General features: G+C 44.5%; 3 protein-coding genes across 12 annotated transcripts; all 3 read left to right on the top strand.

Moving 5' to 3' along the window:
- Nucleotides 1-4139: 4139 nt before the first annotated feature.
- LOC118382427 (sperm-associated antigen 6-like) lies at nt 4140-18325 on the top strand. Its single transcript, XM_052501261.1, has 11 exons — nt 4140-4300; nt 4449-4544; nt 4695-4861; nt 6634-6817; nt 14919-15124; nt 15347-15520; nt 15692-15844; nt 16969-17160; nt 17331-17447; nt 17780-17925; nt 18172-18325. Exons 1-11 carry the CDS (start codon nt 4276-4278, stop codon nt 18233-18235), a joined length of 1524 nt encoding a protein of 507 aa, XP_052357221.1. The 5' UTR covers nt 4140-4275; the 3' UTR covers nt 18236-18325.
- A 15222-nt stretch (nt 18326-33547) lies between these two features.
- LOC118369752 (protein disulfide-isomerase A4-like) lies at nt 33548-40405 on the top strand. Its single transcript, XM_035754418.1, has 10 exons — nt 33548-33828; nt 34145-34307; nt 34522-34727; nt 34945-35083; nt 37272-37477; nt 37613-37771; nt 37960-38111; nt 38771-38927; nt 39137-39370; nt 39606-40405. The coding sequence occupies exons 1-10, from the start codon at nt 33750-33752 to the stop codon at nt 40016-40018; spliced, it is 1908 nt and encodes a 635-aa protein (XP_035610311.1). The 5' UTR covers nt 33548-33749; the 3' UTR covers nt 40019-40405.
- Nucleotides 40406-46071: 5666 nt separating this feature from the next.
- Nucleotides 46072-68023, top strand: LOC118369743 (histone-lysine N-methyltransferase EZH2-like). Of its 10 annotated transcripts, none has more exons than XM_052501251.1 (21): nt 46547-46611; nt 46752-46891; nt 49505-49616; nt 49738-49866; nt 54875-54994; nt 55820-55940; nt 56017-56190; nt 56415-56520; nt 56594-56763; nt 56985-57082; nt 57205-57418; nt 57485-57651; nt 57780-57877; nt 58013-58053; nt 58218-58343; nt 58436-58614; nt 58716-58811; nt 58926-59007; nt 59087-59167; nt 59391-59475; nt 67672-68023. In XM_052501251.1, the coding sequence occupies exons 2-21, from the start codon at nt 46839-46841 to the stop codon at nt 67730-67732; spliced, it is 2313 nt and encodes a 770-aa protein (XP_052357211.1). In that variant the 5' UTR covers nt 46547-46611; nt 46752-46838; the 3' UTR covers nt 67733-68023. The 10 variants fall into 10 exon arrangements, with proteins under 10 accessions (XP_052357205.1, XP_052357199.1, XP_052357203.1 ...); XM_052501257.1 differs by having other exon boundaries at nt 46548-46611; nt 56594-56757; XM_052501245.1 differs by lacking the exon at nt 46547-46611 and adding an exon at nt 46072-46401 and having other exon boundaries at nt 46682-46891; nt 57205-57651.
- Nucleotides 68024-72089: the final 4066 nt, after the last annotated feature.

Raw genomic sequence — 72089 nt, 5'->3', positions numbered from 1 at the left:
CCAGAATATCATTGACTAAGATATTTTCCATCACATTCAATATATGTAGCATAAAAAGGATTATAAAATTAATGGGTGAAAAAAAATTGCTGCGAGAAAGTTCCAGGTTTTCAGTGAATGAAATCTACAAATGTATTTAGGTGCATTTGAAGTCATCTTTCTTTGTCAATTGCTTGTCGACCATCATGGAATAGAATATATATTTCAGTATTCGAATTCAAATATGTTCCAATCTTTGTTTGACTTTCATATAATTTTAAGTTTTGCAATATACGATTTTATGTCGAGGTCATTTTCGTTAGCCGCACGTAAGGCTATAAGAACGTGTAATTTATTAGGCTGACACCGGTGTCTTCAAACAAGATTAGTCTATCCCCCAAAATAAACACGTTTTTATTAGGTTACATGTAATAAAATAAAAGTATTACATTAAAATATAAATATTAAAGGAGTTCAAATTGGATCGTATTTTGCGGGTGAAAGAGAGACACAGTTAAAGTTCGGGAAATAGGGATCAAGAGGACCAAGTCGTAGTTTACACAGCCTGAAGCCGAAATCAAACGACTGTCCTATTCAATCACTTTTTTGATGGGTATATAGTATTAATAAATGCGAGTCGTTAAGTTTTATATGCCCAGATACATTTATCTCATATTGTTACTGAGCTCGGGGATATTGAGGGGTCTGTCCACAGTTTATTCAGTGGTGAGCTGAAGGCCATGCATGGCATTAGGTTTGGGGGCGTTGATGTGCCTCATGTTGACTCGCAGATGCCATGATGTGACTTAATCTTACAATTTGAGCGATAGACAACTTTTGGGTGTGTGCAGGTTTTTATTTTGTGTAGCCTGCATTAGGCGACTGGTGAGTTGTTTTATCTAGCCCATACAGTAGGTGACAGGCAAGTGGAGGGCATTAATGATACATGGTGCACCCAACAACCCTTCACTGGAGGGGCCAAGGTTTCTGGTGAGCTTGTTGCTTTAGCCTTTAAAATGTGACATGGTGGTGATGTGTTAGGATATGTTTTTATTCAAGACCGTTGGTTTTATGAAATGTACATTACATTTGAATAGTCATCTTGGTTGTGGTTGTGGTGACAGATAATATGGACATTGACATTTTTTAAAGGTACAATGCAGCTGTTTTTACATCATTATCAAATCATTTCTGGGTAACAATAAGTACAATTTCTCAAGCCAAACATTTACGAGGAGCCGGTGTTTGATATATCTGCACAGGTGTTGTTAGACCCGAGACAAGGTCAATATATCCTCCAATGACCGGCTTCGAGGGCATTATCACTTTTATACAACATGCTCAAATAATGACTGACATATTTTAATTAAAAACTTTATACAGATTCATTTATTCATACTATTTCTATCCAAGCCGGCTGGTCGTTCGTTCTGTTGGTTCATTTGCCAGAGACACGACCCAGTCGTTCAGGCTTTTTGTTCTGTATCCAAGGACACAACCCAGTCGTTCAACCTAAATGTTCTATTGCCATACTGGCTGTCAACTTTATTTTCCCTTGCTGGCTAACTAGCCAACTACGGCTAATTTACAGTCACATCAAGCAGTGCAGCCAGAATAACAGCAAAGTAGCCTCATTTGAATTTGTTTAAGCTGTTCTCTAGTGACATTTGTTTGGATACATTCATAAGAATGAGCTATTGATGCCCGACTTCACCTGGTATAGAAAATGTGCTCTCTCGTCAGAACACTGTTGTTCAGATGAGCTAGCCAACAACACAGCTAACACAATCACTTCAAACTGAAGCAGCAAAGACGACAAGCTAGCTGCATTTTGTTTCGTTTTATCTGTTTTCTGTTGACATGTCCATAAAAATTATGATGATTCATGGTTTCGACTGGCTGAGAAAAGCTGCCTACTTGTCTGTCTCATCCCGACTCCCGACCCCGACACTTTAATTACAATGGGACAGCTGGAGATCGAATTTCAATATTGAAACAATGTTGCAAATGTCAGAGAAACAGACTGCAAGTTTTCTTCCAATCTCTGCTTTTGAAAACCAATTGCTAGTCTAAAAAAAATGGGAGATGATGTCTAGATGCTTTTTACAGTGGAGATCAAGATTATAAATGGTCTGTCTGGAATGATGAGACAGTGGATTACACAGAACAGAATAAATAGGCATTTCAACTTTATTGCTTTAGCCGGTGGAAACTTGTGGAATAGGCACCGGCTGGAATGCGGTTTTAACCAATCAGCGTCCAGGACTAGACCCACCCATTGTACAATAACTTATAACGCAGGCCAAAACTCCACCCATGCAAAACGAGCTGAAATGTCAGGCGGTCATTTCAAAAAGCTCTTACACTAAAAAGGTATCAGCATTTTCACAATTTCACAGTATTATTCAAACCTCAAAGTGTGAAAATATAAAACACAGAAAAATCCTGTTTTTGACAGCACAGCCACTTTAGGGCACCTTTCATAATTTTTCTCTTGGTCATCCACAACGAAAAAAAGATCATGTTCTTTGGCCTTCAACCAGCGTCTTCCATCAAATATCATTCCATTTAAATCGGACAAATATTTCGATGTAATATAGCCTTTTATACGATGTTTGCAATATGCTTAAATATATAAACCTATTTTATAAATCTACAGGCCTACATATTGAGCTACTGAATGTAATGTATGTTGTTGTAAGTCTAGGCCTAATGACTCAGCTATAGGCATATAGCTATGGTAACTGCAGATACAATTGCCTACTTTGTCAAATAATTAGATACAGACCCTACTTTGAAATGGCCTAAATTGCTACGAGTTAGTTACATCTAATTAGCATCAATGCATTCCATGTAAACACAATTTATCTGTGCAATTTTTAAATAGTGTCTGTGAAGATTGCATTGAAGGGTTTGAGTGCACAATCACAAGATATTTTGCAATTGCCTGCTGCTTTTGTAGTTTTTTGTTTTTATGAATTAATTGATTGATTGCGGGTCTAATTTTCTAGAACCTCTTTCCCAACTCATTCCTTCTCTGATCAATATTTGGATTTACTCAAAATAAATGTACAGTAATTTAATTTAATTCATTGTGAATTTCCCAAGTGGACATAAATTAGGCCCATGTATTAACCTAATATTGTTAATTTTTACATTCTGCTGAAATATTTCGTCATGAAACGACTTTGCTTTTTCATCTGTTGTTTTTAATTAAAACAATTCAATATGGCCTACATATATCAAATGTTTTTAATTCCTAGTAGAATAAAATACATTTGAACACGTTTCTAATGTATGGTTTATCTTGTAGCCGAGAGTATAGAATATTGTCTTCATTAATTTGTCTAATAATATGTGAGAAACTTTGGAGGTGTGCACATTGGTCTGACAGGTCTGAAATAATGTAGGCTTCGCACACCATCAATGTGCTTTAGTGTTTCCCTTATCTTATCTATTATCCATTAAGTTCATTACCATTAGCATAACGCTTAATTTCAGCATAACATATTTTACAATTGTAGCTAGGTCTAATAGGCTTATGTTTGATGTAGGTTGCCGCATAGCCTTTTTCTGTCATCATATAGGCCTATAGGCTACGTGTATTTTTCTTTTCTTTTATAGTCAATCTATCTATGACTGCGTAAATGTACAGCCATGCAGGCTTATTTGTTCAAGGCAGAAATCAGGGCCACAATGTTGCTCTAAGACCTGATAGGCTATCCCACCACGGTGGCAACATTGTTACAAACGTCTTCGTGTAACCATTCGAATCTTCAAAGTATCCTTCTAATTATGCTGTGATTAGCTTTTTTATCTGCATAAAAGTGTGATCGCATGTGAGCTATCACTATGTTGCATCTTTCAACATATAGAATGAAAGAAGTCTTCTTGTCTCACTTGGCAATATATTTTTGCGGGAGCGACACCAGAACTGTCATCACTAGCATCTATAGAGTCATTGTTCTATACCCACGAAGTCATAAACCTCTCCCATTTCAACAATTTATTTTCTTAAAAATGTGATTTTAAACCTAACTCTATCATTAACCCTAACCTTAACCATACGGCTAACTCATTTTTGAGCAGCACGAGCGATGAGAATGCCCTGTTAATGCTTCCGGTTTGTCGCTACGGCAACGGTTACATGCTAACCAGAACTTGAAGCTGTAAGAGCGAGGCAGATGCTGCACCGTACTGTTTACAGCTGCTGTTTTAGGCAAAACTAACATAGTTGTTGCAGTTACATATTCATAAGAAAAGTGGAGTTGATTTTTTTCAATTAAATTTGTAATCATGAGTCAACGACAGGTTTTACAAGGTACGATCATTTGTAGTTGCAATATTTCAAGACTGTTTTCAAAGCTGTTTTGAATTAACCTCAAGAGTAAAGATAGTGCCTGCAAAACGTAGCTGAAGAACAGTTTACATTTTTTAATACTAATGGATCGTTAATTTTTGCCTTTTAGTGTTTGAGCAGTTTCAGAAATCAAGGACACAGTTTGTGCAGACTATTGCTGAGCTTGCGACAAGACCGCAAAACATTGAAACTTTACAAAATGCTGGTAAATTGGGACTTGGGTACCCATTTCTGTATATATGTATTTTTTCAAAACAATATTCTATTTTAGCTGACTTTCATTTATGTGCTGATCACAGTTCTATCGATAACTTATAACAAGACAGAATTCCTTTCCTACACGTCCCCCCTCTAGGTGTGATGTCCCTGCTGAGGCCTTTACTGCTAGATGTGGTTCCTACCATCCAGCAGACAGCTGCTCTGGCTCTGGGAAGACTGGCCAGCTACAATGAAGATCTGGCAGAGGCCGTCGTCAAGGGAGACATCCTCCCACAACTCATCTACTCCCTGGCCGAGCAGAACGTATGTCTGTGTGTGTCTGTGAGTGTGAACGTGTGTGTGTGTGTGTGTGTGTATACACCAACATACACTCCCTCATTCACCCTGCTGAATGGTGTCCCTGACCCTGAGAGTGTGTTGGCATTGTACCCTGGGCAGGGGGCCACTCCAAAGGCTAAAGCACCCTTCACACCACATCAGGGCCTCTCTCTCTCAATCTGCCTTCTCACAGGGGTCTGCATGCATAGTTAATACTCTGAATGTAAACTCTCGTTTAAAGATTCAATATGTTGAAATCGCTCCGCCATTTTCTGATTGCTAACATTCCAATAGGTCGCGTAATTTCAGTTTATGTGACAAAACAAGCAATGTGTACAGAGAATCATTGTACCATATAAACTCGCTGAGAAATATATTTTTTCAATAACCCAAAGTATTGTATTTTCAGCTGTTTGAAGCTGGAGTGTGAAAGCAGAACTTAAAGCTGCAATCTGTAACTTTTCGGCCGTCCCGACCAAATTCACATAGAAATATGAGTTATAGATCTGTCATTGTTATTGAAAGAAAGTCTAAGAAGTAGTAGATCGGTTCTATGTGCCCTATTTCTATGCATCCAGTTCTTATGTTTCGTTTTTGCATCTTTTACTTTTGGTTTCAGCTTCAAACAGCTGAAAATACAATATTTTCGGTTATGGAAAATATGTTTCAATGCGGTTTAGATGGTACAATGATTCTCAACACTATACTTGCTAATTTTGTCATATAATCTGAAATTAGGCGAACTATTCGAATTTTAGCAACCAGGAAATGCCACAGTGATTTCTGCATAGTGCATCTCTAAGAACAAGAAGCATAGAAATAGTGCACATAGAGAAGCTCTATCGCTTCTTAGACCTGCTTTCAATGCGTGACAAATGTACAACTCACATTTCTATGTGAATTTAGTCAGTTCACCCAAAAAGTTACATTTTGCAGCTTTAAAGAGCATCTGCTAAATGTGAATTAAATGTTTCTTCCTTCCATCTGCTAAATGTGTATGAAATGTTTTCTCCTTCCATCTGCGTGTGTGTGTATTAAATGTTTTCTCCTTCCATCTGCGTGTGTGTGTATTAAATGTTTTCTCCTTCCATCTGCGTGTGTGTGTATTACATGTTTTCTCTTTCCATCTGCTAAATGTGTATTAAATGTTTCTTCCTTCCATCTGCTAAATGTGTATGAAATGTTTTCTCCTTCCATCTGCGTGTGTGTGTATGAAATGTTTTCTCCTTCCATCTGCGTGTGTGTGTATTAAATGTTTTCTCCTTCCATCTGCGTGTGTGTGTATTAAATGTTTTCTTCTTCCATCTGCGTGTGTGTGTATTAAATGTTTTCTTCTTCCATCTGCGTGTGTGTGTATTACATGTTTTCTCTTTCCATCTGCTAAATGTGTATTAAATGTTTCTTCCTTCCATCTGCTAAATGTGTATGAAATGTTTTCTCCTTCCATCTGCGTGTGTGTGTATGAAATGTTTTCTCCTTCCATCTGCGTGTGTGTGTATTAAATGTTTTCTCCTTCCATCTGCGTGTGTGTGTATTAAATGTTTTCTCCTTCCATCTGCGTGTGTGTGTATTAAATGTTTTCTTCTTCCATCTGCGTGTGTGTGTATTACATGTTTTCTCTTTCCATCTGCTAAATGTGTATTAAATGTTTTCTCTTTCCATCTGCTAAATGTGTATTAAATGTTTTATCCTGCTATCTCTGTGTGTGTGTGTGTGTGTATATTTAATGTTTTCTCCTTCAATCTGTGTGTGTGTAGCGGTTCTATAAGAAGGCAGCAGCATTTGTCCTGCGTGCAGTGGCCAAGCACAGCCCTGCTTTGGCCCAGGCCGTGGTGGACTGTGGGGCGCTGGATGCTCTGGTCATTTCTCTGGAGGAGTTTGACCCTGACGTCAAGGAGGCTGCCGCCTGGGCTCTGGGGTACATTGCACGCCACAATGCAAGTAAGGACATACAGTGCCTTGCGAAAGTATTCGGCCCCCTTGAACTTTGCGACCTTTTGCCACATTTCAGGCTTCAAACATAAAGATATAAATCTGTATTTTTTTGTGAAGAATCAACAACAAGTGGGACACAATCATGAAATGGAACGACATTTATGGGATATTTCAAACTTTTTTAACAAATCAAAAACTGGGCGTGCAAAATTATTCAGCCCCCTTAAGTTAATGCTTTGTAGCGCCACCTTTTGCTGCGATTACAGCTGTAAGTCGCTTGGGGTATGTCTTTATCAGTTTTGCACATCGAGAGACTGACATTTTTTCCCATTCCTCCTTGCAAAACAGCTCGAGCTCAGTGAGTTTGGATGGAGAGCATTTGTGAACAGCAGTTTTCAGTTCTTTCCACAGATTCTCGATTGGATTCAGGTCTGGACTTTGACTTGGCCATTCTAACACCTGGATATGTTTATTTTTGAACCATTCCATTGTAGATTTTGCTTTATGTTTTGGATCATTGTCTTGTTGGAAGACAAATCTCTGTCCCAGTCTCAGGTCTTTTGCAGACTCCATCAGGTTTTCTTCCAGAATGGTCCTGTATTTGGCTCCATCCATCTTCCCATCAATTTTAACCATCTTCCCTGTCCCTGCTGAAGAAAAGCAGGCCCAAACCATGATGCTGCCACCACCATGTTCGACAGTTGGGATGGTGTGTTCAGGGTATTGCTTTTACGCCAAACATAACGTTTTGCATTGTTGCCAAAAAGTTCCATTTTGGTTTCATCTGACCAGAGCACCTTCTTCCACATGTTTGGTGTGTCTCCCAGGTGGCTTGTGGCAAACTTTAAACGACACTTTTTATGGATATCTTTAAGAAATGTCTTTCTTCTTGCCACTCTTCCATAAAGGCCAGATTTGTGCAATATACGACTGATTGTTGTCCTATGGACAGAGTCTCCCACCTCAGCTGTAGATCAATTGCAGTTCATCCAGAGTGATCATGGGCCTCTTGGCTGCATCTCTGATCAGTCTTCTCCTTGTATGAGCTGAAAGTTTAGAAGGACGGCCAGTTCTTGGTAGATTTGCAGTGGTCTGATACTTCTTCCATTTCAATATTATCGCTTGCACAGTGCTCCTTGGGATGTTTAAAGCTTGGGAAATCTTTTTGTATCCAAATCCGGCTTTAAACTTCTTCACAACAGTATCTCGGACCTGCCTGGTGTGTTCCTTGTTCTTCATGATGCTCTCTGCGCTTTTAACGGACCTCTGAGACTATCACAGTGCAGGTGCATTTATACGGAGACTTGATTACACACAGGTGGATTGTATTTATCATCATTAGTCATTTAGGTCAACATTGGATCATTCAGAGATCCTCACTGAACTTCTGGAGAGAGTTTGCTGCACTGAAAGTAAAGGGGCTGAATAATTTTGCACGCCCAATTTTTCAGTTTTTGATTTGTTAAAAAAGTTTGAAATATCCAATAAATGTCGTTCCACTTTATGATTGTGTCCCACTTGTTGTTGATTCTTCACAAAAATATACAGTTTTATATCTTTATGTTTGAAGCCTGAAATGTGGCAAAAGTTTGCAAAGTTCAAGGGGGCCGAATACTTTCGCAAGGCACTGTAGTATACACAGACCAGGGGTTGGAACCGATTCAGGGAACAGAACCAAGAAATGGAGAATAACAACATTTTTCATGGAACAGAAACGGAACTGAGAATGAAACTGATCCATACTGTTCCAGAACAAAACCATTAGTTTAAAGGCATGGGAATCAGTTAATAACATTCTTTTAAGTTCTAGGCCTTTTTCTCCAGTCCCTCAAAAACAATGCAACAAAGAACTGATGCAAAGCCTTCACTCTCTCACTCAGAAACGTTTTCCAGTGTCTGCCTGCCAGCTGAACATCTTTACCAGTGTGTGTGCATGTTAAGGCTACCTGCCCCTCCCCCTTCAAACCACAAGCTACTGTAGCCCCTCCCCCCTTCAAAGCATATGTCACTGTACTGACGTTACCATAGGCTACTGTACTGACATTACCATAGCTAATGTACTGACGTTACCATAGGTTACTGTACTGATGTTACCATAGGCTACTGTACTGATGTTACCATAGGCTACTGTACTAATGTTACCATAGGCTACTGTACTGACGTTACCATAGTCTACTGTACTGATGTTACCATAGGCTACTGTACTGATGTTACCATAGGCTACTATACTGATGTTACCATAGTCTACTGTACTGACGTTACCATAGGCTACTGTACTGATGTTACCATAGGCTAATGTACTGATGTTACCATAGGCTACTGTACTGATGTTACCATAGGTTACTGTACTGATGTTACCATAGGCTACTGTACTGATGTTACCATAGGTTACTGTACTGATGTTACCATAGACTACTGTACTGATGTTACCATATACTTCTGTCCTGATGTTACCATAGGTTACTGTACTGATGTTACCATAGGTTACTGTACTGATGTTACCATAGGCTACTGTACTGACATTACCATAGGTTACTGTACTGATGTTACCATAGGCTACTGTACTGATGTTACCATAGGCTACTGTACTGATGTTACCATAGGCTACTGTACTGATGTTACCATAGGTTACTGTACTGATGTTACCATAGGCTACTGTACTGATGTTACCATAGACTACTGTACTGATGTTACCATAGGGTACTGTGCTGATGTTACCATAGGTTACTGTACTGATGTTACCAGAGACTTCTGTACTGATGTTACCATAGACTTCTGTACTGATGTTACCATAGGTTACTGTACTGATGTTACCATAGGCTACTGTACTGATGTTACCATAGTCTACTGTACTGACGTTACCATAGGCTACTGTACTGACGTTACCATAGGCTAATGTACTGACGTTACCATAGGCTAATGTACTGACGTTACCATAGGCTACTGTACTGATGTTACCATAGGTTACTGTACTGATGTTACCATAGGCTACTGTACTGATGTTACCATAGGTTACTGTACTGATGTTACCATAGGCTACTGTACTGATGTTACCATAGGTTACTGTACTGATGTTACCATAGACTACTGTACTGATGTTACCATAGACTTCTGTCCTGAAGTTACCATATGTTACTGTACTGATGTTACCATAGGTTACTGTACTGATGTTACCATAGGCTACTGTACTGACATTACCATAGGTTACTGTACTGATGTTACCATAGGCTACTGTACTGATGTTACCATAGGCTACTGTACTGATGTTACCATAGGTTACTGTACTGATGTTACCATAGGCTACTGTACTGATGTTACCATAGACTACTGTACTGATGTTACCATAGGTTACTGTGCTGATGTTACCATAGGTTACTGTACTGATGTTACCATAGACTTCTGTACTGATGTTACCATAGACTACTGTACTGATGTTACCATAGGCTACTGTACTGATGTTACTATAGACTACTGTACTGATGTTACCATAGGCTACTGTACTGATGTTACCATAGGCTACTGTACTGATGTTACCATAGTCTACTGTACTGACGTTACCATAGGCTACTGTACTGACGTTACCATAGGCTAATGTACTGACGTTACCATAGGCTAATGTACTGACGTTACCATAGGCTACTGTACTGATGTTACCATAGGTTACTGTACTGATGTTACCATAGGCTACTGTACTGATGTTACCATAGACTACTGTACTGATGTTAACATAGGTTACTGTACTGATGTTACCATAGGCTACTGTACTGATGTTACCATAGGTTACTGTACTGATGTTACCATAGACTACTGTACTGATGTTACCATAGACTTCTGTCCTGATGTTACCATAGGTTACTGTACTGATGTTACCATAGGTTACTGTACTGATGTTACCATAGGCTACTGTACTGACATTACCATAGGTTACTGTACTGATGTTACCATAGGCTACTGTACTGATGTTACCATAGGCTACTGTACTGATGTTACCATAGGCTACTGTACTGATGTTACCATAGGTTACTGTACTGATGTTACCATAGGCTACTGTACTGATGTTACCATAGACTTCTGTACTGATGTTACCATAGACTACTGTACTGATGTTACCATAGGCTACTGTACTGATGTTACCATAGACTTCTGTACTGATGTTACCATAGACTACTGTACTGATGTTACCATAGGCTACTGTACTGACATTACCATAGGTTACTGTACTGACATTACCATAGGTTACTGTTCTGATGTTACCATAGGTTACTGTACTGATGTTACCATAGACTTCTGTACTGATGTTACCATAGGTTACTGTGCTGATGTTACCATAGGTTACTGTAGTGATGTTACCATAGGCTACTGTGCTGATGTTACCATAGGTTACTGTACTGATGTTACCATAGACTTCTGTACTGATGTTACCATAGGCTACTGTACTGACATTACCATAGGTTACTGTTCTGATGTTACCATAGGTTACTGTACTGATGTTACCATAGGCTACTGTACTGATGTTACCATAGACTACTGTACTGATGTTACCATAGGTTACTGTGCTGATGTTACCATAGGTTACTGTACTGATGTTACCATAGGCTACTGTACTGATGTTACCATAGACTACTGTACTGATGTTACCATAGGTTACTGTACTGATGTTACCATAGGCTACTGTACTGATGTTACCATAGACTACTGTACTGATGTTACCATAGGTTACTGTGCTGATGTTACCATAGGTTACTGTACTGATGTTACCATAGACTTCTGTACTGATGTTACCATAGACTACTGTACTGATGTTACCATAGGCTACTGTACTGATGTTACCATAGACTTCTGTACTGATGTTACCATAGACTACTGTACTGATGTTACCATAGAATACTGTACTGATGTTACCATAGTCTACTGTACTGATGTTACCATAGTCTACTGTACTGATGTTACCATAGTCTGCTGTACTGATGTTACCATAGGTTACTGTACTGATGTTACCATAGTCTACTGTACTGATGTTACCATAGTCTGCTGTACTGATGTTACCATAGACTACTGTACTGATGTTACCATAGACTACTGTACTGATGTTACCATAGGTTACTGTACTGATGTTACCATAGGCTACTGTCCTGATGTTACCATAGGTTACTGTACTGATGTTACCATAGACTTCTGTACTGATGTTACCATAGACTTCTGTACTGATGTTACCATAGACTAATGTACTGATGTTACCATAGACTTATGTACTGATGTTACCATAGACTAATGTACTGATGTTACCATAGGTTACTGTACTGATGTTACCATAGGCTACTGTACTGATGTTACCATAGGCTACTGTACTGATGTTACTATAGGCTACTGTACTGATGTTACCGTAGGTTACTGTACTGATGTTACCATAGGTTACTGTACTGATGTTACCATAGGTTACTGTACTGATGTTACCATAGGTTACTGTACTGATGTTACCATAGGCTAATGTACTGATGTTACCATAGGCTACTGTACTGATGTTACCATAGACTACTGTACTGATGTTACCATAGGCTACTTTACTGATGTTACCATAGACTTCTGTACTGATGTTACCATAGGCTACTGTACTGATGTTACCATAGTCTACTGTACTGACGTTACCATAGGCTACTGTACTGACGTTACCATAGGCTAATGTGCTGACGTTACCATAGGCTAATGTACTGACGTTACCATAGGCTACTGTACTGATGTTACCATAGGTTACTGTACTGATGTTACCATAGGCTACTGTACTGATGTTACCATAGTCTACTGTACTGATGTTACCATAGGCTACCCTACTGATGTTACCATAGACTACTGTACTGATGTTACCATAGGCTAATGTACTGACGTTACCATAGACTTCTGTACTGATGTTACCATAGACTACTGTACTGATGTTACCATAGACTACTGTACTGATGTTACCATAGGTTACTGTACTGATGTTACTGTACTGACATTACCATAGGCTACTGTACAGACGTTACCATAGGTTACTGTACTGATGTTACCATAGGTTACTGTACTGATGTTACCATAGGTTACTGTACTGATGTTACCATAGGCTACTGTACTGATGTTACCATAGTCTACTGTACTGATGTTACCATAGTCTACTCTACTGATGTTACCATAGGCTACTGTACTGATGTTACCATAGGCTACTGTACTGATGTTACCATAGACTTCTGTACTGATGTTACCATAGACTACTGTACTGATGTTACTATAGGCTACTGTACTGATGTTACCATAGACTTCTGTACTGATGTTACCATAGGCTACTGTACTGATGTTACCATAGTCTACTGTACTGACGTTACCATAGGCTACTGTACTGACGTTACCATAGGCTAATGTGCTGACGTTACCATAGGCTAATGTACTACTGACGTTACCATAGGCTACTGTACTGATGTTACCATAGGTTACTGTACTGATGTTACCATAGGCTACTGTACTGATGTTACCATAGTCTACTGTACTGATGTTACCATAGGCTACCCTACTGATGTTACCATAGACTTCTGTACTGATGTTACCATAGTCTACTGTACTGATGTTACCATAGACTTCTGTACTGATGTTACCATAGGTTACTGTACTGATGTTACCATAGGTTACTGTACTGATGTTACCATAGGCTACTGTACTGATGTTACCATAGGTTACTGTACTGATGTTACCATAGGCTACTGTACTGACATTACCATAGGTTACTGTACTGATGTTACCATAGGTTAATGTACTGATGTTACCATAGGTTACTGTACTGATGTTACCATAGGCTACTGTACTGATGTTACCATAGTCTACTGTACTGATGTTACCATAGTCTACTGTACTGATGTTACCATAGTCTGCTGTACTGATGTTACCATAGGTTACTGTACTGATGTTACCATAGACTACTGTACTGATGTTACCATAGGTTACTGTACTGATGTTACCATAGGTTACTGTACTGACATTACCATAGGCTACTGTACTGACATTACCATAGGTTACTGTACTGATGTTACCATAGGTTACTGTACTGATGTTACCATAGGTTACTGTACTGATGTTACCATAGGTTACTGTACTGACATTACCATAGGCTACTGTACTGACATTACCATAGGTTACTGTGCTGATGTTACCATAGGTTACTGTACTGATGTTACCATAGGTTACTGTACTGATGTTACCATAGTCTACTGTACTGATGTTACCATAGGCTACTGTACTGATGTTACCATAGTCTACTGTACTGATGTTACCATAGGTTACTGTACTGATGTTACCATAGACTACTGTGCTGATGTTACCATAGGTTACTGTACTGATGTTACCATAGGCTACTGTACTGATGTTACCATAGGCTAATGTACTGGCGTTACAATCATGATTCTGAAGATCAGGAAAGAGATTTTGATTCGCTAGAGAAAAATGGATGAACTTTTCATTGCCAGTTAATATACTATAGGCTTTGTTATCACATTTAATGTTGGATTTATTAACTACAAAAAGGTAAGACGTGTTGGTAATTCTGGTGAAGCTCTGCAAACATAGGCTTGTTATCTCGCTAGCTCAAGCTTGTTAGCTACTGTAGCTAGCTCAAAGGACATTCAACGTTCCTTCATAGAAGTCGCTCCTCCATAGGTATAATTCTGTGGACCTAATTCAGATAATACATGTCATAACAAGATGTCCAGCACTTCAAGCCTCCTCCTCAACCCTCTCTTGCTCTCTCCCCACCCACAAAATGTCAGTCGCATCTTGCGCCATAGGCTACACTCGTCTTTCCGTCGCGCATGTAAACAACTAGCTTACCTGCTCTATCTGCACTGATTGGTGAAGTCATTGAGTGAGCTAAACATTTTTTAAAATGATTTTACAGGTTAAAAAAGGATCTGAAAGGAACAATATAAACCAATACTTTTTCGGGTTCGACCCAATATAGAACTTTATTTTGGTTCTGTTCAGAACGAAACGATTAGAAAATCCTGACACACACATACACACAAGTAACTCGCGTACGGACACACACACACCACACACACACTAACACCCCTCTCTTCTCTGTATGTAGACCTGTCTCAGGAGGTAGTGGATGCGGGGGCCGTTCCTCTGCTGGTGCTGTGTATCCAGGAACCAGAGGTGGCCCTGAAACGCATCGCTGCCTCGGCCCTCAGCGACATCACCAAGCACTCCCCTGAGCTGGCTCAGACTGTGGTCGACACCGGCGCCATCGCACACCTGGCCCAGATGATTCTCAACCCCGACGCCAAGCTGAAGGTGAGGCGGCAGGAACGCTGAGACAAAATAAGGCTTCCTTAAGTCTGACATTATGTTGTCAATGTAAACAGACATAGATGAGGTTAGAATATACAATACAGTCCACTCTTAAATCCTGTATGACACTTTTGTTCTTTCCGCCATCCCTTTCTTCACTTCCTCTCCTTCTCCCCTGTCTTTTTCTCTCTTCTCTCCCCCCTCCCCCTCTCTCCTTCCATTCAGAGGCAGGTGTTCTCTGCGCTGAGTCAGATCAGTAAGCACTCAGTGGACCTGGCTGAGATGGTGGTGGAGGCAGAGATCTTCCCTGCTGTCCTGGCCTGCCTCCGAGACCCTGACGAGTATGTCAGGAAGAACGTCACCACGCTGATGAGAGAGATCACCAAACACACACCTGAGGTACACCCACACACACCAAACATCAGAGGTACACAGACACTACACACACCAGACATCAGAACACACACTCATTGACACCAAACACACACTAGGGGTACCAAACTCCCTAACACACCACCATATTCTCACATGTGCTCCTACCCTCGCCCGGATGTGTGTGTATGTGTACAGCTGTCTCAGATGATCGTGAACACGGGTGGTGTGGCGGCGGTGATTGACTACCTGGGTGATAGCCATGGTAACGTGCGGTTGCCAGGGATCATGATGCTTGGATACGTGGCTGCTCACTCTGAAAACCTTGCCATGGCCGTCATCGTCTCTAAGGTATGTGTGTGCCAGGGTTGGGGCCAATTCAGAATTTCAGAAATTAATTCAATTGAAACAATGAATTTGAATTTAATTTGGATTGGCCACACCCCACAGAAAGCAGAAATTGAATCGAATTTGACTTGAAAAAATGTAGAATTGAATAAAAGCAATTCAAAGCAATTCAACTGAGATGTGAAACATGAAAGTCTTTTTAATTTGACAAATATTTTATCAAAAGGATATGCCACTCATTAACGCAAAGAATACATATATATAGTTTCAAATATTAGTTTGATTATAACTCAAAGATGTCAAACAGTGTTTATCTTTGTCATGTTAGATTGGGGACTCCCTAAAAACACGCCACTTCGATACAGCAAAAAGTTACTTTTTATAGCAGGTTAGGAGAGCATTTTCGCTAACCTTAACTCTTTTCCTAACCTTAACCTAATTCTACTAACCTGCTACGTTAATTCTCCTAACCTGCTATGAAAAAGGCACATCCGGGAATAGCTGTATCGAAGTTGCGTGTTTTAGGGAATCTTGTTAGATTGTTCCTTTCCATACTGCAGTGTTTGATCAAATGCATTCTGGGTAGAATAAAAAAATATTATGATGTTTATAAATTATCGGAATGATGAATTATTATAGACAACCCACAACATGATCTTAGCATATTTAAAGACCCCTGTAATTATTTTAAATAGTTTTAGGAGAACTAGCTTTAAAAACTAAATGTTTCAACCTCAGGCTACATGGTAGTTGTGATCATACATGATGTCAAAATAAACATTACTATTGTGATGTGCAGAATAAATAAGCCATTTGAATTGCTTCCGGTGGTGTGTGGCCAATTCACAACTCAATTCAGATATGACCCCAATCCTGGTGTGTGGCCAATTCACAACTCAATTCAGATATGACCCCAATTCTGGTGTGTGGCCAATTCAAATTCAATTCAAATTCAATAATTTAATTGAAATTCAAGAGCAATTCACAACTCAATTCAGATATGACCCCAATCCTGGTGTGTGCACTGTGCATCGCCTGCAAGCTCTGTGCTCTCTCTTCCTCCCTCTCTCTCCTTCATAACCTCTCTCCTGTCCTCCCTGCTTGTTGTTGCTCCTCCGGCCCTGTAGGGAGTGCCCCAGCTGGCCATCTGTCTGTCTGAGGAGCCAGAGGAACATATCAAGGCAGCAACAGCGTGGGCGTTTGGCCAGATCGGCCGCCACACCCCGGAGCACGCCAGGGCCGTTGCCACGGCTAACGTCCTGCCCAGCCTGCTGGCTCTCTACATGGACACAGACAGCTCCGAGGACCTGCAGGTCAAGGTAGGGTCATAGGTCAATGTTGTCACAAGTTACCAGAAGCTTGTGTAGTAGACACAGGGTGCTACTGAAGCTCTGCACTGAACATTTCTGAGGGTCATAAGACCAACAAACAATAAACGGACCATAGCGTATCCTGTATCATCCTGAGTCCTGACCCCCCCTCCACCCAGGCTAAGAAGGCTCTTAAGAGCATCCTACCAAAGTGCAACTACCTGCCTGCTCTGGAGCCCCTGCTCTACGAAGCTCCCAGCAACATCCTCAAACACGTCGTCTGCCAGTTCAGCAAGGTGGGGGCGTGTTTATCAACTTTTATTTACATAAGCCTCTTCACACTACTAGGTATTGCAGAATGGGCCCACACGGGCCCCACACTGCCTAATAATGTTTTAGTTCTAAAAATCAGACTGTGTAAATCCAGTCTCTGACTATTTTGAACCATGTTTGGGAGATTATATTTTCATTAGTTCATTTTAAAAGTGCAATTAAATCCAAGATTAGGCTTGATCTCTGTTCGGGAAACCTAACCCGAAGGTTTGATTCAGACAGTCCAGAAAGTCCAATGCTTTGTAATCCCTATTCCCCCCCCCCCCACCCCCACCCTCTCCCTCCCCCTCTCCAGGTGCTGCCCCATGACAGCAAGGCTCGTCGTCTTTTTGTGACCAGTGGAGGCTTGAAGAAGGTTCAGGAGATTAAGGCTGATCCTGGATCTGCCCTGCAGGAGTACATCAACACTATCAACAGCTGTTACCCTGAGGAGATAGTCAGGTACACACACACACACACACACACACACACACACACACACACACACACACACACACACACACACACACACACACACACACACACACACACACACACACACACACACACACACACACACACACACACACACACACGCCATGTAATTGACTAATTTACTGGCTATAACATCAGTTGAATCTAATGTGTTTCTACTAGCAGACATTCTCTCAGCCCCAAGTGCACCTTTGTTATGTTCTCCTGCTGTAGATACTACTCCCCCGGCTACTCAGAGACTCTGCTGGAGCGGTTAGAGAAGTACCAGCCTGTCTGAGGGTCTGGGGCTCACATCCCCTCCTTACTGATACAGAATGTGATATTACCGTTTTACTGTTTCACCCTCATCCATGAATATGAGGACAGAAGACTCTATAAAACATGATTTTATTATTGCACTGATTCTGTTGTCTGTCTTTGTATGTGCATTATCATAGCTGAGTTGGCCTATGTGAGCATTTGAAGAGGAATGACAAACTACCTCATTAATTTGCTGAACAAGTAATTTACTAGTACCTTTGAAACATTGTATATGCACCTAGTTTTGTGTTATTTAATTGTTTTTAACCTTTATTTAACCAGGCAAGTCAGTTAAGAACAAATTCTTATTGACAATGACAGCCTAGGAACAGTAGGTTAAATGCCTTGTTCAGGGGCAGAATGACAGATTTTTACCTTGTCAGCTCAGGGATTCAATCTAGCAACCTTTCGGTTACTGACCCAACGCCCTAACCACTAGACTAGCTGTTAATATTCAGAGGGTTTTATATTTAAGCAATAAGGCCAGAGAGGTTGTGTAAACGGCCAATATACCACGGCTAAAGGCTGTTCTTAACGTGGAGTACCACAAACCCGAGGTGCCTTATTGCTATTATAAACTGGTTACCAACGTAATTAGAACAGTAAAAATAAATGTTTTGTCATAGCCATGGTATATGGTCTGATATACCACGGCTGTCAGACAATCAGCATTCAGGGCTCGAACCACCCAGGTTATATTTAAAGGATTTATTACGTTTTTGGTGTTAGAAACCCAATCATCCAGCATGCAGGTATTAAACCAAGAAGGATAGAAATGTAATGTAACAAGCCTAATACCAACCCCAAAAAATCGTTAAAACAGGTCAGTGAAAAAAAACATTAAACCAATATTAGATACGAACTATGCTGTTTTATTTCCATATTTCCACCTTAAAATAATGTTTCCTACGATGACCTGTATGTAGATGCATCTTCTTCGTTCATAGAAGGTGTTTCCGTTCGATGAATTTACGGGATATCATCTTATAACCTAGAAGGTCTACTCAGTTGGATGTTAACAAATTAATTCAGATTATTATTAAGAAATGTACTTGCCATTTTCGATCGTACAGACGGAATGTTGTTGAGAGCTGTCTTTAGGTGTATTTTGTGCGGTTGTTGTAGACTACCGTACAGACCCGTATCAGTTGTAACCAGCACTCTGCTACCCCCTGGCGGCCGCTTTCTCCTCCCAGCTCACATTTCCTTTCTCCAACAGCCGTGCCGCACATGGCGACCCTCCCCTCTTTGTTTACTGGCCCCGGCAAGCTTTAACTAGGGATTGCATTGACGGTAAAATAAATAAATATATGATTGATGTGTGTGCGAGGGTTTCTAACCACTGTATCAGCCTATGTGACGCTATTGACACATATGGGCGAAGAGCCTTTTATTGAATTGTTTTATTTAACCTTTATTTCAACTAGGCAAGTAAGTTAAGAACAAATTCTTATTTACAATGACGGCCTACCAAAAGGCAAAAGGCCTCCTGCGGGGTCCAGGGCTGGGATTAAAAATAAAAAATGAATGAAATAAGAATATAGGTCAAAATACACATCACGACAAGAGAGACAACACAGCACTACATAAAGAGAGACCTAAAGACAACAACGTAGTATGTTTCATTAGCATATAAACCACAGGACTGGACATGACCACCAGAATATTTTCCCTTCTTTAAAAAAAAAATCGCTTGGATATAGAATAGAATGAAGAGACCTCAGCTGTGTTGGATGCCATGTAAATTTGGACAAACACGTGCAGAAATGAAATGGCCCGTGGGGTGCAACAAGGCTGCATAATCAGGAATGGTTTAAGAGTTCACTGTAGTCATGACCCTCAGACAAGAGAGAGAACTCAATGCGAGCTCTCTGGAGCACACGTCAGAATGAATAAAGTATGTCCAAATGAACAGCAACATATTTCTTTTTTCTTTTACAATCTCACTAAATAATGTAAGCTAATTAATAATATAATATTAATATACAGACCAACTGGAAACAAACTATTTTTGTGATGGGGGTTTTGTTTTTGATAGGCTAATGTTAATTAACATAATTGTCGCATTTTAAATAACATTTATTGGAGAGATTTTTTGTTGTTGCAAAAATAACCAAGGCCCTGATACACAATGGATTAATTATAATAAATATTAATATATGCCATTTATCCAAAGCATTTACGGTCTTCCGCACATACATTTCACGTATGGGTAATCCCGGGAATTGAACCTTCCTGACGTTGCAAACCATCTACCAACTGAGCAACAGAGGACTGACTACATTCTGCGGGTGAAACATGGCTCTCGTGTCATTCATGGTCTCTTTTTAGATGTATATGCTGGTTGTCTACTAATTTAGAAATCTGAACTTTTATTTAAGCTACAAAACAAGTCTTCGCATTTCATTATTTTCAAGAGGGTTTTGGAACGATTGTTCACATCGAAGGACAACTAGTTTATTATACATTTTGTTCAAACATTCGATACAGGGCGTGTGAGTACATGTATTCATGGTTAATTAATGTGTATAATTAGTGCGTGCTATGCAATCTGCTCTGCTCCCGGTTGAAGATAAATTGTTTACTTTTACAACGCGATGCTTTCTCTCTTTCTCTGGAAATGGTTTAGTTTCAGTTTTTCACGGTTTTTTCTCACGCCAGTGTGTATTGTTTCTCACGCATGGCTTTGTTGAACCTGCTACCGGTCTTCGTCGGTTGTTGGTTTGAAAACCCTCCAACCTTTCACTTGATCGACACAGCCTCTGCAATCCTGACATCTGTATTTCTTTAACTGCATTCCGGCCGCCTGACTTATTAACCCCATGAAAGCAGAGAAATGGAAAATGCACTTCTTGTGCACACACACAAACACACAAATCAAATCAAACGGTTATCGTTTGCATTATTCCGTTTTTGTTAACGGAGCTATCGAAACCATTTCAGGAAAAGGTAGAAGTTTATTAAGACAATTTTTTTTTTAAAAAGCCCAACTGAACTGTTTTATAGGCCAGTGTTTCCCAAATCGTACCCCCAACAGTTCACATTGTTTACCATTATTTAACGAGGTAAGTCAGTTAAGAACAAATTCTTAATTTCTATGAAGGCCTAGGAACAGTGGGATAACTGCCTTGTTCAGGGCAGAACGAAAGATTTTTACCTTGTCAGCTCAGGGATTTGATTTTACAGCCTTTCAGTTACTAGTCCAATACTCTAACCACCAGCCTACCCGCCTCTAACCCCTAGCCTACCTGCCTCTAACCACCAGCCTACCTGCCTCTAACCACCAGCCTACCTGCCTCTAACCACCAGCCTACCTGCCTCTAACCACCAGCCTACCTGCCTCTAACCACCAGCCTACCTGCCTCTAACCCCTAGCCTACCTGCCTCTAACCACTAGCCTACCTGCCTCTAACCACCAGCCTACCTGCCTCTAACCACCAGCCTACCTGCCTCTAACCACCAGCCTACCTGCCTCTAACCACCAGCCTACCTGCCTCTAACCACCAGCCTACCTGCCTCTAACCACTAGCCTACCTGCCTCTAACCACCAGCCTACCTGCCTCTAACCACCAGCCTACCTGCCTCTAACCACCAGCCTACCTGCCTCTAACCACCAGCCTACCTGCCTCTAACCACCAGCCTACCTGCCTCTAACCACTAGCCTACCTGCCTCTAACCACTAGCCTACCTGCCTCTAACCACTAGCCTACCTGCCTCTAACCACCAGCCTACCTGCCTCTAACCACCAGCCTACCTGCCTCTAACCACCAGCCTACCTGCCTCTAACCACCAGCCTACCTGCCTCTAACCCCTAGCCTACCTGCCTCTAACCACCAGCCTACCTGCCTCTAACCACCAGCCTACCTGCCTCTAACCACCAGCCTACCTGCCTCTAACCACCAGCCTACCTGCCTCTAACCACCAGCCTACCTGCCTCTAACCACCAGCCTACCTGCCTCTAACCACCAGCCTACCTGCCTCTAACCACCAGCCTACCTGCCTCTAACCACTAGCCTACCTGCCTCTAACCACTAGCCTACCTGCCTCTAACCACTAGCCTACCTGCCTCTAACCACCCAGCCTACCTGCCTCTAACCACCAACCTGCCTCTAACCACCAACCTGCCTCTAACCACCAGCCTACCTGCCTCTAACCACCAGCCTACCTGCTTCTAACCACCAGCCTACCTGCCTCTAACCCCTAGCCTACCTGCCTCTAACCCCTAGCCTGCCTGCATCTAACCACTAGCCTACCTGCCTCTAACCCCTAGCCTACCTGCATCTAACCACTAGCCTACCTGCCTCTAACCCCTAGCCTACCTGCCGCCCCCCACATTCTCCTTATAGCCCTGGATAAACACCTCATTCAACTCTGAGGGCTTTATGATTAGTTGATTCGGGTGTGCTTGTCCACGGTTACAATAGGAATGTGTACTGTTGTTGGTACTTGAGGACCAGGGTTGGGAACCCCTTGTATATAGAGGCTATAATTAATATAAATTACAGGTTACTACACGGGGGAAAGTAGCTTCATTAATTCAAATAGATAATTTATTATTAACTGTGTTTTTCTAAACTAAACTGTCAACCAGTGAGTGACCAGTTATTACAGGCCTTGGTTGTTTTAAATTACATTAGTTTATGTAAAACATGTTAGTATAATTGACTAGGTTATGCAACTGCTTAAATGAAAGTAAGCCAATTGTATCAAACAAAAAATGTTATGTGGTTTATTCTACAGCGTCACAGTGACTTGTAGGTGTAACATCAACAGCAGTTCTGCCAGTGGTCTGTCAAAAGCCCCGGCTGGTCGAGGCGTCGGCGTCGTCCCGGTTACCTGCTTACAGGACTGTCTGGATTGCCGGGAGTCGACCCTTCTTTTTAAATCACCACAGAAAATTAAACACATATTTTTATGTTGTTTTTATTCAAAACCCTCGTTTACCTTAACCCCAACTGTATACTGTTTGATATAAATATAACAAATACTAAGAGGATTTGACTTTGTCACAGTAGTGGGTTGCCACTTGATATTCATAGATACTCTACATATAAACAGCCCCCACCAATGCTGAGTGGTGGGACAGGATAGGAGTCTGTGAGTAAGGCGTGTTTGAGTTACCTTTTCATTAAGCAGCCTTTAGTCCTGTATGAAGGGAATGCAAAGACACTCACACACAGCTGAGTCAGAATCTGAAAGGCGATCACATTTGCATTTATGTCAGAGTGATTAGAGGGATAATAGACTGCTGAGTAACAGGCAGTTTTCAAGTATGGTAGGCTACTAATGAGCATCAGAGCTTGGAGAAGCCTAATTACTGTGACTAAACGGTCATGTGGAATTTTATCACCGGTGTGGCTGTAATACGGTCACAGTAACAGACCTATACACAATCCATATCTCAATTGTCTCTTAAAAATCCTTCTTTAACCTGTCTCCTCCTTCATCTACCCTGATTGAAGTGGATTTATCAAGTGACATCATTAAGGGATCATAGCTTTCACCTGGATTCACCTGGTCAGTCTATCTCACGGAAAGAGCAGGTGTTCTTAATGTTTCGTATACTCAGTGTAGTTTAGAGCAGGAAACGTGATAATTAACTACAATGACCATAATCTATTCTGCGCCTACTTGTCTGGTCTGTATGGGCAGAGATCTGTATATAATGAGGAGATGCTCATGTCTCCACCCTCACAATGGGAGTCGTTGTCCCAAAGGCGGGAAGGTAAGCAACAAACATAGGTCCTAAATAAGTCCATAGAAACACATTGGGCTTATTTTGGACAGATGTTGGTGAGAGTGAAACCCCTCGTTTCATCTCTTCCTGCCTGGTGTGGGGCAGACACAAAGAGGGAGAAGAGACAGAAGACCCACGATCAAGAGGGATAGAGAGCAGTTGCTTCGCAAGGTATCTCTACCTGAAAATACATGATCTAAGTGATTGATAGTTGGTATTCAGCAGTCATAAAAGTATGCCTTACTTTGAAGAACTAATAAAATAGTGATGATGTCAGACAGCATAGGAAGCAGCTCTATAGAGATGAGATGACTTGGAATTAAATTATTACGATATCAAATGAAACATGTAATATACACAACAAAATATTTTATTAAAGTAATGTGAATAAATTATGGTTGATAAGTGATAAGCAGTAATTGGCAGTCACTACCATGATGGGACTTTTATTAATTGTTTTATTCAGTGTTGTTACAGCATTCAACCCACATAATGCATAGTACATTTAATGTTGAAAAATAATCCAAACTGAAATCGAAAACCGTTATTATTTTTAAAATAATCTTACCGAAACCGAACTGACCTCAAAACGTACTAGGGAGAACACAGCTTCAAACACGACCACAACCACACCTTGATTGACAATGACGATCCTGACCATGATAAATATCAAAACCAAACCCACACTCTTGGGTTTGAACTCTACCACAACCAAAGCCATGTCCCTCTCCTTCACTCTGTCCATCTCCTTCACCTCTCCCCTGTCCATCTCCTTCACCCTGTCCCTCTCCTTCACCCTCCCCCTGTCCCTCTCCTTCACCCTCCCTCTGTCCCTCTCCTTTAGCCACACCCTATCCATGTCCTCCTCCCCCAACCCTCCAACCCCCCTGTCCCTCTCCTTCACCACACACACAGTCCATGTCTTCCTCCCTCCAGCCCCCTGTCAGATCAGCTGCTGGCCAGAACAACTGCCGCCAGTTCCGCCTGCTCTATCCCCTCCCCTCCACCATGGGCAGTATATCCTCACAGCCACAGTCTACTCCTTCTCTGACCCTGCTGTGCCACTGTTCTCCGCCTCCCTCCCTCGCCCCCTGTTGGACCGTGGAGTGCTGTGGGTCAATCATGGTCAGAACACAACTTTAAAGTAACCAAGCAGGCCAACTGCATGGGTTCTAAGGTGCTTTGGACGGTTGCTAGTGGCAACACCACCGCATTCAACAGGACCACGGAAGACTGGACCCTGACCATAACTTATCGACAGCAGGGAGCTACAGTGGCTTGCGAACGTATTCACCCCCTTGGCATTTTTCCTATTTTGTTGCCATACAACCTGGTATTAAAATGGGTTTTTGGGGGGTTTGTATCATTTGATTTACACAACATGCCTACAACTTTGAAGATACAAAAAAAAAATGGTGAAAAAGAAAACAAGAAATAAGACAAGAAAACAGAACTTGAGCGTGCATAACTATTCACCCCCCAAAGTCAATACTTTGTAGAGACACCTTTTACAGCAATTACAGCTGCAAGTCTCTTGGGGTATGTCTCTAAGCTTGGCACATCTAGCCACTGGAATTTTTGCCCATTCTGCAAGGCAAAACTGCTCCAGCTCATTCAAGTTGGATGGGTTCCCCTGGTGTACAGCAATTTTTAAGTTATAGCACATATTCTCAATTGGATTGAGGTCTGTGCTTTCACTAGGCCATTCCAAGACATTTAAATGTTTCCCCTTAAACCACTTGAGTGTTGGCATACTGCTTTAGCAGTATGCTTAGGGTCATTGCCATCCTGGAAGGTGAACCTCCGTCCCAGTCTCAAATCTCTGGAAGACTGAAATAGGTTTCCCCGAAGAATGTCCCCGTATTTAGCACCATCCATCATTCCTTCAATTCTGAGCAGTTTCCCAGTCCCTGATGAAAAACATCCCCACAGCATGATGCTGCCATCACCATGCTTCACTGTGGGGATGGTGTTCTCGGGGTGATAAGAGGTATTGGGTTTGTGCCAGACATATAGTTTTCCTTGACGGCTTAAAAGCTCAATTTTAGTCTCCAATGACCAGAGTACCTTCTTCCATATGTTTGGGGAGTCTCCCGCATGTCTTTTGGCGAACATCAAACGTATTTGTTTATTTTTTCTTTAAGCAATGGCTTTTTTTCTAGCCACTCCTCTGTAAAGCCCTGCTTTGTGGAGTGTACGACTTGGTCCTATGGACAGATACTCCAGTCTCCACTGTGGAGCTTTGCAGCTCCTTCAGTGTTATCTTTGGTCTCTTTGTTGCCTCTGATTAATGCCCTCCTTGCCTGGTCTGTGAGTTTTGGTGGGCGGCCCTCTCTTGGCAGGTTTGCTGTGGTGCCATATTCTTTCCATTTTTTAATAATGGATTTAATGGTGCTCCGTGGGATGTTTCGTATATATTTTTTAACCCTGATCTGTACTTCTCCACAACGTTGACCTGTTTGAGAGCTCCTTGGTCTTCACGCTGCTACTTGCTTGTTGGTCCTGCTTGCTTAGTGGTGTTACAGACTCTGGGGCCTTTCAGAACAAGTGAGTACACCCCTCACATTTTTGTAAACATTTGAGTATATCTTTTCATATGACAACACTGAAGAAATGACACTTTGCTACAATGTAAAGCAGTGAGTGTACAGCTTGTATAACAGTGTAAATTTGATGTCCCCTCAAAATAACTCAATACACAGCCATTAATGTCTAAACCGCTGGCAACAAAAGTGAGTACACCCCTAAGTGAAAATGTCCAAATTGGGCCCAAAGTGTCAATATTTTGTGTGGCCACCATCATTTTCCAGCACTGCCTTAACTCTCTTGGGCATATAGTTCATCAGAGCTTCACAGGTTGCCACTGTAGTCCTCTTCCACTCCTCCATGACGACATCACAGAGCTGGTGGATGTTAGAGACCTTGCACTCCTCCACCTTCCATTTGAGGATGCCCCACAGATGCTCAATAGGTTTTAGGTCTGGAGACATGCTTGGCCAGTCCCTCACCTTTACCCTCAGCAAGGCAGTGGTCGTCTTGGAGGTGTGTTTGGAGTCGTTATCATGTTGGAATACTGCCCTGCTGCCCAGTCTCCGAATGGAGGGGATCATGCTCTGCTTCAGTATGTCACAGTACATGTTGGCATTCGTGGTTCCCTCAATGAACTGTAGCTCCCCAGTGCCGGCAGCACTCATGCAGCCCCAGACCATGACACTCCCACCACCATGCTTGACTGTAGGCAAGACACACTTGTCTTTGTACTCCTCACCTGGTTGCCGCCAAACACGCTTGACACCATCTGAATCAAATACGTTTATCTTGGTCTCATCAGACCACAGGACATGGTTCCCGTAATCCATGTCCTTAGTCTGCTTGTCTTTAGCAAACTGTTTGTGGGCTTTCTTGTGCATCATCTTTAGAAGAGGCTTCCTTCTGGGACGACAGCCATGCAGACCAATTTGATGCAGTGTACGGCGTATGGTCTGAGCACTGACAGGCTGACCCCCCCACCCCTTCAACCTCTGCAGCAATGCTGGCAGCACACGTACGTCTATTTCCCAAAGACAACCTCTCGATATGACACTGAGCACGTGCACTCAACTTCTTTGGTTGACCATGGCGAGGCCTGTTCTGAGTGGAACCTGTCCAGTTAAACCGCTGTATGGTCTTGGCCACCGTGCTGCAGCTCAGTTTCAGGGTCTTGGCAATCTTCTTATAGCCCAGGCCATCTTTATGTAGAGCAACAATTCTTTTTTTCAGATCCTCAGAGAGTTCTTTGCCATGAGGTGCCATGTTGAACTTCCAGTGACCAATCAGTATGGAGGAGTGTGAGAGCGATGACACCAAATTTAACACACCTGCTCCCCATTCACAGCTGAGACCTTGTAACACTAACGAGTCACATGACACCGGGGAGGGAAAATGGCTAATTGGGCCCAATTTGGACATTTTCACTTAGGGGTGTACTCACTTTTGTTGCCAGAGGTTTAGACAAAGGGGTGTACTCATTTTTATGATATACTGTATATACTGAAATCATGTGACAGATCATCTGACACATATATTGCACACAGGTGGACTTTAACTAGTTATGTGACTTCTGAAGGTAGTTGGTTGCACCAGATCTTATTTAGGGGCTTCATAGCAAAGGGGGTGAACACATATGCACCCACCACTTTTCAGTTGTTTATTTTTTGTACATTTTTTGAAACAAATTATATTTTTCATTTCACTTCAGCAATTTGGACTATTTTGTGTATGTCCATTACATTAAATCCAAATAAAAATCCATTTAAATTACAGGTTTTAATGCAACAAAATAGGAAAAATGCCAAGGGGGTGAATATTTTTGCAAGGAACTGTGTCTGGTCATGGTCAAAGCCTTCAACCCAGTCAGCTGGGCTGGCCTCCACACACACCTCCTGGTCCAAGATCCCTCAATGAACGGTTGACCGTCCGAACGCAGTGTCGTTCACCATCACAACAGGGTGGAACATGTCTGTGGTGGTCTTAGCGAACGTATTCGTGCTGTACCCGGAACCCCAGCTACACCGCAGAGGAGGAGGTGACCGTTGGTTTGTTGTTTGTCCGTACTGGGTCTGCTGAGGTTGTGGTCAGAGCTGAGAACCTGGTGTCCTCTGAGAACAGGACTGTGAAAGTGTGTGTCACGATATAGACAAACGCACTAGCCAGAATATACTTCTACGCTACATCCCCCAGGGGGAAACAGCAACCTTGTCCAGGTGCTGAGCCTGGTTGATAAGCACATCAGGTGCTGCCAATTAAGGTGATGGTCAGTCAGAGTTTCAGCTTGGAGAGCTGCTGGTTTGTTTGTTTTTGAGTCTAGTTTGTATCATTTTGTATTTTTCCTTTTTGTACGTATTTGTTTCGTCACCATCTGAACCAACAATAATCTGCTTGGACTGGCCGACCAAGAGGTCAAGAGAGAAAGAGCTGGCAATGGACCAAGGAAAGGTTGCTGTCTCCCTGGACACGTGTACATGTTCAACACCTTGGCACATGCGCTGATTTCTCACATAGATGCATCTTAAATCAGGTTACAGACCAGTTAACGAGTCCTATGACCCCTAGACTTAGTGACTTCAACAATATTAGCAGGCTAGTTATTGGTTTCGCAACACCAGCTGGTCAGAGACACCAGTGTTCACCCACAGTCACTATGGATATAACTCTACCACCGGTCACTGGGCCGAGCCTAGCTCTCAGTACCAAGGTCAATGGTAAGGAATATGTCATTCTCATGTGCTTTAGCCTAGTCTGATTCAACCGAATATGTCTAGGTTTTTGTGAATGTTGAAAGCTTTTGAATTGTGGCATGTGCCTGAACGATGCCAACTGCCAAGATGGGCAGAGTAACAATATAAAGTTGATTATGTGGCTTTCACCCTCCACTGATCCCTGTGTTCTTGATTTCAGTCCAACAAAACCTGTATTTCAACAGTCATTTTATTAGGTTGTAGAGGGACCTCTCTCAAGCACAGTCTAATAACATGTACCTCGCTCCTCCTCACCCCTGAACAAAGCAAATGTTCAACCCCTCTCTCTCTCTGTCTCTCTTCCCCTCTCTCTCTTTCACCCTCTCTCTCTCCCCTCCTCTCCCTGTCTCCCCCTTCTCTCTCTCCCCCTCTTTCACTCCCTCTCTCTCTCTCCCCCTCTAGTTCTGTCTCTCTCCCCCTCTTTCTCTCTCTCTCACACACACACACTCTCTCTCCCCCTCCTTCTATCTAGGAGGGTGTCAGTGTATTGTTACCAGGCCAAGGGAACTCAGTGAACTGCCCCCAGAACCATCAGGTACACATGGACTCTCGACCTGGTCAACTCCTCCAGTAAGGTGGATGCAGACGGTAAGACATGGATCACTCACCAAGCTGACTACAGCTCAGGATAGATCCATAGACCAATCCTTGTGTTGTGTAGATCCAGCTATGTGTATAATAAGAAATCAATTCCAAATGAATGGGAGAGATACAAGATCTTCGGCTCCTAGTGTTATACAGTAGTATATTAGGATGCTCTCGATGGTGCAGCTGTAGAACTTTTTGAGGATCTGAGGACCCATGACAAATCTTTTCTGTCTCTTGAGGGGGGAAATGTGTTGTCGTGCCCTCTTCACAACTGTCTTGGTGTGTTTGGACCATGATAGTTTGTTGGTGATGTGGACACCAAGGAACTTGAAACTCTCGACCTGCTCCACTTCAGCCCGGTTGATGTGAATGGGGGCATGTTTGGCCCTCCTTTTCCTGTAGTCCACGATTAGCTCCTTTGTCTTTCTCACATTGAGGGAGAGGTTGTTGTCCTGGCACCACACTGTCAAGTCTCTGACCTCCTCTCTACAAGCTGTCTCATCATTGTCTGTGATCAGGCCTACCACTGTTGCGTCGTCAGAAAACTTAACGATGGTGTTGGAGTCGTTCTTGGCCACACAGTCGTGGGTGAACAGGGAGTACAGGGGGGGACTAAGCACGCACCTCTGAGGGGCCCCCGTGTTGAGGATCAGAGTGGCAGATGTGTTGCAGCCTACTCTAACCACCTGGAGGCGGCCCATCAGGAAGTCCAGGATCTATTTGCAGTGGGAGGTTTTTAGTCCAAGGGTCCTTGGCTTAGTCACGCGCTTTGTGGGCACTATGATGTTGAACGCTGAGCTGTAGTCAATAAACAGCATTCTCACATAGGTGTTCCTTTTGTCCAGGTGGGAAAGGGCAGTTTTGAGTGCAATTGAGATAGCTTCATCTGTGGATCTATTGGGGTGGTATGTGAATTGGAGTGGGTCTGGGGATCCTGGGATAATGGTGTTGATGTGAGCCATGACCAGCCATTCAAAGCACTTCATGGCTACCGACGTGAGTGCTGCGGTGCGGTAATCATTTAGGCAGGTTATCTTCACTTTCTTGGGCACAATATAATAAGAAACCTTTAGGTGCTGATTTAAGGCCGGTAGCAACCACTACATAATGTCTGGTCAGAACAAGGATGAGGCGGAAAGGAAAGGGGAGAATTAAAACTTAGGCTATGGCGCTGCTGTAATATGAATGACATGGCTGTATACGATTGCACAGGTAAGTATATAACAGCAAGGCCTATACACTACAGCAGGCATAAGGCCAAGTCACATGGCAATAGACTAAACAGCCTTTTGGACATCAACTCATGAAACACAGGCAAATGTGCTCAAATAAATATTACAGTAGTGTTGAAATGTATACAGAATATAATTACAATGAGCATGAGTGATATACAGTGGGGCAAAAAAGTATTTAGTCAGCCACCAATTGTGCACGTTCTCCACCTTAATTTTCATCATAGGTACACTTCAACTAGGGTATATAACAATGTATTGAGAAACTTTTGTTATTGACCAAATACTTATTTTCCACCAGAATTTGCAAATAAATTCATTAAAAATCCTACAATGTGATTTTCTGGATTTTTTTTCTCTCTCATTTTGTCTGTCATCATTGAAGTGTACCTATGATGAAAATGATAGGCCTCTCATCTTTTTAAGTGGGAGAACTTGCACAATTGGTGGCTGACTAAATACTTTTTTGCCCCACTGTATCAATGATGTCGATCTTGCTGCTGGTCATTCTCTGATCCACCTCTACGCAGACGATACCATTCTGTATACATCTGGCCCTTCTTTGGACGCTGTGCTAACAAACCTCCAAACGAGCTTCAATGCCATACAACACTCATTCCGTGGCCTCCAACTACTTTTAAATGCAAGTAAAACTAAGTGCATGCTCCTCAACAGATTTGCTGCCCGCACCCTCCCGCCCGAATAGCATCAATACTCTGGACGGTTCTGACTTAGAATATGTGGACAACTATAAATACCTAGGTGTCTGGTTAGACTGTAAACTCTCCTTCCAGACTCACATTAAGCATCTCCAATCCAAAATTAAATATTGAATCAGCTTCCTATTTCGCAATAAAGCCCCCTTCACTAATGCTGCCAAACATACCCTCGTTAAGCTGACTATCCTCCTGATCCTTGACTTCGGCGATATCACCAACAAAAAGGTAAACAATAGGCCTATAGCAAATGCAGCATATTGCATTCATTTTACACATGTAAATAGCACTGTTCAGTAGTGCTCAAAGCAGGCCATTCCATGAGCGCAGAATTTATTTTCACCTTGAATCAATGAGCCCAATCAGTCCTCCATGACAACAAAATCATAAACAAGTAGGGCTGGCTAATTAGTCCTTAGTTTTGGGGTTATGCTCAGGTAAAACAATTTGGCTAATCTATACTTCCATATTTCCAAGTCATATTCTTGAAGATCAAGGGGTATAACATATATAACATACTTTGGAATGACTGGAATTCTGATAGTGTCACGCCCTGGCCATAGAGGCTTTTATTCTCTATTTTGGTTAGGCCAGGGTGTGAATAGGGTGGGCATTCTATGTTCATTTCCTATGTTTTGTATTTCTTTGTTGTTTTGTCGGGTGTGGTTCTCAATCAGAGGTTCTCAATCGTTGTCTCTGATTGAGAACTATACTTAGGTAGCTTTTTCCCACTGGGTTTTTGTGGGTAGTTGCTTTCTGTTTTTGTGTCTGCACCAGACAGAACTGTTTCGGTTGTTCTCTCTGTTGTTTTGCTATTCAGTGTTTTGCTATTCAGTGTTCAAATTATAAAGGATGAACACGTACCACGCTGCACCTTGGTCCTCACCTTCTTCCACCAACAGCCGTTACAGATAGACGTAAGGATATAATTGAATCGTATTATTATATGTAGTAGAAAGTGATGGGTTAGCATAAGCCTACATAACCAACCCATAATGTAAAATGTAACATCCATATATGGCCAGCTATGTAAACTTTAACATTGATTTATCCTGCAATAGATGTTGTTCAATTTGTAACATGCATTTTTCTCTTCTTCTAATGCTGCTTAAGGGGAAAGTAATCTAAAAGTAACCGAATGTAATCAGATTTTATTTGGGTAATCCAAAATATAATATATATAGTTTTGGTAACCCAAAATTACATTACTGATTACAATTTTGGACAGGTAACTGTAACGGATTACATTCATAAAGTAACCTACCCAAGCCTACTATTCAAGAGGGACATTTTTTAAAGTTGTATGTTCAAATACTCTGCGTGGAGTGAATCAGGCTTAATTATGAGTATTCTGTAGGTTACTGTATATTTACACAAAAATGTAAACAAATGTTCCCTGGTTATAAAAGATGTTCAAACGGCTCAAATAAATGGTGTGCTGTGCAGGTTAAGGTGAGGGGGGAACCCTGGAATAATGAAAACAGGGCTCCCTAATGTTTACACGACAGTTACATTGTTGAAATCTAGAGACAGACGTCCTTGACATAAAAAGTACGCGTTAAACTTTTGCTTGTTCTATGTTTACTGTTGAAAATACAGTAGACCATTCAGTCCAATGACATTACAACAACTGGTCGACTATCCAATGGCACACTCGAACGTCCTGGATCCAGGAATTAAGTGGCGGTACGCAATTGGAGGAAAGCTGATGATGACAGCCAATTAGAATGTGGCAAGTCAGTGTATTAGCCTGATTTCCGAAGTCTTTATCTAGAATCCACAAGCCAAGTATCAGTTTGTAACCCCACTTCAGGATTCAAAAAATATCTACAGAGATTTCTATTAATACACCATTTTGGTGACTTTCATCAGCTAACGTTACTAGTTAAAAAGGAGAAGTCTCACTCGTTGCACGGGTAGCATTCCATTGGAAAAGCGGACAATGAGAAAGATAGCGCTGCTACTGATTGTGGGACTTGGCGTTGTCCACTTTGCCACTGTCATCCGATGTGAAGCTGATGGTAAGTAGCTAGCTGGCTACTTTGGGATGAATTAAGTTAACCAGGAATGTTTACTAAGCTAGTTAGGTAGTTGGCGTTTCCTCTAATTATAACAGCCAGACAGCTCTTATTAACGAGCTAGTTGGCTGGCTAGCTAGCTGCTAACTTGACTGCTGGCTAGTTTATTTTTTTAATGTTGTGCGAACATGCGTGTATTATGTTATGTTGTAGCGTGGCTTTGTTATGTTACAATGCATTCCCAACTTTGTTGTCCAGTCAGACTGTCGTTGCTACACGTTATGTTTATTTCACTGTTTTGTTATCCATGGTGTTGCAGATGTCGAGGAGGAGGAGGAGGGTGGGGATGAAGAGGATAAAGAGGATAAAGGTGACGTAACAGAGGTGAAGGATGAGAACGGAGTGTTGGTCTTGAACGACGACAACTTCGACATGTTCATGGAGGGGAAGGACACCGTGCTGGTTGAGTTCTATGCACCATGGTAAGTTTGCATAAAGGGATAGTTAAGAAAGTCAATATTTGGCAGTCATTGGAGATGTGTCCATCCGCTTTGTCTATTGTGCAATTCCTGGTAGCTGACATGTAGTAGGAAAAACAGGCTTTAATCTCAAATATGCATGAGATATTTGCACTGTTTTTTTGTTTGTTAATATTCCATCAATTGACACATGTAATCAGTTTTCTTCCCCTCCCAGGTGTGGCCACTGTAAGCAGTTTGCTTCAGAGTATGAGAAGATTGCCCAGACTCTGAAGGAGAATGACCCCCCTATCCCTGTGGCCAAGGTGGACGCCACCAAGTCCAGCTCCTTAGGGAGCAGGTTCGAGGTGTCTGGATATCCCACCTTCAAGATCATGAAGAAGGGGGAGCCAGTGGAGTATGATGGCGCCAGGAAGGAGCAGGGTAAGATGTCTACTAAGGAGACTGATCCAGTCAGTACCCGAGTGTCTCTTTCAGCCTTTGACAAGTCTGCATTGTCCGCTTGTTTAGCTAAAGCAGGAACAGACTATTAAACAGGCTACTATAATGTTGTAACTGTGGTTTGTCTTGTGGCTCGAGTGGCTTGTAACCCACTTTCAGTTTCACCACAGTAACATTAGTAACTGTGGTTGTGTTTAAGACATTGTGGCTCGAGTGATGGAAGTGGCCCAGCCGGACTGGAAGCCCCCTCCAGAGGCCACCCTGGTGCTGACCAAGGACAACTTTGACGAGGTGGTCAACAGCGCTGACATCATCCTGGTGGAGTTCTATGCCCCATGGTAGGTCAGTCCCCCACAATGTTTAGGATGCATCACAGTAGTCTAGAGTCACATCCTCCTCTCCTCTGTGTCACCTGCACTGAGTTATGAAATTCAATCTATTATGGCCTTTGTTTTCTATCTGGTGAAGGAGCGGAGGAGATGAAGTTGAAACAATTCTACTGTGAAGCTTCATGAATGTTATTCTTGACTTCTGAAGCTTCATAGTGCTGTTACAACTTCCCCTCCCATATTTCACTTCTAATGACATTTTTGCAGATATTTGGATAGTTGACCCCCCCCCCCAAGAAAGTTGCTCTTGGGTCAAATGTCAGTACCACAACAGCTGACAGTGTGCGGTTGTTTTTTTGACTGCTATTCTCCGGTAGATGTTGGCAACAGTGAAAGAAAAGTCTGATGTTCCCTATGATGGAACTGGTTTTGTTTCAAGAACTTTTCTGGTGAGTGTTTTGCATTGACCTGTGTCATGTCTTGTGTAATCTCCCGAAGGTGCTCGCCTGTTATCACTAGGCTATTGAAAGGGGGGAAATGAAATACAGAAAGTTACCATTGTCAGGGCTGGCTGCTCTATGAAAATAAAATGCCCTTTCATGTAAAACGCAACACGAGTTATTCATGTACTTGAAAATAAAATATTTACTTTTTTACATCCTCAGAACTGTAGGCTAGTACTAGAGATGTACACGGTTAATCGGTTAGCTGCTGCATTTGACTGGTCATGCTTATCGGTCTATAGGTTCATTTGCATAATTTTGTGGAATTAAATTGTCACGTGTGTATTTTCGCTAGTCGGCATGATTTTTTTTTATTACATGCGCACAGCCTACAAAGCCTAGTTAGAGACGAATAGCCTACCACCTGTCAGACAGCATACAGAGCCTAGTTAGAGGAGAGGAATAGCCTACAACCTGTCAGATAGTGAGAGTAGCTCCTTAAAAAGTCTGTAGTCTACTGGAGTGAAACCTGCTTTTGTAAGCCCAGTCATTACGCAATAAATAACGATTGTATTTAGAATCGTGTTAACTTTGGTGGCCACGATTTAAAAAGAAGCTAATTTTATTTCTCAACTCGTAAGGCTTCTCCCATTCGGCTGCAGACTATAGCCTGCCTACTGTTGACTATCAACGCTTCACCCACCACTGCAATGTCAGCTTCAGGTAGTATAATTGTTTTAAACCTGGATGTTTTACTTTAAATAATGAGACGTCCTACCTTGCTTCAAATAAGACTTGCGAAAATCCATCTGTAGAAACGTGAAGACAATTTTATAAAGACCTGATGCCATGAACCAGCATTTCTCTCCAGTTCTATTGGTTTTCATATCCACTTTCTTTCGTGGTCCAGAAGCCAAAGGCACAATTCTAGTCATATTAGCAAACCATCATAGTTGTTGCTATTAGATTCCCCTTCTTTCTAAGTTTCTAATGGAGATTTTCATCTGTTACATATGGACCAGCTTGCCTTAGGTTCTCTGTTTTAGAACGGTGTGCTCCGCTAATTGTATTTGGGCAAATGTTTGAAAATAACTTATTAGCTGTTTCTTTACAGGAGTTGCATGTTCTATAATAGGCTTTATCCTTGTCACTGTGAGACGATAGGCTTGCTATTGTTGCATGTTTCCGTTAACCTCTTAATGAAAAATGTCTGGTCCTTGTATGCATGCATAGTATGGAAGAGGCAAAGTGTGAGGTTTTCACTCTTGACAAAATCAGTCCAATGCTTTTCTATGGGCTTATTTTGGTCTTGAGCTTTTCACCTGCCTTCCCGCCTTGGGACGACTCCCATTGTTAGGGCAGAAACATAAGCATCTCATTATACAGATCTCTGATTGTATTTTCTGTTGGTCACATCATTTGACTGTTTGGAATTTTTTTTTAACCAGTTAACAAGGGTCAGTTAGTCTGCAGAAAGGTTGACATAGATTTACATCCCTGGCTAGTACATTTTACAGTGCACAACAAACATTTAAAAGTGAATACTAATGTCTGTTTGGGTATACTTTTAAATATATATTTAACCTTTTAACTAGGCAAGTCACTTATGAACAAATTCTTATTTACAATGATGGCATACCCGAGCCAAACCTGGACGACACTGGGCCAATTGTGTGCCGCCCTATGGGACTCTCAATAACGTCCGGATGTGATACAGCCTATTTGAATAACCACGCCCGATTTCCCTACTCCAGGTGTGGCCACTGTAAGCAGCTGGCTCCAGAGTATGAGAAGGCAGCCAAGGCCCTGAGCCAGCGCTCTCCTCCCATCTCCCTGGCCAAGGTAGACGCCACCCAGGAGAATGACATCGCCAACCGCTTTGGGGTGTCTGGGTACCCCACCCTCAAGATCTTCAGGAAGGGGAAGGCCTTCGACTACAACGGACCCAGAGAGAAGATTGGTACGTCCACACTTCAGACTGTTTGTCACTACCCCATGACTAAATATATCTGCTAACATTATGGATTTTAGGACACGTCCCTTGTTAATGATATAGCCGACGGTACAAACTATTGTGCGTGTGTGCTCTCTGTAGGTATCGTTGACTATATGAGTGAGCAGGCGGGGCCACCCTCCAAGCAGGTGCAGACGGTGAAACAGGTGCAGGAGTTAATCAAAGATGGGGATGATGCGGTCATAGTGGGCGTGTTCTCCTCAGAGCAGGATATGACCTATGACCTCTACCTAGAGGCCTGTGAGTGCACATTCAATCAATTACAGTGACTTTGAAAATGTATTTGTCAGTGTTCATGATACATAGAATATTGCATATGATGTGTAGTATACAGAGGATATATGTAATCCATACTCCTGTCCTCCCAGTGCGTCCTTCTAATTCTAATGGAGATAGTTGTCATTTTCCCCTCTTTTCTCTCTTCCCAGGTAACATTCTTAGAGAGGACTTCAAGTTCCTCCACACCTTCAGTTCAGACGTGGCCAAGCTCCTCAAGGCCTCCCCAAGCCAGGTCGTCATGGTGCATCCTGAGAAGTTCAGGTCCAAATACGAGAAAGACTCCTATACACTCACCATCAAAGTAAGTCTGCCAACTGGTGTGTGTTTTACGTGCGTTACACTAGTCAGCTTTCTGTAACTCTCTGTGAAAGTAAGCCTTGTGATGGGGGGGTCTTCTATACAGTTACATATCACAATACTATTTTGGGAAATATTAAATCGATACTTTGACTTTAAACTTACAAATCGATATTTGGAAAAAAATGACATTATTATAAATGTTTTGCTAGGTAGAGTTAGCTAGCGCTAGACGGCTTTATCTGCGCCAAAACTCTTGCATTTTTCATCCTAAAGCTTGGGATCCATCATTCTTCATAGTGAGCCACCATGTTTAGCACTTATTTCTATGACTGATCAAAACTTGTTTTCTCATGCTCTGTTGTCTCTCCGCAGCCGACATGGTGAGCAATATATGTTACATCAAATCGTAATAAAATTGCAATATCGAATCACAATACATATAGTGAAACATATCAAATCGGCACCTAAGTATCTTTATGATATAGTATTGTGAGGTCCATGGCAATTCCCAGCCTGATTCACTGGATGGATGCCATTTATCCATATCACTGCAATATGCTAGGATATCTGAATCTAGCAGAATTCAATGAAGCATGCTTTCCTAACCCAAATAGAATTCTGCAATTATTCATGTATAATGTCCTGTCCCCCCCCCCCCAGGACTCCACAGAGGTGTCGGAGGTGCAGGACTTCTTTAAGAAACACATCCTGCCACTGGTGGGTCACAGGAAACAAAGCAATGACGCTAAACGTTACACCAAGAGGCCACTGGTTGTCGTTTACTACGGAGTGGACTTCAGCTTCGACTACAGGAAAGGTGTCCTCAACCTTTCTGATATTATGTGAATATTGTGGGTCTTCTCAAAATATTAAGCTGCGTAGCTTCCATAATACCTTGTTAGGCAGAAGGGCTAGAACAAAATACTGCACTCTCATTAGATCTCCCCGACCGGGGTTTGGACAACCTTGGCTTAGTTCATTGGAGCCTTTAGCGCAGGTCTAATTACCCCCATCTCTCTGTTCTAGCGACCCAGTTCTGGAGGAGCAAGGTTTTGGAGGTGGCTAAGGATTTCCCAGAATACACCTTTGCCATCGCTGACGAGGAGGACTACTCAGACGAGTTGAAGAGCTTGGGGCTCAGTGACAGCGGGGAGGAAGTCAACGTGGGTATCCTAGGAGATGGCGGCAAGAAGTTTGCCATGGAGCCTGATGAGTTTGACTCGGAGGTGCTGAGGGACTTCATCATGGCCTTCAAGAAAGGTGAGCTTGACAGCAATTGTCAATTGAAAGTATGTCAGAGGACTTTACACCATGTTGTATTGAGTTACAGATTAACCCGAGTTGAGTGCCTTGTCTGCTGCCAGCCAAACATCAATATGTGACAGGTCTTCATGGTCCTATTGAGTTAACAGGGTTGACCCAGAATTGCCAAGATTGTGCAATAGACTATACATTAGTGGTCAGCATGTCTGATCTTGTCTGTCCCTTTCTACAGGCAAACTGAAGCCCATCGTCAAATCTCAGCCAGTGCCCAAGAACCAAGGCCCTGTGACAGTAGTGGTTGGGAAAACTTTTGACGACATCGTGATGGATACCAAGAAAGACGTTCTGATAGAGTTCTACGCCCCGTGGTGTGGCCACTGTAAGAAGCTGGAACCTGACTACACAGCCCTGGGGAAGAAATACAAGAGTGAGAAGAACCTGGTCATTGCCAAAATGGACGCCACTGCCAACGATGTGCCTCACGACAGCTACAAAACGGAGGGCTTCCCCACTATCTACTTTGCGCCTAGCAACAGCAAGCAGAGCCCAATCAAATTTGAGGGTGGAGACAGAACCATAGAAGGATTTAGTAAGTTCTTGGAACAGCACGCCACAAAGTTATCACAGAGCAAAGATGAACTTTGAGAATCGCTCTTGAGTACCTAAACTCGCAACTGTGCAGAGTCTACAGTCCCAGGTGCCCTGGGGGAGCTGAGGGCAGAGGCTGTCAAACTCAAATGAACCCCTCCTACACCCTAGCCACTTATGCATAGACCTTAGAGGGTTGGATCAGAGAGCAAGATGGAGCTACCACCGTATTGTTTAGATGTATTCAACCTTCTCAGATCTCCTCTAGGACCTAGGGGAAGTGCCTGGTGGTTAGGGCCTAGGAGTTAGTGTCCCCAAAGAGGGCTATTAGTGAGTTGCTGTGATCCACAGATTCAGCTTTTGTTTTTTTTCCATGTCCAAAAGCATGTAAGCACTGTGTTCCAGATTTCTAAGTCTTTCTAAATAAAATGTTGTGAAAACTGATGTGGTGTTAGTTGTGTATACAGTTATGTACTGATTGGTAGCTGCATAATTCCTCTTCCCAGCTCCTCTGAGCTGTTCCCTTATGAAAAAAGATTGCAGTCATAGTGCAATATAACTGCAGTACAATCGTCTAACTGCAGTATGCTGCATCCAAAATAACACGTTTTTACTACAGTGATATTGTAGTCTAACTCATTGGAGGTTCCTCGGGAGGACTATCATCCTTAGTGAATTTCATAAATTATCATTTTTAGATAACCATACCAAATTATTGTAGGGTAGCACCCTGGTGTAAGCCGGAGGACAGCTAGGTTCCGTCCTGAGTTCATGGACTTCAAGACAACCTAGGAGGTGCATGCTTCTCACCCTCTTCAATAGACTTACACAGTAATTATGACAACTTCCGTAGGACGTCCTCCAACCTATCAGAGCTCTTGCAGTGTGAATTGACATGTTGTCTACCCAATCAAAGCATCAGAGAATTGGTCTAGTACTGAAAGCATACACTACAGATAGCTAGCACTGCAGTGCATAACATGTGTCAGTGTCACTTACTTAGCAAATGCAGCTAGCTAGTTTAGCTTACTGAAACACCCTGCTCAGAGGGATGCTATGTTAGCTAGCTGGCTATGACTATACAACACTAACTCTTCCAAATCAAGGTAAGCTTTTGGTTTTACTAATTTATTGACTATGGGGCCCGCCGGTGTAACTGCTTAATGACGACACTAACGTTACTGCATGATTGTAGTGGGTTTACTAACGGGTTAGTTCTATTAGCTATGCTGACTATGATGTTACTTTAGCTAATATGGTGACAACTCTGTAGGTTGTTTAGTGGTTTGGCTTGTTAAGGTTTTTTTGCAAGGTCACATAGAGCTGATGTGTTGTGCATTGGAGTCCACAAGTGAAAGGAGCGCATAAAGTAGATGCAAGAAGGAATACAACGTGGCTGCTATGAAACTGGGCTGTGTTTACGTGTGATCAGAGGTGTATTCATTCCGCTGATTCTGTTAAACATTTGCTTAAACAGAAGCAAACGGAACAAAACGGGGATAAACCTACATGAATTTGTCCAATAAACTCTTGCTTGCAACTGGACTAATGATTACACCCACTGTCAGCTAGATGCAGGCAATAGTGTGCAAGGCGGTATTGAATGTCACTGTCCATGTCACATCGAATTTGTCTTTAGACTTGTGTGCACTTACGTTGTAAACTTTCATTCATAGGCTAGGTTGTAGCAACATCATGATGGGTAAAGGGAAAAATTGAGTATCATGTCGTAGCTTAAACCTATTGCTGTTACATTTAACTGGGTAAATGGAATATGAATAGCAGTCATCCAATATGCTGAAATAGAAATAAGGCCATGTTTAAAAGAAAAAACGTCCTCCTCTGAAACGGCGCTGACTGCCACTGACTATTTGATTCATGTTGAAGACTGTGTCCCTGCAATTACTGCCTCCGAAATAAGTCAACTACAGTTATGGCACTTTCAAAACGGCAATATATATTTTTGAAAGGGTCATTAAAACTCTGCCCTTCGTGAAATAGTTACAATCTTTCTGATTGTGTTGTAATTGTGAAGTAATTTTGTGATTTTTCTCTGAGTGAAAATGTTCCCAGTTCAATAACTCCATGTGCGTCTCTTTATGTGGATGGCTGTCTGATGTATTACACCTTCAGCTTGGTAGCATAACTGACTGTCAGCTGGTCGAGATGGCTTGTTCTCAGAGGACGGTAGTTTTAGCTCGTTTGTAGAGCTAAATAAACGAATATAAAAGCTAGGTTTTAGCCAAAGTATAAACAACTGTTTCACATTTCCAATAGTCACTTTGACATTATTTAAATGTTATTTGGATAACCTGCACTAGCTATCTGCCATTCCGTACATCACGTGATACGCTAACAACACAGCTAACTTGTTTCCACGACTTAGCTACGATAGTTCATAACTTTAACCTCCGTCTCTCACATTACCCAAAGCCAACAGTACCGTAGTAGCCTCTGCTGGAGCAATCCTCGAATAGAAAGTAAATAACAGAACTGCTAAGAAATGCAATGCTAATTTGTGGTAAAGCCAAATCAACTATCAACACTTCTACCAAAGAGTTGTTTTTATAACTAACCCATGGTACTGCAATAAAAACAAAATCATCCATTTTTTTTGCTGTTAGTTGAGGGACCTCTACTGTCGTAATGTGGCACTGAAGACTACTGGAGTGCGAGTGTCTTCTATAATACAGTATATTGTAGTGACCTGGCCAGATCGTAAAGGAACAATTGTCCAGACAGTTGACTGAGTTTACGACATTTCCACTCCAGCCATTACCACGAGCCCGTCCTCCCCAATTAAGGTGCCGCCAACCTCCTGTGATGCTCACCAACATAAAGCAATATATTCTGCATATTTCCAACCAATTAGGGCACACGAGTTAAACTCATTCCGCCGAGTGTCTGCAGGTTTTTGCTTCACCCTTGTACTTGATTGATGAATTAAGGTCAGTAATCAGTAAGGAACTCCCCTCAACTGGTTGTCTAGGTCTTAATTGAAAGGGGGGGGAAACAAAAAACAGACCCTCGGCCACAGCCACGGGAAAAATCTGAACATCTAAATAAAAAAAACATTAATATTATATTAATAAAATATGTTTTACCCCTAAAAATAGTGCACTGGGCGTTTACTAGTATTAGCGGCCTGATATAGATGTCTGTAGCTCAGGGGGAAAAAATCAGCATCCCTACTTTGGCATAAAAGGTAGTTGTATAAAGTTGAGCTGACAGCCGTTTTGCACTGTTTCGCTATGCTTTTAGTCTTTTAGTCAATCTAGCATGAGTGCAATATTTTATTCATGTTGTAGAGTGTGTGCCCCCCAGAAAGCTATAACATTTCGCTTTCACCTGGAATTGTTAATTTATGTCTGAGAAAAAAAACACTTTTCAACCCATATGGTCTAGTACACAAGTATAATAAAACATAGAAGTAAGATTCTTATTTTTATTGTGAATGAATAAGCCTTTTCATACTTTATTTGTATTTATTTCACCTTTATTTAACCAGGTAGGCAAGTTGAGAACAAGTTCTCATTTACAATTGCAACCTGGCCAAGATAAAGCAAAGCAATTCGACACATACAACAACAGAGTTACACATGGAGTAAAACAAACATACAGTCAATAATACAGTAGAAAAATAAGTCTATATACAATGTGCACAAGTGAGGTGAGATAAGGGAGGTAAAGGCAAAAAAAGGCCAAGGTGGTGAAGTAAATACAATATAGCAAGTAAAACACTGGAATGGTTGATGTGCAAAGTAGAGATAGGAATAATGGGGTGTAAAGGAGCAAAATAAATAAGTAGGGAAAGAGGTAGTTGTTTGGGCTAAATTATAGATGGAGCTATGTATAGGTGCAGTAATCTGTGAGCTGCTCTGACATCTGGTGCTTAAAGCTAGTGAGGGAGACAAGTGTTTCCAGTTTCAGAGATTTTTGTAGTTTGTTCCAGTCATTGGCAGCAGAGAACTGGAAGGAGAGGCGGCCAAAGGAAGAATTGGTTTTGGGGGTGACCAGAGAGATATACCTGCTGGAGCGCGTGCTACAGGTGGGTGCTGCTATGGTGACCAGCGGGCTGAGATAAGGGGGGACTTTTCCTAGCAGGGTCTTGTAGATGACCTGGAGCCAGTGGGTTTGGCGACGAGTATGAAGCGAGGGCCAGCCAACGAGAGCGTACAGGTCGCAGTGGTGGGTAGTATATGGGGCTTTGGTGAAAAAATGGATGGCACTGTGATTTATATGTCCATATATAATTTTGAATCTGTTTAAGGAACACCTACCCAGAATATTTCACCTTCTTTATTACTTTACCAAACATATCATGACATCAGTGATAGTCAAGATCTGTTAAATTTGTCAATGTCTCAATCAACATTTGGGCTATTTAGACAGTGTGTGTCCCTTCTATAGACAAGGGGAGAAGGGCTATGCAAAGGCTTGTGTTTGTCGTCCTGAGCATATAATAAAATATGCAATGTCTGCCTCGGACGTAATGACATCTTTACTTATTTTAGGTTTAATGAAGTGTGTAGGTAGCATTCTTTATTGTAGAGCTATGAAAGTTGTGTATTTAGAACCACCCGCTCGTGCCAAATTCAGTGTTTGCTTTGCCATGTCTGTGCCTTGAAGCAGTCAAGCTGGATACATGTTTTTCTAAGGACTTTTATACAATGTTGCAGTGAAGTGTTATAACTGGATGTAATGATGCAGCCGACCACCAGAGGGAGGCAAATACATGTTTATTCGACAGAGGACGTTGACATGGTCCTAGGAAGGTCTGGATGGCTGTCTTATAAAATGGTGGGAAATCAATAAATAAGTAATGTAGACATACATATATTTTGAAGTAATTATAGTGTCTGATTTCAGAGACTGTCACCTTAAGAGGTTTTAATAATTAAAAACAGTATCTTGCAGGATTCAATTGTTGGAATTGTAAGCGTGGTTGCTCTGTCCCTTTCTGTGCAATTTGTTATTCTAATGGGATCCAGAAATAACAACCTTGTCCTCAAACAGTTACATCAAAAGGTGCAAAGTTATGGTCAAAGACACCAAACATCCACATCATATTAAATATTTTTCTTAATCAAATAACATGGAAAACAACCACTTTTTTGAGCAGTATTAATTTACTATCCTTACAATCGACTTAATGTAAATGTACATTACTGTATTGTACATAGGCTGGTCATCTAGTTTAGTACCTGTAGACTTTCCATCACCATGAAGAAAAACAATACAGTAATTGAGACATCAAATGGTTTGTGATAATGTGATGTTGGTAAAGCTTGGCGCTTGCAATGCTCGGGTTGTCGATTTCCATGGGGGAATTGTAAGTTCGATTCCCACGGGGACCCACCCACCCCTGGGGACCAACAAAAAATAGGTCTTACGGCTATTTACTTACTGTTGTAGCTCTTCCTCTCTTTTTGTAAATAGTTAACTGTGCGCCAAATTTAGCTGGAATTTAGACCGAAAGGATTTGACAATGTGATTGGTTGACGATATTACGCTGACTTTTTTTTTAGTAAATTAGTGGTGTGAATTTGTTGATAAAGTGAGGGACATGATTGTTTGGTTGTAGGATGCGGGACAAAATGCGGCTGTCCCGCACAATCCGGGACATGCGGTCACCTATAAGGACAGGGAAGCTAATGAATGTGTGCATAACTTGATCATCATGGCAAAATATTTCATTCACAAATGTTTTTTTTTACAAACTACCCCCGCTGTTTATTGTCTTAAATGAGGAAAAGTGATTATATACATCTTTGAAATGGGTTAAATCCAAACAAGCCCTTGATCTCATATCAAGAGCTAGGAACTCAAGCATCCCGCTACACCTGCAATAACATCTACTAAATATGTGTGACAAATAAAATTATTCCTGAATAGACCACCCTGTGATTAGTTTTATTACATTTAAAAAACATTTTTACACGTGTTCTGTCTATTGAAATACATGTTATTTATATATGTGAATTATGCCTGTTTGATTTTTGAAAATGTCTGAATAAAAAAAAACATCCGCTTGTTCCGGACTCGGCAGAGGCTACTCCTTAGTATACCTTAGTGGGCTACTCTCCTTGTAAACTTCCCAGTCTAGCGGAAATTATGGACCGGAGGATGTTTTGACCAGTCTCGCTCTCAGCGGTCAGTGCAGATAGAGGAACGGGGATGAAGAGAGGAAGTGAATTCCGACTGTTGCGACTACACTCTACCATTGCAAGGTTTACAGGCCGTGGGGATGAGGAGAGGAAGTGAATTCAGACTGTTGCGACTACACTCTACCATTGCAAGGTTTACAGGCCGTGGGGATGAGGAGAGGAAGTGAATTCAGACTGTTGCCACTACACTCTACCATTGCAAGGTTTACAGGCCGTGGGGATGAGGAGAGGAAGTGAATTCAGACTGTTGCGACTACACTCTACCATTGCAAGGTTTACAGGCCGTGGGGATGAGGAGAGGAAGTGAATTCAGACTGTTGCCACTACACTCTACCATTGCAAGGTTTACAGACCGTGGGGATGAGGAGAGGAAGTGAATTCAGACTGTTGCGACTACACTCTACCATTGCAAGGTTTACAGGCCGTGGGGATGAGGAGAGGAAGTGAATTCAGACTGTTGCCACTACACTCTACCATTGCAAGGTTTACAGGCCGTGGGGATGAGGAGAGGAAGTGAATTCAGACTGTTGCCACTACACTCTACCATTGCAAGGTTTACAGGCCGTGGGGATGAGGAGAGGAAGTGAATTCAGACTGTTGCGACTACACTCTACCATTGCAAGGTTTACAGGCCGTGGGGATGAGGAGAGGAAGTGAATTCAGACTGTTGCGACTACACTCTACCATTGCAAGGTTTACAGGCCGTGGGGATGAGGAGAGGAAGTGAATTCAGACTGTTGCCACTACACTCTACCATTGCAAGGTTTACAGACCGTGACCAAAATAGAAATACAGCGTATATTTACTATATAAACGGTCGTCTACAATATAAAACACATCCACCGTTGAGTAAATTGCTTTGATTTGTGTATAACGGTTTAGCTCCCAATATTTAGGCTACTCTTATCTACTGAAATTATACATGGCTAATTGTCTCATTGATTATTAAATATGGTATTATTACCTTCATCTAATGGGGAGTCGTAACTGTAAATAGTTGCACGTTAACGTGGTACCAGGGGCGACTGTAAACACCTCGCATATACATATTTGTATCATTGAATACATAATGTTATAAAAGAAAACCGAGAGAACAAAATGAACTTTTATACATGTCCCCCAATCCGGGCCCCCCAACGGAGCGCTGTCTATTATTGACCAGCTCCCGGATTCAATCAGACCTATCGTGATGCATCGCAGTGAGAAGCCTGAATATCCGCTGCGGTGATTGGCCCATATGTTTGGCGCGCGGTGACGCTACTGCGGTTGAAGTGGGCGGCGAATGTTGAGCGATAGACGGAGAGATGTTTGAATAGTGAGCCAGGTCGTTAAGCGGAAAAACATTGCAATTGAGAAAAACTCTTCAATAAAATTGTATATTTACAATAAATCCGTGTTATTTTCACTGGGAAGTGCAGACCAAAAAGCGCCCGGTTTTGTGTAGCGAGCCGGTGTTGTTGTTTCGCTAGCTAGAAGTCGACTCCGCGGATGCGCGATTTCAATTTATCACCACCATCCCCTTCTCTCTCTGCTGACGAGCTAGCCAACAAAACAGTAGTAATTCCGATCAACGAAATATTATTTCTCGGTGTGTCCAGTTGATCCCGAGTCACTACATTGAATGAGGACCGACCCCTCTGCAGGTAGGATACGCTGTCAAAATATACAATTGTTTCCTCATTGAAAAACAAATAATACTAATAAGCAAGTCACAACGTTAGTTTCCTCTGTCTTGGTCGCTTGCTGGCCAACCAGCTCGGTAGGGAAGGATACTACTGTTTGTTGACACCTCTGGACTTGCCTGATCTGGCAGTTATCAGACATAAAGCTAAACAGTTAGCCAGCCAATGTGTAAATATGATAGTTGTGCCAATTAACTCTTTTTGTCTGCTGTGGTCGAGTTTTCCTTCAATGTTTCCGCATTGACTCATGACTGGCAACGTTTAACTTTATTGAACTTTGTAGCCATTCAAGCCTTAATGTTACTCAGTTTCTGTCAGGTCAAGGCATACATTCACAAGAATCATAATTATTTTGTAGGATGGGTTGAAATACTCTTAGCTAGCTTCATATGAATTGGCAAGTTTGCGTGATACTAGCTACGTTGAAAATTACTGTTAGCTACAATTCTGTCAAATTGTCACATTTGACATGACAGCGATTGATTTGGCGATGGCAATGACATCAAAGCGGTTTGATGAACAAACAACAAAAAAAACAACTAGAGACAGTTGAGAGGGGTTTGACTCGGTGTTAACTACGACCGGAAGTTACGTTTTCGTAGCAGGTTAGGAGAATTTACGCAGCGGGTTACTAGTAGGAGATTTAATGGTGTTGCACTAGTGTAGTACAGTATTACCTTATACGATTGTTAATTGTACCCTCCGTCTTAATATTGAGACCCTCATCGAATATCTGAACGTTCACTTCCTCCTCACAACAATCCCCGTTGCTCTCCATCCAGGAGTGCTGCACTGCAACTCGACCCTGTGTCCTCTCAACAGCCTGTCTGTATGAGGTGTGCTGTCTGTGTTGAGAAATGACAGCAGAATACGTTGTTTGTGTTTCCTGTAACTATGGTCAAAGTAAAGTTATATTGTGTAAATGTACTGTGAGTCATTCTCTGCTTAGAGACACCCTAGACATCAGTATCCAGTGTGGTGCCTGGTGGTGTGTGATGACAGGTTTCCATGGCAGCCTGTAGAGTGTATGTGTCCTCAAGGAAGAAGACCTGATTGGATTAGATCAGGCCCACCCAGGCTGGTCAGATATGACAACGTCAGGGCAGATAAACAAACAGAGAGACTAGTTTATCTACCCAGAGCAAACGGCAGTATTCTTTCTAGTAGTGTGTCATCGGTACGTGGTTTTGACCAATCAGACAGCAGTCTTGAAGCAGACACATGATTTCTGCAGCTTGTGAATTTGGGCCATCTTCAACATCCATTTCATTTCCATGTTATTATGGAGGCTGCAGTACTGTGTTTGGCACTGAGCCTGTGATGGAAGCCAAAGACTGATTTTGTGATTTCTGTTTTACCCCAAGTAAAGGCACAATAAAGCTTTTGAATGTGAATTAGAGACATGAAACAGGAAGTTAGTTTGGGGTGTTTCCCCATCTGGTCTGGCGTTGAATTTCTCTGTGCGTCTGTAGAACAGGTGTAGAGAGATGGGAATGGAAACTAGAATGACCGTTCATGACTCTGGAAATAGACTCCGCCCCTTATCAACATGTACAATGATGAACAATGGTGTCCAAAGTTCCGTTGTGTTTAAAAAAAAAAAAAAAAAATACAAATCTCAGCCCTTAATGCGGAAGCATCGGTCTTTGCCTTTTCTCCTGTACTGTGCATGATTGTAAAGGCCTGTGTTCCAGGTTGACCATGGTGCTGACAGGGAAGCGGTCTGTGAAGGGACCAGTGGGTTGGGGGAGGAGGGTGAAGTGTGAGTACATGAGGCTACGCTTCAGACGGGCCGACGAGGTCAAGGTACAGACACACACACACACACACACACACACACACACACACACACACACACACACACACACACACACACACACACACACACACACACAGAGGGGTTTCTGACAGTACGTTTTCTCCTCAGAGTATGTTTAACTCTAACCGTCAGAGGATCCTGGAGCGGACAGACATCCTGAACGCTGAGTGGAAGTCCAGGAGGATCCAGCCCCTTCACATCATGACATCTGTTAGCTCCTTACGAGGGACCAGAGAGGTCAGTGTGCACTTCACACACGCACCTAGCCAAAGATAGTGTAAATCCATGTTTTACATGCTAACGGATGTCCATTTTTTAAAACATCTGTTTATTGTTTTTCACCATGTTTCACCTTTTATAGTTCTTCACCAGTGTGACTTGTCTGAGTTCTCTAATGTGTATATTGTCTCACGGTGGACAGTGGTTTCTCTGAGTTCTCTAATGTGTATATTGTCTCCTACAGTGGACAGTGGTTTCTCTGAGTTCTCTAATGTGTATATTGTCTCCTACAGTGGACAGTGGTTTCTCTGAGTTCTCTAATGTGTATATTGTCTCCTACAGTGCACGGTGGACAGTGGTTTCTCTGAGCTCTCTAATGTGTATATTGTCTCACGGTGGACAGTGGTTTCTCTGAGTTCTCTAATGTGTATATTGTCTCCTACAGTGCACGGTGGACAGTGGTTTCTCTGAGTTCTCTAATGTGTATATTGTCTCACGGTGGACAGTGGTTTCTCTGAGTTCTCTAATGTGTATATTGTCTCACGGTGGACAGTGGTCTCTCTGAGTTCTCTAATGTGTATATTGTCTCACGGTGGACAGTGGTTTCTCTGAGTTCTCTAATGTGTATATTGTCTCACGGTGGACAGTGGTCTCTCTGAGTTCTCTAATGTGTATATTGTCTCACGGTGGACAGTGGTTTCTCTGAGTTCTCTAATGTGTATATTGTCTCACGGTGGACAGTGGTTTCTCTGAGTTCTCTAATGTGTATATTGTCTCCTACAGTGCACGGTGGACAGTGGTTTCTCTGAGTTCTCTAATGTGTATATTGTCTCACGGTGGACAGTGGTTTCTCTGAGTTCTCTAATGTGTATATTGTCTCACGGTGGACAGTGGTTTCTCTGAGTTCTCTAATGTGTATATTGTCTCACGGTGGACAGTGGTCTCTCTGAGTTCTCTAATGTGTATATTGTCTCACGGTGGACAGTGGTTTCTCTGAGTTCTCTAATGTGTATATTGTCTCACGGTGGACAGTGGTCTCTCTGAATTCTCTAATCAAATCAAATCAAATTTTATTTGTCACATACACATGATTAGCAGATGTTAATGCGAGTGTAGCGAAATGCTTGTGCTTCTAGTTCCGACAATGCAGTAATAACCATCAAGTAATCTAACTAACAATTCCAAAACTACTGTCTTATACACAGTGTAAGGGGATAAAGAATATGTACATAAGGATATATGAGTGAGTGATGGTACAGAGCAGCATAGGCAAGATACAGTAGATGGTATCGAGTACAGTATATACTTATGAGATGAGTATGTAAACAAAGTGGCATAGTTAGTGGCTAGTGATACATGTATTACATAAGGATGCAGTAGATGATATAGAGTACAGTATATACGTATGCATATGAGATGAATAATGTAGGGTAAGTAACATTATATAAGGTATCATTGTTTAATGTGGCTAGTGATATATTTACATAATTTCCCATCAATTCCCATTATTAAAGTGGCTGGAGTTGTGTCAGTGTCAGTGTGTTGGCAGCAGCCACTCAATGTTAATGGTGGCTGTTTAAAAGTCTGATGGCCTTGAGATAGAAGCTGTTTTTCAGTCTCTCGGTCCCAGCTTTGATGCACCTGTACTGACCTCGCCTTCTGGATGATAGCGGGGTGAACAGGCAGTGGCTCGGGTGGTTGATGTCCTTGATGATCTTTATGGCCTTCCTCTAACATCGGGTGGTGTAGGTGTCCTGGAGGGCAGGTAGTTTTCCTCCGGTGATGCGTTGTGCAGACCTCACTACCCTCTGGAGAGCCTTACGGTTGAGGGCGGAGCAGTTGCCGTACCAGGCGGTGATACAGCCCGCCAGGATGCTCTCGATTGTGCATCTGTAGAAGTTTGTGAGTGCTTTTGGTGACAAGCCGAATTTCTTCAGCCTCCTGAGGTTGAAGAGGCGCTGCTGCGCCTTCTTCACGATGCTGTCTGTGTGAGTGGACCAATTCAGTTTGTCTGTGATGTGTATGCCGAGGAACTTAAAACTTGCTACCCTCTCCACTACTGTTCCATCGATGTGGATAGGGGGGTGTTCCCTCTGCTGTTTCCTGAAGTCCACAATCATCTCCTTAGTTTTGTTGACGTTGAGTGTGAGGTTATTTTCCTGACACCACACTCTGAGGGCCCTCACCTCTTCCTTGTAGGCCGTCTCGTCGTTGTTGGTAATCAAGCCTACCACTGTTGTGTCGTCCGCAAACTTGATGATTGAGTTGGAGGCGTGCGTGGCCACGCAGTCGTGGGTGAACAGGGAGTACAGGAGAGGGCTCAGAATGCACCCTTGTGGGGCCCCAGTGTTGAGGATCAGCGAGGAGGAGATGTTGTTGCCTACCCTCACCACCTGGGGGCGGCCCGTCAGGAAGTCCAGTACCCAGTTGCACAGGGCGGGGTCGAGACCCAGGTTCTAGAGCTTGGAGGGTACTATGGTGTTGAATGCTGAGCTGTAGTCGATGAACAGCATTCTCACATAGGTATTCCTCTTGTCCAGATGGGTTAGGCCAGTGTGCAGTGTGGTTGAGATTGCATCGTCTGTGGACCTATTTGGGCGGTAAGCAAATTGGAGTGGGTCTAGGGTGTCAGGTAGGGTGGAGGTGATATGGTCCTTGACTAGTCTCTCAAAGCACTTCATGATGACGGAAGTGAGTGCTACGGGGCGGTAGTCGTTTAGCTCAGTTTCCTTAGCTTTCTTGGGAACAGGAACAATGGTGGCCCGCTTGAAGCATGTGGGAACAGCAGACTGGTATAGGGATTGATTGAATATGTCCGTAAACACACCGGCCAGCTGGTCTGCGCATGCTCTGAGGGCGCGGCTGGGGATGCCGTCTGGGCCTGCAGCCTTGTGAGGGTTAACACGTTTAAATGTCTTACTCACCTCGGCTGCAGTGAAGGAGAGACCGCATGTTTTCGTTGCAGGCCGTGTCAGTGGCACTGTATTGTCCTCAAAGCGGGCAAAAAAGTTATTTAGTCTGCCTGGGAGCAAGACATCCTGGTCCGTGACTGGGCTGGATTTCTTCTTGTCGTCCGTGATTGACTGTAGACCCTGCCACATGCCTCTTGTGTCTGAGCCGTTGAATTGAGATTCTACTTTGTCTCTGTACTGATGCTTAGCTTGTTTGATAGCCTTGCGGAGGGAATAGCTGCACTGTTTGTATTCGGTCATGTTATCAGACACCTTGCCCTGATTAAAAGCAGTGGTTCGCGCTTTTAGTTTCACGCGAATGCTGCCATCAATCCACGGTTTCTGGTTAGGGAATGTTTTAATCGTTGCTATGGGAACGACATCTTCAACGCACGTTCTAATGAACTCGCACACCGAATCAGCGTATTCGTCAATATTGTTATCTGACGCAATACGAAACATATCCCAGTCCACGTGATGGAAGCAGTCTTGGAGTGTGGAGTCAGCTTGGTCGGACCAGCGTTGGACAGACCTCAGCGTGGGAGCCTCTTGTTTTAGTTTCTGTCTGTAGGCAGGGATCAAGAAAATGTAGTCGTGGTCAGCTTTTCCGAAAGGGGGGCGGGGCAGGGCCTTATATGCGTCGCGGAAGTTAGAGTAACAATGATCCAAGGTTTTTCCACCCCTGGTTGCGCAATCGATATGCTGATAAAATTTAGGGAGTCTTGTTTTCAGATTAGCCTTGTTAAAATCCCCAGCTACAATGAATGCAGCCTCCGGATAAATGGTTTCCAGTTTGCAAAGAGTTAAATAAAGTTCGTTCAGAGCCATCGATGTGTCTATTTGGGGGGGATATATACGGCTGTGATTATAATCGAAGAGAATTCTCTTGGTAGGTAATGCGGTCTACATTTGATTGTGAGGAATTCTAAATCAGGTGAACAGAAGGATTTGAGTTCCTGTATGTTTCTTTCATCACACCATGTCTCGTTAGCCATAAGGCATACGCCCCCGCCCCTCTTCTTACCAGAAAGATGTCTGTTTCTGTCGGCGCGATGCGTGGAGAAACCCGTTGGCTGCACCGCCTCGGATAGCGTCTCTTCAGTGAGCCATGTTTCTGTGAAGCAAAGAACGTTACAGTCTCTGATGTCCCTCTGGAATGCTACCCTTGCTCGGATTTCATCAACCTTGTTGTCAAGAGACTGGACATTGGCAAGAAGAATGCTAGGGAGTGGTGCACGGTGTGCCTGTCTCCTTAGTCTGACCAGAAGACCGCCTCGTTTCGCTCTTTTTCGGAGTCGTTTTTTGGGGTCGCTGCATGGGATCCATTCCGCTGTCCTGTTTGAAAGGCAGAACACAGGATCCGCGTCGCGAAAAACATATTCTTGGTCGTACTGATGGTGAGTTGACGCCGATCTTATATTCAGTAGTTCTTCTCGACTGTATGTAATGAAACCTAAGATGACCTGGGGTACTATAATGTAAGAAATAACACATAAAAAAAACAAAAAACTGCATAGTTTCCTAGGAACGCGAAGCGAGGCGGCCATCTCTGTCGGCGCCGGAAGTTGTATCTTGTCTCCTACAGCCGACAGTGTTTTCTCTGAGTTCTCTAATGTGTATATTGTCTCCTACAGCCGACAGTGTTTTCTCTGAGTTCTCTAATGTGTATATTATCTCCTACAGCCGACAGTGGTTTCTCTGAGTTCTCTAATGTGTATATTATCTCCTACAGCCGACAGTGTTTTCTCTGAGTTCTCTAATGTGTATATTATCTCCTACAGCCGACAGTGGTTTCTCTGAGTTCTCTAATGTGTATTTACATTTACATTTAAGTCATTTAGCAGACGCTCTTATCCATATTGTCTCCTACAGCCGACAGTGTTTTCTCTGAGTTCTCTAATGTGTATATTGTCTCCTACAGCCGACAGTGGTTTCTCTGAGTTCTCTAATGTGTATATTGTCTCCTACAGTGCACGGTGGACAGTGGTTTCTCTGAGTTCTCTAATGTGTATATTATCTCCTACAGCCGACAGTGGTTTCTCTGAGTTCTCTAATGTGTATATTGTCTCCTACAGTGCACGGTGGACAGTGGTTTCTCTGAGTTCTCCAAACAGGTGATCCCTCTGAAGACGCTCAACGCTGTGACCTCTGTACCTGTCATGTACTCCTGGTCCCCGCTACAGCAGAACTTCATGGTAAACATAAAAACACACAAACTGTTCCATACTAAGCTTGTACTTACACATGCACTGAAACTGTAGTTATCCAATCTGATGTAGTAGTCTAGTCCCGACTTGATGATAGTGATTTCTTAAACTTTAATGGAGTTGTTCAGACACACCTGGCCTACTGTTACACCTGGCCTACTGACTTGCTACTTCTACCTACAAGGTAGGCCAGGTGTATGTCAGAAGAATGTCAGTAGGCCAAGTGTGTGACAGTAGGCCAGGTGTCAGAAGAATGTCAGTAGGCCAGGTGTGTGACAGTAGGCCAGGTGTCAGAAGAATGTCAGTAGGCCAGGTGTTTGGCAGTAGGCCTGGTGTTTGGCAGTAGGCCTGGTGTTTGTGTGTGTCTTTAGGCCAGTTGTGTCAGTAGGCCAGTTGTGTGTGTGTGTGTCAGTAGGCCAGTTGTGTGTGTGTGTCAGTAGGCCAGTTGTGTGTGTGTGTGTGTCAGTAGGCCAGTGTGTGTGTGTGTGTGTCAGTAGGCCAGTTGTGTGTGTGTGTGTGTCAGTAGGCCAGTTGTGTGTGTGTGTGTGTGTGGGCCAGTTGTGTGTGTGTGTGTGTCAGTGGGCCAGTTGTGTGTGTGTGTGTGTCAGTAGGCCAGTTGTGTGTGTGTGTCAGTAGGCCAGTTGTGTGTGTGTGTGTGTCAGTAGGACAGTTGTGTGTGTGTGTGTGTGTGTGTGTGTCAGTAGGCCAGGTGTGTGTGTGTGTGTCAGTAGGCCAGGTGTGTGTGTGTGTGTGTGTGTGTCAGTAGACCAGGTGTGTTACCTGGCCTATTGACACACCTGGTCTGCCTTGTAGGTAGAAGATGAGACGGTTCTCCACAACATCCCCTACATGGGAGACGAGATTCTGGACCAAGACGGAACCTTCATAGAGGAGCTCATCAAGAACTACGACGGCAAAGTTCACGGAGACAGGGGTAAGACACTGTTTTATACTATCACGTTTTGATTTGATGTGGTGTCATGTTTAATGACTGCCGTGTCTGATTCCAGAGTGTGGCTTCATTAACGATGAGATCTTTGTGGAGCTGGTGGGGGCCCTGACCCAGTACAGTGACAACGAGGAGGATTTTAATGAAGACGAGCAAGAGTTGAAGATGGAGCTGTGTGAGGGGAAGGACCACATGGTTGAGGATCCCCACCAGGAATCCCTGATCAACACTGAAAGTAAGGCTGACTGCCTCTGCTATTATCCAACCAAGAATAGAAATTAGGCTTATCCCAAAACTATTCCCTCTCCCCTTTATCTCACCTAGTTCCCTTCCCTAGGTCCTCTCAGGTCTTGATCTCTGCTTACCCTCCTGTGTCCTGTGTGGGCTGACGCAGTGACTGTTTTTTAGGGAGTTGTGTGTGTGTGTGTGTGTCAACCCCTGTGTGTTCTCTGCTTGCAGGCCAAGGCAGCAGTGACAGTTCCAAGAAGATTCCGTCTGATAAGATCTTTGAGGCCATTTCCTCCATGTTCCCTGATAAGGGCTCCGCAGAGGAACTCAAAGAGAAGTAAGTACTCCTGTGCGTGTCAGTAGTGCATATTTCTGTTTTGTCTGTACTATAATGAGGTGTGTGTTATCAGGTACAAGGAGCTGACAGAGCCCCAGTTGCCGGGTGCATTGCCTCCAGAGTGTACTCCTAACATGGACGGTCCTAACGCTCGCTCCGTTCAGAGAGAACACAGTCTACACTCCTTCCACACACTGTTCTGCCGACGCTGCTTCAAATACGACTGCTTCCTGCACCGTGAGTGTATGGACACTCTTTCTAATATATGCCATTTAGCAGACGCTTTTATCCAAATGTGTGCATACATTCTACGTATGGGTGGTCCCGGGAATCGAACCCACTACCCTGGCATTACAAGCGCCATGCTCTACCAACTGAGCTACAGAAGGACTCTCTCCTCATTTAGACTGTTCTGCTCTACCCCTCTCTGACTTCACTGTGACCACTCATCTGTCTCTCTCCAGCCTTCCATGCCACTCCTAACACCTATAAGCGTAAAAACATGGAGAATCTGGTGGACAGTAAACCCTGTGGTGACGAGTGCTATATGTACCTGGTGCAGGCAAGTACACACACACACACACACACACACACACACACACACACACACACACACACACACACACACACACACACACACACACACACACCAGTTCTGATTGTTGTTCTGTGGTGGTTGTCTAGGATGGTTTGATGAGGGAGTACCCTGACGGCATGGCAAACGAGAGGTCCAAGACTCCTTCCAAACGCCCCATGATCCGTCACCGGGGACGACCGAGCGGCAACAGTCGGCCCAGCACACCAACAGTCTCCACGGATACCAAAGACACGGACAGCGAGCAGGAGGGGAAATACGACGATGATGATGATGATAAGAAGGACACCATCAGCAGCTCAGGTACGCACCACCACCCACACACACACACGCCAACACACACCAACCATTACTTTGTGTGTGTTCTAGAGGGTATCTCACAGTGCCAGACTCCAGTGAAGTTGAAGCTGACGTGTGATCTTCAGATAGTTGATTGGAGCGCTGCCGAGGTTTCACTCTTTAGGGTTCTCATCGGAACCTACTATGATAACTACTGCCCTATAGCACGACTCCTAGGAACCAAGACCTGCAGACAGGTGTGCACCTATGCTGAAAGTAATGTTCTCTGTCTTTCACATTTCTTACATTTTTTTCCCCCTTTGAACTCATAACATTGTGGTCTAACTTGGCAGGTTATATATTGTCTAGTAATGTGCGTCTCTAGGTGTACGAGTTCCGTGTAAAGGAGTCTAGTATCATCTCTCGCACCCCGGCCGAGAACGAAGAAACGCCCCCTCGCAAGAAGAAACGGAAACACCACAGGTGAGCCTCGCCCAAAATATAGACTGACTGCTTGAGGGTGCACTAATGGGGTGACTGAGAAGGGTACAGTCGGAGGATCTGGTTGTTAACTTTCATGGAAAATACAAACTAACTTACTGGTGGTGGTGTTTTCAGGTTATGGGCCACTTACTGCAGGAAGATCCAGCTGAAGAAAGGTTACTATTGTCTCCATCTCTCCTAGCATTGGAACCTTCACAATACTCTGTTAGCTTGCGGCTCCACACAAACTTTGAATGTGTTGTGGTCAATGTGACGAGTTTATGACTAATTTATTTTTTGTTGCAAGTTGCTGACCTGTGCTTGACCCCTCCCCCTGTAGATGGCTCGTCCAACCACGTGTATAACTACCAGCCATGTGACCACCCCCGCCAGCCCTGTGACTCCTCCTGCCCCTGCGTCACCGCTCAGAACTTCTGTGAGAAATTCTGCCAGTGCAGCTCAGAGTGTGAGGACATTTTAAATACTTTATTTCCATACAATATTACATTGCAGATGACCGGTTTCTGTTACACACTCACTCTGTCTGTGTGTGTGTAGGTCAGAACCGTTTCCCAGGATGCAGGTGTAAGGCCCAGTGCAACACCAAGCAGTGTCCGTGTTACCTGGCGGTCAGGGAGTGTGACCCTGACCTGTGTCTGACCTGCGGAGCCGCTGAACACTGGGACAGCAAGAACGTCTCCTGTAAAAACTGCTCCATACAGAGGGGGGCCAAGAAGGTAAAACACACTCACAGTATGGATCGCATCGTCCAGCTGTACAGGATTTTCCTTTGTTTGGTTTGGTATCTGTTGCTCACTATTTTGCCCCCACCTCTCAGCACCTACTCTTAGCGCCGTCTGACATCGCAGGCTGGGGCATCTTCATCAAAGAGCCAGTTCAGAAGAATGAGTTCATCTCTGAGTACTGTGGAGAGGTGAGGCTCAACTCTGTCTGGGTGATGGGTTTTGCCTGCATGTATGTGATGTGGAAAATAATTGTTCTGTTTGTTGATCCTGTGTGTGTGTGTTTCTCTCTCCCCTCCTTGTAGATAATCTCCCAAGATGAGGCTGATCGCAGAGGGAAGGTCTATGACAAATACATGTGTAGCTTCTTGTTCAACCTCAACAATGGTAACACACACACACAAAAGTATTGAAATAACGTTTTTGTTAAGTGAGAGGGCAAGCTAACTCCCCCCCCCTTCCCCAGACTTTGTAGTGGATGCTACTAGGAAGGGAAACAAGGTTCGTTTCGCCAACCATTCCGTCCATCCCAACTGCTATGCAAAAGGTCAGACAGCCCCTAAAACACTTTGATTAGATGATTTTGTGTGAATGTTTCTCCAGGGGTCAAGATGAGAAAGTATCCTACAGCCGTGTTTAAACCACCAGATGTATATCAGCTGATCCAGCCAGTCTGGTGTATATAACTTAATACACCGGCAGATGGGACCAACAGACGTAACACTCTGATGCAACCTCTGTGTTGTGCTGACAGTCTCCTCTCTCTGCAGTGATGATGGTGAATGGGGACCACAGGATAGGGATCTTCGCTAAGAGAAGCATCCAGACTGGAGAGGAGCTCTTCTTTGACTACAGGTCAGTATATCAGGGTTACTGACCAGCCAGTCTGCAGCCTAGTGGCCGGGTCAACAGGGTTACTGACCAGCCAGTCTGCAGCCTAGTGGCTGGGTCAACAAGGTTACTGACCAGCCAGTCTGCAGCCTAGTGGCTGGGTCAACAGGGTTACTGACCAGCCAGTCTGCAGCCTAGTGGCTGGGTCACCAGCCAGTCTGCAGCCAGTGGCCGGGGGTTACTGACCAGCCAGTCTGCAGCCTAGTGGCTGGGTCAACAGGGTTACTGACCAGCCAGTCTGCAGCCTAGTGGCCGGGTCAACAGGGTTATTGACCAGCCAGTCTGCAGCCTAGTGGCTGGGTCAACAGGGTTACTGACCAGCCAGTCTGCAGCCTAGTGGCTGGGTCAACAGGGTTACTGACCAGCCAGTCTGCAGCCTAGTGGCTGGGTCAACAGGGTTACTGACCAGCCAGTCTGCAGCCTAGTGGCTGGGTCAACAGGGTTACTGACCAGCCAGTCTGCAGCCTAGTGGCTGGGTCAACAGGGTTACTGACCAGCCAGTCTGCAGCCTAGTGGCTGGGTCAACAGGGTTACTGACCAGCCAGTCTGCAGCCTAGTGGCCGGGTCAACAGGGTTATTGACCAGCCAGTCTGCAGCCTAGTGGCTGGGTCAACAGGGTTACTGACCAGCCAGTCTGCAGCCTAGTGGCCGGGTCAACAGGGTTACTGACCAGCCAGTCTGCAGCCTAGTGGCTGGGTCAACAGGGTTATTGACCAGCCAGTCTGCAGCCTAGTGGCCGGGTCAACAGGGTTATTGACCAGCCAGTCTGCAGCCTAGTGGCCGGGTCAACAGGGTTACTGACCAGCCAGTCTGCAGCCTAGTGGCCGGGTCAACAGGGTTACTGACCAGCCAGTCTGCAGCCTAGTGGCTGGGTCAACAGGGTTACTGACCAGCCAGTCTGCAGCCTAGTGGCTGGGTCAACAGGGTTACTGACCAGCCAGTCTGCAGCCTAGTGGCTGGGTCAACAGGGTTACTGACCAGCCAGTCTGCAGCCTAGTGGCTGGGTCAACAGGGTTACTGACCAGCCAGTCTGCGGCCGGGTCAACAGGGTTAATGACCAGCCAGTCTGCAGCCTAGTGGCTGGGTCAACAGGGTTACTGACCAGCCAGTCTGCAGCCTAGTGGCCGGGTCAACCACTGACCAGCCAGTCTGCAGCCTAGTGGCCGGGTCAACAGGGTTACTGACCAGCCAGTCTGCAGCCTAGTGGCGGGTCAACAGGGTTACTGACCAGCCAGTCTGCAGCCTAGTGGCGGGTCAACAGGGTTACTGACCAGCCAGTCTGCAGCCTAGTGGTCCGGGTCAACAGGGTTACTGACCAGCCAGTCTGCAGCCTAGTGGCGGGTCAACAGGGTTACTGACCAGCCAGTCTGCAGCCTAGTGGCGGGTCAACAGGGTTACTGACCAGCCAGTCTGCAGCCTAGTGGCCGGGTCAACAGGGTTACTGACCAGCCAGTCTGCAGCCTAGTGGCTGGGTCAACAGGGTTACTGACCAGCCAGTCTGCAGCCTAGTGGCGGGTCAACAGGGTTACTGACCAGCCAGTCTGCAGCCTAGTGGCCGGGTCAACAGGGTTACTGACCAGCCAGTCTGCAGCCTAGTGGCCGGGTCAACAGGGTTACTGACCAGCCAGTCTGCAGCCTAGTGGCCGGGTCAACAGGGTTACTGACCAGCCAGTCTGCAGCCTAGTGGCTGGGTCAACAGGGTTACTGACCAGCCAGTCTGCAGCCTAGTGGCTGGGTCAACAGGGTTACTGACCAGCCAGTCTGCAGCCTAGTGGCTGGGTCAACAGGGTTACTGACCAGCCAGTCTGCAGCCTAGTGGCTGGGTCAACAGGGTTACTGACCAGCCAGTCTGCAGCCTAGTGGCCGGGTACAGGGTTACTGACCAGCCAGTCTGCAGCCTAGTGGCCGGGTCAACAGGGTTATTGACCAGCCAGTCTGCAGGTGGCTGGGTCAACTGACCAGCCAGTCTGCAGCCTAGTGGCCGGGTCAACAGGGTTACTGACCAGCCAGTCTGCAGCCTACGGGTCAACAGGGTTACTGACCAGCCAGTCTGCAGCCTAGTGGCTGGGTCAACAGGGTTACTGACCAGCCAGTCTGCAGCCTAGTGGCTGGGTCAACAGGGTTACTGACCAGCCAGTCTGCAGCCTAGTGGCTGGGTCAACAGGGTTACTGACCAGCCAGTCTGCAGCCTAGTGGCCGGGTCAACAGGGTTACTGACCAGCCAGTCTGCAGCCTAGTGGCTGGGTCAACAGGGTTACTGACCAGCCAGTCTGCAGCCTAGTGGCGGGTCAACAGGGTTACTGACCAGCCAGTCTGCAGCCTAGTGGCTGGGTCAACAGGGTTACTGACCAGCCAGTCTGCAGCCTAGTGGCGGGTCAACAGGGTTACTGACCAGCCAGTCTGCAGCCTAGTGGCCGGGTCAACAGGGTTACTGACCAGCCAGTCTGCAGCCTAGTGGCGGGTCAACAGGGTTACTGACCAGCCAGTCTGCAGCCTAGTGGCCGGGTCAACAGGGTTACTGACCAGCCAGTCTGCAGCCAGTGGCTGGGTCAACAGGGTTACTGACCAGCCAGTCTGCAGCCTAGTGGCTGGGTCAACAGGGTTACTGACCAGCCAGTCTGCAGCCTAGTGGCTGGGTCAACAGGGTTACTGACCAGCCAGTCTGCAGCTGACCAGCCAGTGGCTGGGTCAACAGGGTTACTGACCAGCCAGTCTGCAGCCTAGTGGCCGGGTCAACAGGGTTACTGACCAGCCAGTCTGCAGCCTAGTGGCCGGGTCAACAGGGTTACTGACCAGCCAGTCTGCAGCCTAGTGGCCGGGTCAACAGGGTTACTGACCAGCCAGTCTGCAGCCTAGTGGCCGGGTCAACAGGGTTACTGACCAGCCAGTCTGCAGCCTAGTGGCCGGGTCAACAGGGTTACTGACCAGCCAGTCTGCAGCCTAGTGGCCGGGTCAACAGGGTTACTGACCAGCCAGTCTGCAGCCTAGTGGCCGGGTCAACAGGGTTACTGACCAGCCAGTCTGCAGCCTAGTGGCCGGGTCAACAGGGTTACTGACCAGCCAGTCTGCAGCCAGTGGCCGGGTCCTGACCAGCCAGTCTGCAGCCTAGTGGCCGGGTCAACAGGGTGACCAGCCAGTCTGCAGCCAGTGGCCGGGTCAACAGGGTTACTGACCAGCCAGTCTGCAGCCTAGTGGCCGGGTCAACAGGGTTACTGACCAGCCAGTCTGCAGCCTAGTGGCCGGGTCAACAGGGTTACTGACCAGCCAGTCTGCAGCCTAGTGGCCGGGTCAACAGGGTTACTGACCAGCCAGTCTGCAGCCTAGTGGCCGGGTCAACAGGGTTACTGACCAGCCAGTCTGCAGCCTAGTGGCCGGGTCAACAGGGTTACTGACCAGCCAGTCTGCAGCCTAGTGGCCGGGTCAACAGGGTTCTGACCAGCCAGTCTGCAGCCTAGTGGCCGGGTCAACAGGGTTACTGACCAGCCAGTCTGCAGCCTAGTGGCCGGGTCAACAGGGTTACTGACCAGCCAGTCTGCAGCCTAGTGGCCGGGTCAACAGGGTTACTGACCAGCCAGTCTGCAGCCTAGTGGCCGGGTCAACAGGGTTACTGACCAGCCAGTCTGCAGCCTAGTGGCCGGGTCAACAGGGTTACTGACCAGCCAGTCTGCAGCCTAGTGGCCGGGTCAACAGGGTTACTGACCAGCCAGTCTGCAGCCTAGTGGCCGGGTCAACAGGGTTACTGACCAGCCAGTCTGCAGCCTAGTGGCCGGGTCAACAGGGTTACTGACCAGCCAGTCTGCAGCCTAGTGGCCGGGTCAACAGGGTTACTGACCAGCCAGTCTGCAGCCTAGTGGCCGGGTCAACAGGGTGGCAGCCTAGTGGCCGGGTCAACAGGGTTACTGACCAGCCAGTCTGCAGCCTAGTGGCCGGGTCAACAGGGTTACTGACCAGCCAGTCTGCAGCCTAGTGGCCGGGTCAACAGGGTTACTGACCAGCCAGTCTGCAGCCTAGTGGCCGGGTCAACAGGGTTACTGACCAGCCAGTCTGCAGCCTAGTGGCCGGGTCAACAGGGTTACTGACCAGCCAGTCTGCAGCCTAGTGGCCGGGTCAACAGGGTTACTGACCAGCCAGTCTGCAGCCTAGTGGCCGGGTCAACAGGGTTACTGACCAGCCAGTCTGCAGCCAGTCCTGACCAGCCAGTCTGCAGCCTAGTGGCCGGGTCAACAGGGTTACTGACCAGCCAGTCTGCAGCCTAGTGGCCGGGTCAACAGGGTTACTGACCAGCCAGTCTGCAGCCTAGTGGCCGGGTCAACACTACTGACCAGCCAGGGCCTACTGGCCAGCCAGTCTGCAGCCAGTCTGCAGCCTAGTGGCCGGGTCAACAGGGTTACTGACCAGCCAGTCTGCAGCCTAGTGGCCGGGTCAACAGGGTTACTGACCAGCCAGTCTGCAGCCTAGTGGCCGGGTCAACAGGGTTACTGACCAGCCAGTCTGCAGCCTAGTGGCCGGGTCAACAGGGTTACTGACCAGCCAGTCTGCAGCCTAGTGGCCGGGTCAACAGGGTTACTGACCAGCCAGTCTGCAGCCTAGTGGCCGGGTCAACAGGGTTACTGACCAGCCAGTCTGCAGCCAGTGGCCGGGTCAACAGGGTTACTGACCAGCCAGTCTGCAGCCTAGTGGCCGGGTCAACAGGGTTACTGACCAGCCAGTCTGCAGCCAGTGGCCGGGCCTGACCAGCCAGTCTGCAGCCTAGTGGGTCAACAGGGTTACTGACCAGCCAGTCTGCAGCCTAGTGGCCGGGTCAACAGGGTTACTGACCAGCCAGTCTGGCCGGGCAGCCTAGTGGCCGGGTCAACAGGGTTACTGGTCTGCAGCCTAGTGGCCGGGTCAACAGGGTTACTGACCAGCCAGTCTGCAGCCAGTGGCCGGGTCAACAGGGTTACTGACCAGCCAGTCTGGCCTAGTGGCCGGGTCAACAGGGTTACTGACCAGCCAGTCTGCAGCCAGCGGGTCAACAGTCTGACCAGCCAGTCTGCAGCCTAGTGGCCGGGTCAACAGGGGACCAGCCAGTCTGCAGAGTGGCCGGGTCCTGACCAGCCAGTCTGCAGCCTAGTGGCGGGTCAACAGGGTCTGACCAGCCAGTCTGGGTGGCCGGGTCAACAATGACCAGCCAGTCTGCAGCCTAGTGGCCGGGTCAACAGGGTTACTGACCAGCCAGTCTGCAGCCTAGTGGCCGGGTCAACAGGGTTACTGACCAGCCAGTCTGCAGCCTAGTGGCTGGGTCAACAGGGTTACTGACCAGCCAGTCTGCAGCCTAGTGGCCGGGTCAACAGGGTTACTGACCAGCCAGTCTGCAGCCTAGCCGGGTCAACAGGGTTACTGACCAGCCAGTCTGCAGCCTAGTGGGTCAACAGGGTTAATGACCAGCCAGTCTGCAGCCTAGTGGCCGGGTCAACAGGGTTACTGACCAGCCAGTCTGCAACAGTGGCCGGGTCAACAATGACCAGCCAGTCTGCAGCCAGTCTCAACAGGGTTATTGACCAGCAGCAGCCTAGTGGCCGGGTCAACAGGGTTACTGACCAGCCAGGCTGGGTCAACAGGGTTACTGACCAGCCAGTCTGCAGCCTAGTGGCTGGGTCAACAGGGTTACTGACCAGCCAGTCTGCAGCCAGTGGCTTACAGGGTTACTGACCAGCCAGTCTGGCTGGGTCAACAGGGTTACTGACCAGAACAGGGTTACTGACCAGCCTGTCTGCAGCGGGGTCAACAGGGTTACTGACCAGCCAGTCTGCAGCCTAGAGGCCGGGTCAACAGGGTTACTGACCAGCCAGTCTGCAGCCTAGCGGCTTACAGGGTTAATGACCAGCCAGTCTGCCAGTGGCTGGGCAGGGTTACTGACCAGCCAGTCTGCAGCCTAGCGGCTGGGTCAACAGGGTTAATGACCAGCCAGTCTGCAGCCTAGTGGCTGGGTCAACAGGGTTACTGACCAGCCAGTCTGCGGCCGGGTCAACAGGGTTAATGACCAGCCAGTCTGCGGCCGGGTCAACAGGGTTAATGACCAGCCAGTCTGCAGCCTAGCGGCCGGGTCAACAGGGTTACTGACCAGCCAGTCTGCGGCCGGGTCAACTAGGATCGTATTAATCAGCACGTGTTCATGTGAATACTCTGAGGAGGGTGTCGATTTCCCTCCCCATTTGGTCTCAATGACTAACTGTTAATTAAGGTACAGGGCCTCATTCAGACCTCTAGACTTTGTCCACATTTTGTTACGTTACAGCCTTATTTTAAAAGCGATTTAAATGTTTGTTTTTTCGCCCCATCAATCTACACACAATACTAAATAATGACAAATCAAAAACAGGTTTTTTGAAACATTTGCAAATGTATTAAAAGCAAAAAAGTATCTAATTTACAGGCTGTTATCGCTACCAAAGGTGTTTCAACAAAGTACTGAGTAAGAGTATTCAGATCTTTTACTCAGTACTTTGTAGAAACACCTTTGGCAGCGATAACAGCCTGAAGTCTTCTTGGGTTTGATGCTACAAGCTTGGTACACCTGTATTTGGAGTTCCTCCCATTCTTCTCTGCAGATCCTCTCAAGCTCTGTCAGGTTGGATGGGGAGTGTCACGGCACGGCTATTTTCAGGTCTCTCCAGAGATGGTTTCCTTTCTGGAAGGTTCTCCCATCTCTACAGATGAGCTCTGTCAAAGTGACCATCGGGTTCTTGGTCACCTCCCTGACCAAGGCCCTTCTCCCCTGATTGCTCAGTTTGGCCTGGCAGCCAGCTCTAGGAAGAGTGTTGGTGGTCCTAAACTTCTTCCATTTAAGAATGATGGAGGCCACTGTGTTTTTTGGGACCTTCAATGCTGCAGACATTTTTTGGTAAACTTCCCTTGATCTGGGCTTTGACACAATCCTTTTTTTTAAATCTTTTTTTTTTTTCATTTACATTTGCAGGAATTTCTAGACCTGTTTTTGCTGTGGCATTATGGATGGATGTGTGTGTGTTGATTGATGAGGGGAAAAAATAATTTTAAGAATGAGGCTGAAATGTGGAAAAAGTCAAGGGGTCTGAATACTTTCAACTGGAAACCGTGCATTCGGGTCTCTGACGCAGCGACATCATGAACATTCTGTCGTCCAACATCATACGTGTCATCGTTATGAAGAAGTGTAACCAAAACAACAGACTCTGCATGACTTCAGCAGCCTGGTGTTCCAAATAGCATACTTGCTCTATTTCAGGGGTATTCATCTCTTACCCTACAAGGTCCGGAACCTTCTGGGTTTCTGTTCTACCTGATAATTAATTGCTCACACCTGGTCTCCTAGATGGAAATCAGTCCCTTTTTATTAGTGGTCCAGAGTTGAGTTTGAAGTCCTTTTGAACTCTAATAAACCCATCAGTTTAAAATTAAATGACGTAAATGTCAATTTAGCAAGCCAGGCAACTAAAAGCAACTTTTTAAACAACGTTTTGGTTCGTTGTTAGCTCGTTAATGACCCGAGGTATAGCTGACAGTTGGGCAGGCATTCCTCTACGGCAGCTTTGTCAAGCGACAAAATACCATAGCAAGGTTAATTTCAACACCCTGAGCTCAAAATACCCTTTCAATGCCAGGATTTTAGTTTTTTTGATTGTTGCTGTATCGCCCAGTAAGTATTCTAACGTGAGAGAGTTGATCAGTGATAGTGTGTGAATACGAGACTAGTTTTAATCTAAATGTATATCTATTTTTTTATTCATTGAGGAACAACATTATCTACAAGGGAATGGCGAGCTGACAGAAAACAGCTTACGGTTGTGACTAAAGTAAACACAGTTAATGCTACTGGACTATTTTAGACCTCCAGCACAGTCTCTGCACAGATGGATTTGGTCTTGTTGCTGTAGCAGCCCAGTAACCACGACAATGAATATTGCGACAGTCGCGGAGACATTCACTTTTTTCATGCCTGTGAGACAAGGAAACTGACCGTCTTCAGACATTTCCTCCTGATTACAAATGAAGTGTATGTAACCATCAACACTTGTCGCATTCTAACTGTCTACTGACATGACGTTAGAGTAGAGTAACTGTAAACCGACTTTTATACGTACGCTCACACACTTTGGTTGGTTTGACATCTCTAGCTAACTGGTCATGTTTCTCTCTCAGGTACAGTCAGGCTGATTCTCTGAAGTACGTCGGCATCGAGCGGGAGTCAGAGATACCATGATCCTCTCTTCTACCTCTGGATCAACACACACACACACACACACACACACACACACACACACACACACACACACTTCAGGAAACGCAAACGACTCTTTGTCGGAATCGTGGGATGCTTCAAGAATTCTGGAAAGTCTCTCTTTCTCACTTTGAATAATTTTTCTCCCAACAAATCTTCCAGTTCTCTGGGATTTGTGAGCCTCTTGGTAACTATGGTCACTAGAACGTCCTTCCTGTTTACAGCTAACAAACATTAACAGGTGTTAATAAATCCACTGACTGGTTCTCTTTAGCTCTGTGATACTTTTTTTTATACTTGAGGTCAATCCAAATGAATGCACACATTTATTGACTTTGAAATCACAACTGGTTGTCAATCTTTTACTGGGACCAAAAATCATTTTTTTCCCGGGCCTGGCATTAGCCCCTGACCACCCACCAGCTAGACTAAATGTGGATTCAAAAGATCTCCGTGGCTGGTCATTTCCACACTCCCTTAGCCAGTGTTCAAACCTTGGTCTCAGACGCACTGGAGTGTCAGAACACTGGTTTGAGTCTATAGACTGATATTGGAGGTCAAAACAGATGTTATTGGTCACATACACATGGTTAACAGATGTTATTGGTCACATACACATGGTTAGCAGATGTTATTGGTCACATACACATGGTTAACAGATGTTATTGGTCACATACACATGGTTAACAGATGTTATTGGTCACATACACATGGTTAGCAGATGTTATTGGTCACATACACATGGTTAGCAGATGTTAATGGTCACATACACATGGTTAGCAGATGTTAATGGTCACATACACATGGTTAGCAGATGTTAATGGTCACATACACATGGTTAGCAGATGTTAATGGTCACATACACATGGTTAGCAGATGTTAATGGTCACATACACATGGTTAGCAGATGTTAATGGTCACATACACATGGTTAGCAGATGTTAATGGTCACATACACATGGTTAGCAGATGTTAATGGTCACATACACATGGTTAGCAGATGTTAATGGTCACATACACATGGTTAGCAGATGTTAATGGTCACATACACATGGTTAGCAGATGTTAATGGTCACGTACACATGGTTAGCAGATGTTAATGGTCACGTACACATGGTTAGCAGATGTTAATGGTCACGTACACATGGTTAGCAGATGTTAATGGTCACGTACACATGGTTAGCAGACGTTATTGGTCACGTGCACATGGTTAGCAGATGTTATTGGTCACGTGCACATGGTTAGCAGATGTTATTGGTCACGTACACATGGTTAGCAGATGTTATTGGTCACGTGCACATGGTTAGCAGATGTTAATGGTCACATACACATGGTTAGCAGATGTTAATGCGAGTGTAGCGGATTCTTATGCTTCTAGTTCCCGACAGTGCAGTAATATCGAACAAGTAATCTAACAATTCCCAACAACTACCTTGTACACACATCTAAAGGGATGGAATAAGAATATGTACATGCATATTTGGATGAGAAATCAAAATACTGCATAGTTTCCTAAGGACTCGAGACAACCATTTCTGTCGGCGCCATCTGAGCTTGGTGACAGTGAAAGGATGAGTGATGACGAGCAGAACTACCTGTGTAGTTCTGTGACTACATCTGGTTTATTCCAAAAAATCTGTCTGTTTCACTTGTTTCAATGTTTTGATAATGATGATAATGACCACCTGAGGGATGCTATGATGCTGTCTCTGTTCTAGATGATGATGATAGTTTGACCACCTGAGGGATGCTATGATGCTGTCTCTGTTCTAGATGATGATGATTAATGACCACCTGAGGGGATGTTCTAGATGATGATGATTAATGCTGAGGGACTACTGTCTCTGTTCTAGATGATGATGATTAATGACCACCTGAGGGATGCTATGATGCTGTCTCTGTTCTAGATGATGATGATAATGACCACCTGAGGGATGCTATGATGCTGTCTCTGTTCTAGATGATGATGATTAATGACCACCTGAGGGATGCTATGATGCTGTCTCTGTTCTAGATGATGATGATTAATGACCACCTGAGGGATGCTATGATGCTGTCTCTGTTCTAGATGATGATGATTAATGACCACCTGAGGGATGCTATGATGCTGTCTCTGTTCTAGATGATGATGATTAATGACCACCTGAGGGATGCTATGATGCTGTCTCTGTTCTAGATGATGATTAATGACCACCTGAGGGATGCTATGATGCGGTCTCTGTTCTAGATGATGATGATTAATGACCACCTGAGGGATGCTATGATGCGGTCTCTGTTCTAGATGATGATGATTAATGACCACCTGAGGGATGCTATGATGCTGTCTCTGTTCTAGATGATGATGATTAATGACCACCTGAGGGATGCTATGATGCTGTCTCTGTTCTAGATGATGATGATAAATGACCACTTGAGGGATGCTATGATGCTGTCTCTGTTCTAGATGATAATTTTATTTTACCTTTATTTAACTAGGCAAGTCAGTGAAGAACACATTCTTATTTTCAATGACGGCCTAGGAACAGTGGGTTAACTGCCTGTTCAGAGGCAGAACGAATCTAGTGATGCCTGGTGCTAGTGATGCCTGGTGCTAGTGATGCCTGGTGCTAGTGATGCCTGGTGCTAGTGATGCCTGGTGCTAGTGATGCCTGGTGCTAGTGATGCCTGGTGCTAGTGAATACTGCAGATTTGAAGCAATACGACCAGCCTTGAATCATGTTTAGTGAGACGGACTGCTCCTGTCTCTTGTTTTTACAACTAACTTATTGTGTCAACTTTACCAGCAGCTGGGAGGCCTCTGTGAAGGCCTGCGAACAGATAATGATGACTGACTGTGTTGTTTAGTGGATGGGTGAAGTCAGGAGACTCCTTTGTTTTAAGTAGTTTATGTTGCTTGTGTTAGGACAGGGCTGGGGAACTCTGGGAGATGCATTGATCCAATGATACACACATTGCTCAGACACAAACCTGGTTGCTCAGGTCTAAATCGGTCTCACTGGAAAACCAGCAGACACAGCAGCTCCCGAAGATTAGTGTCAGAGATGGAAGAGGGAGAGAGACATCCCACTCCCTTCGTTGTTTCTGGTTCATATACAGTCAATGAACTAAGTAGACCAGACCCAGTCGCTATCCCTTTGGTGTCTATGGGGGAGACACCCCTTAAATAGACCTCAACTGTGACCATTTTCTTCAATATTTAACAGCCTGAGTAAGACATTTATCCACCATCTTGGCTAGTATCCCACCGATCTCTTAGATGTATACTCCCTCAAGTATACATGGCTGGGGTCCAGTGGGATTCAACATTCCAGAATGTTCAGATATAAATACAGGCCTACTCTATAGAAGAGCCATGCTTCTTTGTCACGTAGAATAGTGAAACTGCTCTACACGAGACATTTCTAATGTTCCCTCCTGAACGTAGCCCTGGTTTCCTCCAGTTGTCTCTCCGGGACCACTCTTCTCACTACCAAGGAGCTGATTTTGACTGTTTACAGGGAGTATTGTTCAACGTTATGCTTAATAAATAAGAGCAAAACGAAGGTGTCAATTGTTCTTTGAGCCGCCAATGTTTTGTTCTCACAGGCTGCGTTTTATACAGGCAGCCCTATGCAGATTTGATGTGATTGTTCAAAAGAACAAAGTGAGAAAAAAAATCTGAATTGGGCTGCCTATGTAAACGCAGCAAACTGCAGCAGTGGCATCTGTTCAGTTGGTCCAGGGGCTTCTCCATTCCTCGGCAAGACGGAGCTGCTCTTCCTCCCGGGGAAGGACTGCCCGTTCCATGATCTCGCCATCACGGTTGACAACTCCATTGTGTCCTCCTCCCAGAGCGCTAAGAACCTTGGCGTGATCCTAGACAACACCCTGTCGTTCTCAACTAACATCAAGGCGGTGGCCCGTTCCTGTAGGTTCATGCTCTACAACATCCGCAGAGTACGACCCTGCCTCACACAGGAAGCGGCGCAGGTCCTAATCCAGGCACTTGTCATCTCCCGTCTGGATTACTGCAACTCGCTGTTTGGCTGGGCTCCTGCCTGTGCCATTAAACCCCTACAACTCATCCAGAACGCCGCAGCCCGTCTGGTGTTCAACCTTCCCAAGTTCTCTCACGTCACCCCGCTCCTCCGCTCTCTCCACTGGCTTCCAGTTGAAGCTCGCATCCGCTACAAGACCATGGTGCTTGCCTACGGAGCTGTGAGGGGAACGGCACCTCAGTACCTCCAGGCTCTGATCAGGCCCTACACCCAAACAAGGGCACTGCGTTCATCCACCTCTGGCCTGCTCGCCTCCCTACCACTGAGGAAGTACAGTTCCCGCTCAGCCCAGTCAAAACTGT

Source organism: Oncorhynchus keta, chromosome 4, assembly GCF_023373465.1.
Source record: "Oncorhynchus keta strain PuntledgeMale-10-30-2019 chromosome 4, Oket_V2, whole genome shotgun sequence".
Taxonomy (NCBI): Eukaryota; Metazoa; Chordata; class Actinopteri; order Salmoniformes; family Salmonidae; genus Oncorhynchus; species Oncorhynchus keta.
This window is presented reverse-complemented; position numbering and strand designations above follow the sequence as displayed.

Coding starts and splice junctions, on each gene's coding strand:
- LOC118369752 (XM_035754418.1), top strand. CDS start 33,750: ATGAGAAAGATAGCGCTGCTACTGATTGTGGGACTTGGCGTTGTCCAC. Junction 35,084..37,271: donor GTGGAGTTCTATGCCCCATG/GTAGGTCAGTCC, acceptor TCCCTACTCCAG/GTGTGGCCACTGTAAGCAGC. Junction 38,112..38,770: donor CCTATACACTCACCATCAAA/GTAAGTCTGCCA, acceptor CCCCCCCCCCAG/GACTCCACAGAGGTGTCGGA.
- LOC118382427 (XM_052501261.1), top strand. CDS start 4,276: ATGAGTCAACGACAGGTTTTACAAG. Junction 15,521..15,691: donor TCACCAAACACACACCTGAG/GTACACCCACAC, acceptor GTATGTGTACAG/CTGTCTCAGATGATCGTGAA. Junction 17,448..17,779: donor TCGTCTGCCAGTTCAGCAAG/GTGGGGGCGTGT, acceptor CCCCCTCTCCAG/GTGCTGCCCCATGACAGCAA.
- LOC118369743 (XM_052501245.1), top strand. CDS start 46,839: ATGAGGAGAGGAAGTGAATTCAGACTGTTGCCACTACACTCTACCATT. Junction 54,995..55,819: donor CGCTACAGCAGAACTTCATG/GTAAACATAAAA, acceptor TCTGCCTTGTAG/GTAGAAGATGAGACGGTTCT. Junction 58,344..58,435: donor CTGCCAGTGCAGCTCAGAGT/GTGAGGACATTT, acceptor GTGTGTGTGTAG/GTCAGAACCGTTTCCCAGGA.